Source organism: Rosa chinensis, chromosome 6, assembly GCF_002994745.2.
Source record: "Rosa chinensis cultivar Old Blush chromosome 6, RchiOBHm-V2, whole genome shotgun sequence".
In the NCBI taxonomy this organism is placed as follows: domain Eukaryota; kingdom Viridiplantae; phylum Streptophyta; class Magnoliopsida; order Rosales; family Rosaceae; genus Rosa; species Rosa chinensis.
The window spans coordinates 19878424-19950512 of NC_037093.1; the positions used below are offsets into that span (position 1 = coordinate 19878424).

Below are 72089 nucleotides of genomic sequence, written 5' to 3' on the forward strand. Positions count from 1 at the left end.
GTTCGATCCATGGTGGTGGTTTTGATCGATTTACACCGGAGAAGAGTCAACTCACGGTGAACAGTGTGTTTGAGCTTGTGTAGTGATCTAGGCTGAGTTGGCTTGAACCACAAGTATTAAAATTGCTCTACTTGGTATTCTTGATATTTTGGACAGTTGGATTAAGGTGGTTTCGAGCTTTGGTCCGACAGTACATGTGCAACTGCCTCTGACGGCAGTTGGCTATGATTCCGGCTGTGTCAGGGACAGTTTCTGGTTCTATATACGATCTACTCGTCGATACAAGCATTTCAATATATAAAACGTAATTTTTGGAGAACATATGAATTTGTTAGGGTTTTTACCGTTTTCATTTATCTCGGTTATCGATCCTTGAGGATCCGGCCTTTCAATAGACTTGTATTTTGTCATATCGATCGTAGAAGTATACCGTAGACTTTAGGTGGTCTCGGATGAGGTTTTTCCTCGAGTGGCGTTACTTTCGGATTTTAGTTCAATTGGGGGGATTCAAACTTTAATCGCTTGCCTTGAAATTAGATGCTTTCGTACGACAAGTGGTATTAAGATGTGATCTTGATGTGATTAGGTATGTGACAAGTTTATTGAGCGGATTGAGTCTATTAGTGCTTATCTTGATTTGTGTGTGAAGACGCAACGGGATTTGGAGGAGAATAATCTTACAATGTTCATTTACGAACGGGTTTACCTTGTCATTTTCGGAGTTATTTATTTAACAACAAACTATAGTTGGTATTAGTAGCATTCCTGAGTGAATGACCACTCATATATATATATATATATATATATATATAACGGGTTTACCTTGTCGTTTTCGGAGGTATTTATTTAACAACAAACTATAGTTGTTATTAGTAGCATTCCTGAGTGAATGACCACTCATATATATATATATATATATATATATATGTTGGTGGTTTTGTTATATTGAAAGCAATATTTATGATAGGGTTCATATTATTGTTTTTGGGGTTGCCTTTTTGAGAAACAGTATATTGTGAAAAGTGTGGATTTCTATTGTTTTGAAACATGTTGAGAATTGTTGAACATTTTTAGGTCATGGGTGACTTATTTAAATGTTGAGAAAATTTTCAAACAGTACCCGAACTAAGGCCGACTCCTAACTTCAGTACCTGACTATGCAAAACTTTCATTTTGATACACCAAGTTTGAAGCCCGACCCAAGAACGGTACACACCGTTCATAACGGTGTTAAGAGCCCAGCCACGTGGCATATTTTGAGGGGTAATTCGGTCCAACTTTTTTTTTTACTTAATTAAAAAAAATTTATGAAATCAATTTTTTTTTGTTTCTTTCTCCCTTCTGTTCTTCTCTTTGTTCTTCTCTCTCTCTCTCTCTCCCCCCCCTCCCTCCCCCTCCCCTCTGTTCTTCTTTGTTCTTCTCTCTCTCTCTCTCTCCCCCTCTCCCTCCCCCTCCCCTCTGTTCTTCTTTGTTCTTTACTTCACTCTCTCTCTCTCTCCCCCCCCCCTATGTTCTTCTTTGTTCTTTACTTCACTTTCTTCTCGTTGCTCAGAGCCATACTTCATAATTGAATACATACAAAGCTAAGCAAGCATCAAACTTGAAATTCAATATTGATTCATAAACTCAAAGAAACAAAAATAAACAAATCACCAGCTTAATTTCATATCTTCACCACCAATTCCCCATGGGTCGGCCGTGCCAATTTCTTCTTTACACTCAAATCGGTCATGGCTTATATAATTGAATAAGAAGACCACACCACACACTTCCAATTCTTCATTAACACTCAGAAAAGCATGAAGCAATCCAAAATGCAAATCCCCAAATTCAAGGGGTGAAGAACAAGCCCAGTTAAAAAGGATAAAATCAACCAAAAGTAATCAAACAAATTGAAGGTTCTCGATGGAAACGACATCGTCGTTGGCCTTGGCCTTGGGTCTGAGAGTAAAGTACAGTAGGAAAAGAAGAATAGAAGAGAGAGAAAGGGAATGAAAATAGAAAAGGGAAGAAGAAGAAGGGATCTACAAAAGATAAGGGAAGAAGACGAAGGGATCTGCAAAATAAGGTTTGGTGACGAAATAACCCAAATACCCATCCAAATTTAGCATGTGGATTGTTAGTTAACACCGTCATGGATGGCGTGTATGAATGTTGGGTCGGGCTTCAAACTTGGGGTACCAAAGTGATAGTTTTGCATAGTCGGGTACTAAAGTTAGGAGTCGGCCTAAGTTCGGGTACTGTTTGAAAAATTTTCTCTTAAATGTTAGGTCTTTGTACCGAGAGTAATTTATAGGGATCAATTACAGGGAATCTTTTAGTTTAGATTCGGGTAACATTTTGGGTCCATTATGACTTGCTTAATATTTTGGTCTTTGTATCGGGAGTAATTGATAGGGATCAATTATGGGGAATCTGTTGTTTTAGATTCAAGTAACATTTTGGGTCCATTGCGACTTTCTTAATGTTTTAGTATTTTTACCAGGGATCCAAATATCTGAGGGTTGAGGGTCGGGGATCACCTACAGTGATCGGGGGTCACGAACGTGACCAAGACATGTTATCGGGAACCACGCCTTGGCTGGGTTAGTGGTTACGATCAGTTAGAGCTCTAGTCTGTCTGCTAGGATTTTAATTGTATCTTATGGAGGTAATAGTTGAGATTACTTGGGACTCATAAGTACGAGTTTGAAAGAGAGTCTCGAGAGTATTCTTTCTTTTATTGTCCATAGGGGACTTTGGGTTTCATGTTCATTTTGTTGTGTGATCAAATGATATGATTTGTCACGGAGTGACACGTGTTTTCTTTTGAGGAAAGGATGTTGAGTTTTGGAAAAGAAAACAATGCATGAGTTGCTTGCGTGAGTTATTTCCTCAAGTTGATAGATTTATCGTGATTTGTGTGAGTTGCTTTCTCAAGTAGATTTAAGTGGATTTAGAGCGGATTATGTGATTTTGTTATTTGCTTTCGAGTGTGAAAATGATTTCAAACATTACTTGAAGTGGTTTTGTTTTGAACTATGATCACGAAATTGAATACTGATTTGATGTTTGAGCATATATTGTCACGAGTGGGTTTTGTTGATGCATGCTATTGATTGTTGCAAAATTAATAATTGATGTTGTGATATATGCTTATTGACTGTTAGGTTGAGAGGACTTAAGCATGTCTTTCTTGTTGCGAAATTCATACAAGCTTGCAAAAGCTTACCGAGTTTGTGGTTGCAACCTGACGCACTATTCCATGGTGTAGAGGTTTATCCTGTAGGTTAAGGTGAGTGTGGTTGAAGCCGTAGATTTTCCTTATTGTTGCAGTGGTAGGTTTATTACCTAATTGTGCTACACATTTATTAGTCTTCTGCTGTGTAAAGAGTGTAGTGTGTGCAATTACTTATTGAATTGACGTTCTCAGTTTAATTTGTAAACTTTGCTTAATGTAATATGTGACTCTAAAGAGTGAGTTTGTATTCACATTGTGGGTTCGAGACATCGTTGATTACCTTGTTTAAAGGAAAATTTTCACAGCTATTTAGTATTAGTGTCTGAACCATCACGCACAGTGTTTTGTATTTGATGTAATTGTATTATTATTTGTGTTTGAAATTTGGGGTGTGACACAACTTCTAGATCAGGGTGCTGAGTTGGAGCTTTGCGATGCTGTGTTGTAGAGTTGGCTCCCTACCTTATCGTCTGACCGAGTTAGAGGGGCAACTCGGACTGTTGTAGAGAGATGTGGACCACTTAAGGGTCGTTGAGCGGCAAATGGTGGAGAAAGATGTTGAATTGGAACGTTTGTGGAAAGAGGTCGCTGATGAATAATCTCGGGCTAGAACCTTTGCTGAAGATTGCATTTGCCTGCTTAATGAGGCAAAGTTGCATGTGGATCAGATTCGCAGAGTGAAGAGGGATGGTGCCTGTTAACGTTTGGATCCGTTGGGGATCTCTTGTTAGCTTAAGTGAGAGAGAGAGAGAGAGAGAGAGAGAGATTGACACGAGATGTATAGTGGTTCGTCTCCGCCTTAGCGGGAGACTACGTCCACTTAAAAGCTTATACTAGTGTGTTGAGCCTTGCGGCCCAAGGGGATTACAAAAGATGTAATGGGATTGGTGTTTAAGTGGGAGGAGGCATTCCTTTTATAGGGGAAGGAGGCTCTCTCATTTACATTTTCTTAGATGTGGGACTCAAAGTTACTATTCTAGTCTAGAGAAGCATATTGTGGAGGCAACTTGGCAAGGCCGGGAAGGTGGCTTCCCGGCGACGGATTTGCGACTTCCGGATACCGTAGCGTAGCTTGATCATAGGGCTACAAGATGCAAGTGGTGGTTGGATCCCATGAGGGTGTTGTTTATGCTTGGTGAGGTAGCAAACTAGCCTTGCTAGTAGAGGTATCTATAAGTCCCCGAAGTCCCCGAGTAAGAGAAGCTTCTTGGTTGGGGAGTTATAATCATGAAGTCATCAAGCATAAACAATGTCCGAGAGGCGCCTAGCCCCTACAAGTCCCCGAACTCCGTAAGCAAGAAGGGACTCTTTTAGCCTACACAATGAGACAAAAACGCGCATATGTAGAATGCTTGTTGTATTGGTTACCGCTCGTATTAATGGAATGCGAAAAGAATTCGTTTTGTTGCGAACAACAAATGGTAGAAGAATTCAATATTCTATTAATGTGTATGAACATGTAAAATATTGATAGTTGCATATGTGGATCTTATGGCCATATAACACGCACAATAGATAGTGGCAAGTGTAATGGGTGTCCAAAGTAATTTTGTGGGAGTAGTCCCGGTGACATAGAATGAAGCGTTTGTGAACTTGGGGCTTAAGTAAAGCATGTTGGACATGATCGAGCAAGTTGGGTTGTTCGAGCAAGTTGGGTGTAGTTGAGTGTGTAGGCGCTGTACGAGCATGCGAGGCGTGGCCCAAGCTCAAGTCGTGGCCATACTCGATACCCAAGCAAGTCGTAACCCGAGCAAGTCGTTTATCCGAGCATGTTTAATTAAGTCGTAAGTGTCACTAGCTTGTAGATGCATGTCACATGAAAGTGCATTTAAGCATGTATGTGTGTAGCATGTACTTGTAGTAAAGTTGCTAATAACATGTTGTAGGCATGCTTAAGGGTTATAGAGACATGTATAGTCATGGCATGGGCGGTAGCTCAAATTGTAAGAGAGTAAAGATAAGAGGAAGGCACTTATCTTATGCCGATTTGAGGTTCATTTGCTTGTGGCGGATAAAGTACTTCGATAATGTACGTCAACTTGTAGTTGCGGTTGAATGCTCAATAGAAATAGTTGAATTTCCTTGAAACAAAATAGATGATTAATATGTAGATTTGTAAAATCAACATAAATAATTTGCATGTATTTTGATAAGATGTGAAGCAAAGTGTATAAGCAATCGTGGTGGTTGATGACAAATAACATGTATATATGTCTATTTGAATGCTGAATTTACGGGGAACATACAAACTCTCACTATGTGCGATGACCATTGAAGCATGGTGGTGATGGTGAGAATGCATCATTTATATGCAAATGTGATAGTCATATGGCACGAGTGTGATGACCATTGAGTATGCATATTATGCAGCAGTGTATATGTATCCATACCCCAAATGCATAGTAATAAGCTTGAGATTTCGATGACATCTCATCAACGTATTTAAAACTATACAATAGAATTCATGAAGGTGTATGTATGAGGAGTAGAGATGGTTGTAGACACCATAAGGCAGCAAGTAATTACACGTGTAATTAAGCCATGTGCAAATAATGTGTCCAGCGGACATGGTTGCAAGTAATTAAACAAATATGTGGCTAGCAAATACTTAAACAAATATGTGGCTAGCAAACATGGCTGCAAGTGCTTAAGCAAATATGTGGCAGGAAGTGCTTGAACATATAACGTGGCTAGCGGACATGCATCAAACACGTGTTAAGCACTCAAAGTTATATGACAACAATTTGCAGAAGGCCATGTGTAGCAGTGCAGCACGTGATGATTTATGTTTAGAAATTAGTCCATGTCAAAGAGACTTATCTTTGGGCGGGAGATGCAACTGAGAGGACCACCAGCTCCATTTTGATCAAATGGAAGTGCTGCGGTCGCCGAAGAGTGGGTGTTTGAGGTGAGAGCTCCGGGCAATGGAGTTCTCGTCAGCGGCTCTCCGGGCAGCGGAGGTTTCGTCGGCGGTGGCCGGCAGTGTTTTGGAACTCAGCGGTGATAGTGGATGTCAGCGGAGTTCAGCGGTGATGGGTGAAGCGCAGTAGTGAACTTCGGTCAGCAATGAAGGGTGAAACAGTGTTGAAGTTTAGCGGAGGATCTCAGTGATGGATCCCGGCGGAGCGGAGCTCGATTTGGTCGGCGGAGCTTGTCCGCTAAGCATTGGTCAGCGGTGCTCTGTCCATGGCCGGCGGAGGCAGGCTAGCGGAGACAGTCCGGCGGAGCGGAGCTCGGTGCTCGGCGGAGACCACCCAGCTGTGGTTCCCAGCGGAGGAGTTTGGCGGTGAAGGGTGAAACTCAGCGGAGGATCCAGAGGAGGCTGCTGCCCGTCGGCGGAGCGGAGCTCGGTTAGCGGTGCCTGGAGCTCAGCGGAGCTAGAATGCAGCGGAGGATCCAGAGGAGGCTGCTGTCGGTCAGCGGAGCTAGAATGCAGCGGACCTGGAGCGCGGCGGAGACTCCGAGTTCGGCGGAGCTGGAGTGCAGAGGAGGATCCAGAGGAGGCTGCTGCCGGTCAACGGAGCGGAGCTCGGCGGAGTTCCTGGCCGGAGGAGCGAAGCATTTAGCCAGCGGTGGCCTTCTCCGGTGGTTTAAGCGGAGATGCTGCGATGCTTGTTGGAGAATGGTGCTCCTGGAGGAGCTTTGCCTGGTTTGGCGGTGCCGAGTGCTCACTTGGAGCTTGGTGGAGAGCGACCTCAGCGGAGCGAAGTGCGGTGGAAACTCGGAGCTCGGCGAAGAGCTTGGTGCCCAGCGGTGGAGGCTAGCCTGGCAGCTGGCGGAGGCCAGTTCTGCTGGTTCGAGGCTAGCGGTGAAGCTCGGAAGCTGGAACCTGCCATGCCGCTGATGGCAGCTGGCGGCAGTCTTGCCGGAGCTGGAGACGCTGGTGATGATTGAAGTTCGGTACTTGGGTGCCCAGAGAAGTTTTCTGGGTGTCCAGAGTAGTGAGCGGCAAAATATTTTTTTTTTTTTTTTTTGTTGTTGTTGCCAACGTTAACTTTCTTGTCCAGCGTTGACCATACCCTTCCAGCGTTGACCAAGCATTGACCAGCCCAAAAGGGTCAAAGTTCGTGGTAGGTGACGAAGCCTTTGTGTGTCGGCTTCCCACAGACGGCGCCAATGTTAACGTTTGGATCCATTGGGGATCTCTAGTTAGCTTAAGTGAGAGAGAGAGAGAGAGAGGGAGAGATTGACACGAGATGTATAGTGGTTCGTCTCCGCCTTAGCGGGAGACTACGTCCACTTGAAAGCTTATACTAGTGTGTTGAGCCTTGCGGCCAAAAGATGTAATGGGATTGGTGTTTAAGTGGGAGGAGGCATTCCTTTTATAGGGGAAGGAGGCTCTCTCATTTACATTTTCTTAGATGTGGGACTCAAAGTTACTATTCCAGTCTAGAGAAGCATATTGTGGAGGCAACTTGGCAAGGCCGGGAAGGTGGCTTCCCGGCGACGGATTTGCGACTTCCGGATACCGTAGCGTAGCTTGATCATAGGGCTACAAGATGCAAGTGGTGGTTGGATCCCATGAGAGTGTTGTTTATGCTTGGTGAGGTAGCAAACTAGCCTTGCTAGTAGAGGTATCTACAGTGCCTATCGCGCTATCGACGACTATCTTTTATCGCCGAATTTCTAGGTGAAGCTTGATCAAGCGTTCTCGGATGGTGCCACTCATTGGTTCTGAGAACGGCATGTTGGTGGTTGGTTAGACGAGAAAAGGATGCTTCACTATTGCAGGTGAAGAAAGCAGCCAGAGCACAGGTAGATGCTCGGAGTGGCAGGTGAGGTGGAGCTATCGTGATCCAAGAGCCATAAAGTGCTCAAGAGCGAAGTGTGGCTTGAAGTGAGAATTGAAAGGCTGGATATGGCACTGATGCTCGTGTGAACAACGAGGGAGAGACTCCAGATACGGGTGTTGAGGGTGCACAGGGAAGCGATAATGTTGGAGGTTGAGATGTAGAAGGCGAGCGAGCCCGTAGTGCCGAGGGCGAGACTTAGCTTTTTGTTTTTGTTGTTTTCTTTTGGTTGGTGATAGATTTGCCAAAGTGTAAATACTTTGAATTTTGTTGGGATGTTAGTCTTTTGACCGAATATTTGATCTTGTTCTTATCTAGGAAATATGGAGAGTTTTATGTTGGAAATTGTTACCTTGGTAGCCGATAGTTCCCCATGCGTTGAATGTATTAATTGTGTTTTGTAATTTCAATGCCGTCATTATTGTAGGTCATTATGGTGACTCGACCGTTGTGTCTCGAGGTGTTTTGGTGGCCAGTTGAGTCCTATAAATAGGTGTGGTGTTAGAGTTCAGCTTGCAACTCACAGAGTAAGAAAATGTCTCTCTCTCTGTTCTTGATTCTTCTCTTCTTTCTGAAATCCTTTCTTCAATAAAAATGCTTCTTTTTGTTCAAACTTTTGGGCTTTTTAGTTTAATCTCATGCCTGGGTTATAGGCTTCATAGCCTAATCTCAGGCCGTCTCAGCCCCTCCATCACTTAAGGGGTTGAGCAACCGGTGCTTCTAGGGAACTGAACGCAGATCAAGTGATAAACCCAAGGGCACCAATTGCTGGTGGTTCAACACGGAGTACAATGATGGAGATTAGGCGGTGATAAGGCAGAAAATCATTATGGCATGGTCATGATAGCCAATACAAGGGTTTGGGAGTGATGCGCTTTGGTTATATCAGCACAACCAACTATTATTTGAGCAATTGTGGCTTGGTCGTGATAGGCCATACAAGGGTTTGCGAGGCACTTTAGCTATATCAGTACAACCAACTGTTAGCGAGATTGATGATTTGAGCCATTGTGGCTTGGTCGCGATAGGCAATATAAGGGTTTGCGAGTCATAGCACTTTGGCTATATCAGCACAACCAGCCGTTAGCAAGATTGTTGTTGTTTTAGCAGTTTCAGCTTGGATATGTGTGGCAGTAGTTTGGGATTGCTATACAGCGTGCCCATGCCTTTAGGGATATTAATTGACTTGGGCCATCATGGCTTGATCGCAATAGGCAATACAAGCGTTTGCGAGTGATAGCATTTTGGCTATATCAAAATAACCAACCTTTTGATATTGTTGTTGTGTTTTGAAGTTATTGTGAGGTGTAAATAGTAGCTATAGCACATATAAGAAGAGTAATGCATGGTGATAATAAAGTAGTTTCATTAGGTATTGCTCTAAGGCAAGAACAAAAGTACAAAAGTAGATAGAGTAGTATCTTATGGATGATGTAATAGATGGGGATAGGGGATGGCGCAGATAAGTACTTTGTCTGGCGAGAGTTAGCCTTGGGAGCTTCGGTTGGTCGTTCCTCCCTACTTATGGTAGTAGCAGAGGTGTTGGGCGTTCCATGGGTGTGGCAGTATATTTCCATCGCTACCAGGCAGGTAGAAAGTGGCTGGCCCTGCTGCTTCAACGATCTCGTGTGGGCTTTCCCATGTGGGTTTCAATCTTGTTTGGACTGGCATGACCTCTTTTATGACCCAATCTCCTACCTTCAGAGGCGAGTTATGATCCTAGCATTGTAGTGGCGAGCGATGCGCTGCTTGTTGTTTATGTTGCGCAGATGTGCTCGTTCTTGGCGCTCTTTTAGGAGCTCATGGTTGAGGTTCAAGCTTTTCGAGTTCATCATGGTGTCAAAACATGCAACCCTGTCTCTTTAGATCTCCTGCTCTACAAGGATCACGGCCTCTGTGCCAAAGGACATGCAGAAGGGGCATTGGCCATTGGCTTATGTTGGTGTTGTTCTGATAGCCCAAAAGACTTCAGGTAATTTGGCCGCCCATAGACCCTTGGCATCGTCGAGTCATTTTTTCAAGTTCTGCTTGATGATTTTGTTGACTGCTTCTACTTGTCCATTTGTTTAGGGGGTGGGCAGGGGAGACATGCCTAATCTTTGTGTCGTATTTGCCTATGAATTCTCTGAGTGTATCGTTATTGAATTGTGCGCCATTGTCGGTGATTATCGTCTTAGTTATCGGAAGAGGCAGAAGATCTTTTTCAAGAGGAAATTGATAACTTTGGCCACTGTGACGGTGGCAAGGGCCTCTGCCTCCACCCATTTTGTCTTGTAATCCACCGCGACAATGGCGAACTTCAACTGTCCTGGGCCAGTAGGAAATTTGACAATGAAGTCGAGTCCCTATTGACAGTAAGCCCAGGGTGCGATTATGATGGAGAGCGGTACTGAGGGTGCGAGTGGCGAGTTGGTGAATTGGTGGCACTTCAAGCAAGCATTGACAATCCTTTTTGAGTCATCTTAGACTATGGGCCAGTAATTCCCTGTGCTAAGTACCTTGAAAGGCCAAGTTCCTGGTTCACGAGTAGTTGCCACAGATTCATTGTCCTCCTTGAGGGAGATGCATTTCAAGACGGGGAAAGATCTGCTTCTCCTATATAGTTTGCCTTCTTAGAGAGTATATAGTGTCGCCCTCCTACGCAACCTGGTGGCTATTGTTTTATTTGTTGGTTCAGTGCCCTTGGATAGGTAGTCTATGAATGGATCTGTCCACGAAGGTTGCTTTTGCTCTTCAATAGCGAATATCTTTGAGAATTTCCTGTTGATGCTTGGTTTCTCTAATATCTCGAGATGTATAGATCCAATATTAGAACAGGGTGGAGAGGTTGCTAATTTGGCGACGGAATCTGCCTTTGTACTTTGTGCCCTCAGTATCAAATCGATCTTGTAGGAGGCGAGACATTGTTTGAGCAAGGTTGTTGCAAGGGATTAGTAGTGGGATAATCCTTTGCTTGAAAACAACCGCCAACCTGGTTCATAACAAGTTGCAAATCGCTGAAGATTTGCAAATATTTCTCGCTTAGTTCCTTTGCTAATTAAACCCCTGCGATCAGGGCTTCATACTTGGCTGCGTTGTTGGATGTTTTGATTTTAATCCTCAAGGCGTACTCGTACACATGTCCTTCGAGGTCTGTGAGCATGACACTTGCCCCGCTAACCTTGCTGTTAGAAGAACCATCGACATGGAGTGTCTACATTGGGGTGCAAGTGGGTTGTTGACCTGTCTTGTTTGGGGGCTTTTCCATTTCCAAAGGTATGAACTCTGCAATAAAATTTGCAGCAGCTTGTCCTTTGATGGCGGTTCTCAATACGTACTGGATATCGAACTCGCCCAATTCAATAAACCATTTCACTAATCTGCCTAACAATGTCAGGTTTTGGAGAACTTGCTTTAGAGGTTAGTTGCTGAGTACATAGATTATGTGTGCTTAGTAGTACAGCCTTAATCTCCTGGCGGCGGTGAGGAGTGCTAGGGCGGATTTCTCGATATCAGAGTATCATGTCTTTGCATCATTAAAGCCTTTGCCTATGTAGTACACCGGTAACTTGTCGACGTCTTCTTGCCTGATAAGAGCTAAACTAACGACCGATACCGATACTGCCAGATATATGTAGAGGAGTTCTCCTGGAATGGGCTTTGAGAGCACGGGTACCAAGGTGAGGTAATCTCATATTCCATTAAACGCTATTTCATGTTCTGGCCACCAAGTGATCTTTTCAGTGTGTTCGGTTTTGAGTAGCTTGAAGAATGGCGCGCACTTGTTGGTTAGGTGATATATAAATCTAGCTAGGGCTATCACCTTACTTGTTAAGGCTTAGACCTCATTTCTTGTCTTCGGTGGTTCCTTGTTAGGAATGGCTTGGGCCTTCTTGGGGTTTGCCTCGATATCCTTCTCACTAACCACAAAACTGAGAAACTTGCCTCCTAAAACGCCTAATACACAATTGTCGGGGTTGATTCTCATGCCGTAATGGAGTAGGACATCAAAGATGATGCTCAAATTCTTGATATGGTCCTCAATGGTGACACTCTTTACCAACATGTCGTCCACGTAAACTTCCATGTTCTTGCCGATATGATTTGCAAACATGTCATTTACTAACCTTTGGTATATGGCCTCTATATTCTTTAAACCAAATGGCATGACTTCGTAACAATACAGGCCCTTATCTATGGTGAAGGATATATGTTCTTGGTCAGAGGGTCCATCGCGATCTAATTGTAACCTAAAAAGGAGTCCATGAAGAACTGGAATCGACAAGCTGGTCAATTCTCGGGAAGGGGAAGCTGTCCTTAGAGCATGCCTTGTTGAGGTTGGTGTAATTGACGCACATGCGCCATTTTTCATTAAATTTCTTTACCATGACCACGTTGGAGAGCTATTTACGACTGTCAGGAAATTGCATTGTCTTGCAACTTCGTGATCCCCTCTGATGGTGAGAATGCCCTTTGGTATATGTACTTCCATCATCAACTTGTGCCCTACTACAAAACGTTGAAGTCCCCAGATGGCGCCTCACCCCAGGATGGGCAGTCCACGATGATAAAATTTGTTAGTATTGTGGCGATAGTGCTGCCCTCACCCAAGGTAATGCGTAGGTCATCGGATCCTAGGGGTTGTGTTATCTTACCTAAAAAACTTATTAGGGGTTCGTGGTTCTGGAAAAGTTTCTTCTTGTCTCGCTTTAGTCTTCCATAACAGTTTTTGAACATGACACTAACTGCGGTGCCACTATCAACCAGGACTCTGTGGCAACGATAGTGATCGATGACCATGGTGACAAGGAAAGGGTCATTGTGGTGCTTTCATATGGTGTCCTCTTGGCGATTGAATGTGACCGAGTTCCATTCCACTTGAGGAGTATTACAGCGGTAGCTGAGGCCGAAGATCTCCTGCCCTCGAGGGCATTGGCACTTGGGTAGGTGAAGAGTCTCGGTGCAGGGTGCGCCGTCGTGTATGGTCAGTACCTGGCCATAGAGCTCGATGGTGTTAGCTCCAGTAGGAGGAGTTTGATATTGTTGTAGTTTTCCTCTTTGGATGAGGTGTTCAATGGAGTTTTTGAGGGCGTAATAGATGTTGGTAATATGGCTTACTTCCTCGTGATAAGTGCAATACCTGCCGTTATCCCTTGGCTTTTCCTAGCCTGCCCTGCACTTTGGTGGGCATGGGATGAGATCTTGTGATTTTTCCAGATGTCCTCGAAAGAAGCAGTGAGGGTTGTGAAAACTCCGTACCTGGGTGCATTGTATTTGGGTGCATCTCAATATCAATTGCTACCATATGGTGCGTCGTGATATCGATTGTTGTTGGATGAGGTGTGCTTCACCTTCTCAGGGCTCTTGCCATACTATTTTTCCCTTTTATCATTTGTGTATCCAGGTTTCTCTCGTGCTGTTGCGCCACTGCTGTGTGTCGACTTGTCTCTGCCCCCATCTCTATTCCTGTTGTCAGCACTACTGTTAGTGCTTGTGAGTTAAAGAACGTTAACATGATTCGTGCTGGTGTCGTACTCGACCTAAGCATAGATTGTGGCGGCCTCAACAAGGTCGTCATAAGTTGCAGGAGGGTTGACGTTGATTTGGAATAAAAAGTACCCTAGTTGGAGAGCTTCTTGAATGCTTATCCTACCAAGGTTGGGTCCAAAGTGCGAAACTGGGTTGCTTGTCTTTGCCATCACCTAACAAAATCTCTTAGGCGCTCGTTGAGTCTCTGCTTAAGCTTGAACAAGTCAGGTGTTGTGTGATAGCCATTGCTGCATAAGATGAACCGCCAAAGGAACTTGTCACCCAATTCGTAGAACCTGTCAATCGAGTTGGATGGTAGGTTAAGGAACCAGTGTAAAGCCTCATCTGTCAGCATTTCCTCAAATGCATGGCAGGCCATGGCGTCAGTGTATTGGGTGCCATGTAGTAGTGACTCTAATATTTCAAGGTGATGATATGGATCCTGAGTCTACTTCTCAATTTTGAAGGGTTTCGCCTCCTGTGGGTGCTTCTCGGCCAGTATCTGGGGTGTGAATGGTCCCATTTTCCCTTGAATGCTATTGTTATTGGTTGCCAACCATACCTATTTTCGGCACTCTCCATTCTTGCTTGTAGGGCAGTGATGGTTTCCCTCATTTGCAGCAACAATCTTGCATTGGGATTGAGTGGAGGTATGGTATTGGTTCTTACGGCTATGGCAATCCCCAAGGTGCCTGTCGCATCAAGTACAGCTTGAGGTGGAGGGGGTAGCAGTGCTGCGCTGAGGGAGTTAGGGAATAGGGGTTAGCTTATGTATATGACTTGTGGGCCCGTGCTCGCGTTCCCTGGTGTCGGGCGAGGGTCCTAGGTGTCATCTTTGTTAGATCAGGTGCAATGTTGAAGGTACCAGCGAGACCTGTGCTTGGGTTTGTAGTGAGAAAGGTGCTTGGTGTGTTGACACCACTGATCGTTGGCATTGGAGTTTGCTGGTAAGCTCTATCTAGTGCCTCATTGTGTGCTATTCCCCACTAAAGTGCTTTTCAGAGAATGCAATTAATTCTGGTTGGCCATATTTTTGACTGCCCTGCGAGTTTCCTCAACGGCTCGGCTCTCAGCCTCCGCTTGCACTCGTGATTGGAAAATGTCGCTCTTGGCGATCTCAAGTGCCGTCACGGGGTCAGTAGTTATTGTGACAATGGAAGTCTCCCTGCTAGGGCTAAGGAAGTCGAGAGGACGATGTACCTCTTGAGCCTCATCCTCGCGCGATTGGTAGTCGTCACCTATATCGCGAATGCTAGTAGTCATTTGTTAGAGCGAGGAGTCGTGCCAACAAGGATAGGAAGGGACTCCTTCTGGCACCAAATATTTCTTTTGAGTAGATAAGTATGGTCTAGTCCAGCAAAATTTATCTGTAAAACAAACAAAGGTCAGAGGAAAGACCGGTTGTGCCTGCCTTCAATGTCTGATGCCTAAGTCAGTATCATTATAAGATAAAGACAGTACAAAATGATAGTAAACAGTTACCTCTTTAGGGTGTTGGAGATGGCCTACTTGTAGAGGATTTGGGGGGATGTAGCTCCCTTGCTTCCAATGTGGGACGTTTGGGCTCTCAACACCGCTCTAAGGGGTATCGCAACCCTTATAAGAAAGTATATTTGCTGCTCTTTGTAGCTAGATGAGTCTTGTGCTTTCGGTATTTGTGCCTAAGAGGTATATATACCAACATCCATTATCTCCACTGAACCTCTCTCTTTCATTCTTCATGATCATTATAATTTTTTGTTTCTTCCTTGCTCTCTTCAATTTTATACAGACTGAAAAAATAATAAGAATCTTTCGGTTCTCAGGAACTTGGGTAAAACTGAGATTGAACCTCTGCAAAATCTCTAGAAACTAGTTCCTGGGTCTTACCCAGATCTCATTATGATTTTGGTTGTTTCTACTTCTGAGAAAAGAAATCAGTTCCTAGGTGAACTCTGACATTGAACCTTAGTAAAAACAAATCAAATCAAAACTTGGTTTATTTTACTTTTTTTATTTCTGGTTCGTAGATTCTTCCTTGCCTTAATTCATGCATTGTAATTTATGCATCAAGCCAATCTCGTACTTTGAGGATCATAACAACAACCACACATTAACAAATGCTTCCACAACAAAAACCAATCGAAACATAGAATAATCTATAATTGTTCCTTTTTTGTGGGCAGCTGACCATGAAATTGGCCCCACATAAGATGTAGATCAAACAACATGGGTTTTGCTTCGGCCTCTTTTTTGAAGAAGAGAGTTTGAAGAGGAGAAGAAGAAGAAGAAGAAGAAGAAGAGAGAGAGAGAGAGAGTCCTTGTTTAGAAGAACAAAAGAGAGAAACAACAAAATATAAAAAGACAAACTAAGTTTTGTTGTAGACCATTGGATTTCAATATTGCCACGTGTCTTTATTTAGCTAAAATCTTATGAAGTTTAGGAGAGAATTTAGCTTAGGAGAGGACCCTTTCTCGTCAAGTAATGAACTAAGAACATAGCTGAAGCAAAAGATCTTACCAAAATATATATATAAGAGAATGAAATTTACACTACCTAATTTGCGATTCATACTCATTGTTTTCTCTTTTAATTGAAATTCTTATACAAAGACAAATTTAAGATACAAAAACAGGAAACGATTAAGGACTATGGATTGTAAAATAGGAAGTGGATTTCACTCTCTATATAAAAGTTCACTTTTTATACCCGAGATTGTCGATTACAAAATGTGATAGAAGCTTGGCCTGTGACCCACCACTATACCAGTATTGTCCCAACTCAACCACTCGGTAGGTGTTGGGATTTAATCACAAAAGGTCTCGGTACAATTGGGTGTGATTCACCCACTTATAAGTTATATAGTCTTTTGTCACTTTTTCTGATGTGAGATTTTTCCTCTCGAACACGTTCCCTCGCATTGAAAATTGGGACACAGGTCTCATATCGGCAACTTGGATCCACGGCCCACATCAGATACTTGGTAACAATCCAATCGAAATTTTTCGATGGCAATATAAGGAACTCAAACTCGAGCCCATGACAATTAGAGAGGGACCCGCTCTGATACCATGTTAAACAGTGACAAGCGTGGTCCGTCGCCGATCACTATACCGATATGTTCCAACTTAATCACCCGATAAGTGTTGAGTTTTAATCACACGAGGCCTCGGTATAATTGAGTGTAATTCACCCACTTATACGTTATATTATCTTTTATTACTTTTCTAATGTGGGATTTTTCCTCTCCAAATAGATACCAACAAGCGCAACCCCATTTTTAGAGTAATTTTGAAACACATCATATACCGTGGGTTTAGGGGGGTGTATTGTATTTGGATTTGTGCAGACTTTTTTTAATTGACAGACGTTTTGAAAAGTCCACAGACTCTTTAAAAAGTTGATAGACTTCTATTGATTTCTTAAAACCGTTGATTTTAGCAACAGACTTTTTATTCATTCTTGAAAATCCATATACTTTATTATGAATGACTTCTATAGATTTTCTAGTAAATAAAAATAAAAAAACAAAGAACACAACCAATGCAATCCAAATGCAAAGCAAGATAATTACTCGTTGCCTATTCAATGGTCGAGTATCTTCTAGTAGAACTTGACTCAAATGAATGATTATTACTCTGTCTAGCTAGTTTGTTCTCATTTCTAATCTCCCAATCAACTTAAAGATACAATATAGATCACTTGATGCTTATGGTTAATTATTCTCATCAATTTTGTTCACCTATTAACATATATCATAAAAATATTTATCAATGTCTTGATCTATAATCAATCAATCGAAATTCAATTGTTCAAGCTTTCCTTGAACAATGATATAAATTCAAAAATATGAGAAAAATTCATTAATAAGACAAAACCTAGTATTTCATAGCAACACTATTCAAGGTTTTAGGGGTAGACCACAATATTTGGGTTTTAGGGTTTCATAAATCATTTTTTTATTGCAAATTAGGGTTCCAAGTACCACAATTGAACAAAAAAAAAATCACATTCAACAACTACAATGAACATGTTAGGTATAAAAAAATATTGATATCATGAAAGATTAGAGAAAAGATAAGAAGAAACAAGAAAGAGAGACGATCGATAACCAATATCTTTGCGCGCAGAGAGAAAACTTTGATAGATTTAAAAAAAATAAAATCTTTGATAAACTTTTTCAAATCTTTTGTCTTGTGGCTAGAAAATTATTGGAATTTGGTATGTATAGTTAACACTACAAAGTCCATGATTATTCTTGATTTTCTAATTCTATAAGTATGAATGAAATTTTGAATACCTCTGAACTTTTATTCATTTTTAAAAGTCTTAATTGAATACCCCTAGATTTTGGTGGAATTCATAAAGTCTTTAAAAATCCTAATCAAATACCTCAAGACTTTCATGGACTGCTAAAAGTCTATATTGAATACACCCAGACTTTTAAATTCCATAGATTTCTTAAAAAGTTCCACTAATTCCATATACAATACACCCCCCTTAGTATTTCCAGCAATTGCAACGGCATTACTATTACCAATGCGATTACCACCCTAATATCTATGGACCCGCTAATTTGCTTGCAAAATGTTCCACACCTACAGCAATTAATTAGCATTTTTGGGATGCATGCAATGTTATATAAATAACTAGTAACTCTGGATGCATTTGGAAAGTGACCATTATGAACAAAAACTTGTGTAGGAAAAGAAGTCATCGACTGTTGGTCCCTCCAAATAACTATATAGGATATGTTAATAGGTCTCTCTTTCTTTCACTGTCAATAAATTTCTTAGTGTTGAAGGAAATCAGCTATTAGTGTGCCTAATCAAACTAGGAGTAGTAATAGGAGAAAAGGTTCTAGAGTTCCTAATCCTACTCGGATTAGTATTCCTTGTAACATTAGAACATGTACTTTGTAATCCCTATATATAGGGCTCCTATTCTCAATAATACGATTACACAATTCTCTCTACATTCTCTCTCGAATCTATTTTACTTAAACACGTTATCAGCACGAGTTCTAACCACAAACCAAAAACCAAAAAACCTGAAAATCTTCTTCATCACCGCAGCTCCTAGCCCACGCTAGCCTCCCCTGCGTGCCTGCCCCTGCAGCACCTACGCACCCCACATCCCTGCTGCCCCTGCAGCACCAACGCACACCGACTGCATCCTTCTCCTTTACTGTGCACGTCTGTCTGTTTGCAAGCTCCAAAACGCCTAGTTCAGGACCTCAGATCAAAATACTTTCTTCACCAAAGTTTCTCGTCTATGTCTCTTCCATCTGACCTTCGAATTTCAGCCTTATCAGAGTTAGTTTGAGACCTGTACACTAATCAAAGTAAAAGTTGTTCAGAAGAGAATCTGCTCCGAATTTAAACAAGTAAGTCTTTATAATTAAAGTTCCCGCCTTTGAAATTTATTTTCTCCTTCCTTTTCATCGGGAACTTGCAACCTCCCTTCTTCTACATCCCACCTTTCTTATAACGTGGGTTCGATTATTGAAAAGCGGAATCGTGGGGATTCACGCTATTAAACGAACTAAGAGCGTTCGTAAGACTTCGGACTAAGAGCGTCCGTAAGAATCTATTTAACGAACTAAGAGCGTTCGTAAGCTACGAACTAAGAGAGTTCGTGAGCATCGATTTTGACCATTCAAACATCATTGTTTCGGTCTAATCCAAATATTCTTGGAAATCGATTTCTTGGTAGCATTAAGGCTCAGAAATCTTATATTAGTTTTCGTGGAAGTATTAACTCCGAAACTAATACATTCATGCTTTCCTTTTCAGGATGTAAGACTTGAACGAGCTCGATTTTACTCCATTGGATTCTACGGGCATGGAATTTTCATGTGGGCTCAAAATGTTGAGCTCCACCGAATTGCCCTTGATTTATTGCCTAAAAGAACCACTCAAGGCCCTCAAAATGAGATAGATAATTCCAGGGCATTTACCCTGATGAAGCGCCACATGAAGATGGCCCTCCAGTTTGAGCACATGAATGAGGATAACACTAACAACCTTTGGGTTGCGCCTCATGAACGTTTTAGTAACATTCACAATTTTCCGAACTTAGAAGCATGATGGAATAATATCCCCTTCTCTAAACTTTGAAAGAGTTATGAAATATTGTTCGGAGGCTCTCTACATCATATTATTGATGCATGATTGTGAAAAACACAAAAGAACAAATTGATAGAGAAAACCCTAACATGACCATAGGAGTCATGACATTGAGGGTATAGGGTTGGACACCATGGTACCACATTTGGCCATGGTTGCACTATTCCAACTCCATTGGTCCTAGGGACCATATGTATTGTGTCAATACATCTCAATCAAGAGAGCATCCTCTTCATGGTATTTTATGGAGTACTTGATCAATGGTGATCAAGATATCGAGCTATAAAAGACTTTAAATCTGGCGATGAAGATAGAATGCCGCAGATTTTTATTTAGAATTGTCTTTTAATTTCCAAGAATTATGTAATGGCAATTATGCCTTAATCAATAAAATGACTTATTGGATTATCTCTTTTCCTCTAGGCGTACTCAATTAAGTATGATGTCTAGGAAAGTAATTAAGATTAGTGGTACTTAAGAAAGCTTCGCTCCACCGACATCTCTCTCTACTTCCCTGGTCATATTTAATTGGAATTACCGAACGAATTGAGTGACTACAATTTGTCTAATGTTTGATTTTTATTTTGGATTAGATTATGGTCACGAAACTTTGATGTAATCATTGGCTATTATTAATAAAGTCTCGATTTATTTTAATTCAATGTCTTGGACATATTTTAATTTCGAACTTTATTATTTTTTCAGTATGTTTCCCGGAGAGCTAGAATGCCTCGTGGATAGTGCTACTACACATACCATCCTTCGAAATAGGCAACTATTTCTATGGATGATGCCATCCCGATCTTCCGTGACTATGATGGCTGGATCATCTCAATTGATTCATGGTAGAGGACCAGCCCAATTTATGTTGCCAAATGACACAATTTTAAATGTCACCGAAGCTCTTTATGCTCCTAGGGCAGGAAGAACCCTATTGAGTTTTAAAGATATAAGAGCAACTGGATTTCATGCGGAAACGCATTGTGAGAATGGACAAAAGTTCCTTTGCATCACCTCTAATGACTACGGACATAAAAGAGTCTTAGAGAAACTTATGTGTCGATCTAGTGGGTTGTATGCAACCACTATTCGCATAATTGAATCCAATCATGTTATGAGAGATGATTTATGGGATTCCGACACATATAGGCTTTGACACGACCGTTTGGGACATCCAGGTCATGATATGATGATCCGTATATTAAAGACTTCACACGGACATCCATTTTTAAGAACGAAAAGTAGTAAAACTCGAAATTCGGATCAAGGAGGAGCACCTGCGCCTCACGACGCCTTTCCCCTTCAAGTCCTGCCATCACAAGCCGGCGCCGCCATCCCCCTGCGGCCCATGGGTGGCTTTGACGCCACCTCTGCTCCCCTGACTCCAATTTCTACTTCTAAAGTCAATTGTGACTTCATGGCTCAACCAAAATCCTCATTGGTTGTTTCTAACGCCCATCATTCATTCTGCAAAGTCTGCTCTCTAGCAAAATTAGGATCGAGACCATCCTATGCAAATGACACTAAAGAAAATATACCATTCTTGCAAACAATCCAAGGTGATATTTGTGGACCTATTCAACCACCATGCGGACCATTTCGATATTTTATGGTGTTGGTTGATGCATCGACACGCTGGTTACATGTCATGCTATTGTCCACTAGGAACGCTGCATTTGCTAAACTCCTAGCCCAGATTATTAAGCTAAGGGCTCACCACCCGGATCATCCTATTAAGTCTATAAGATTAGACAATGCTGGAGAGTTTACATCAAAAACTTTTGATGATTATTGCATGTCCATTGGGATTGAAGTTGAACATCCAGTTCCTCATGTTCACACCCAAAATGATTTCGCAGAAGCCGCCATTAAACGCCTACAAATGGTCGCTAGGGCATTGGTAATGCATACCAATCTCCCTATTTCTGCTTGGGGCTATGCAATATTGCATGCAGCTGTGCTTATTCTTCTGAGGCCCACTGCCACTCAACCCTTTTCTGCGTCCCAGATGGTGATTGGGTATGAGCCTAATGTCTCACACTTACGCATATTTGGGTGTGCAGTTTATGTGCCAATTGCGCCTCCACAGCGCACCAAAATGGGTCCTCAATGACGATTAGGCATTTACATTGGATATGATTCTCCAACGATTGTCTGCTATTTAGAACCCTTAACAGGCGAACTCTTTACCGCTAGATTTGCGGATTGTCACTTCGATGAGACAATCTTCCCATCGTTAGGGGGAGATAAGAACATCAATGTTCAACAGGAATGACAGGAATTGTCGTGGTCTGTCCCCACTCTGTCTATCTTGATCCCCAAACCGCACAGTCCGAAATTGAAGTGCGGAGAATTCTCGATCTTCAAAACGTAGCAGAATCGATGCCTGATGCGTTTTCTGATATCGCTAAAGTGACGAGATCACACATACATGCTGCAAACGTGCCTGCAAGGATTGATGTCCCTAAAATTAGAGGACATGACGCCATCTGAAGAGTACCTGAGAATGGCACCAACGTCCCCTCCCTTGGTGACGTTATGGCTAGGCCGACGGCTCCTGCCAGGAAGCATGGGAGGCCCATAGGTTCGATGGATTCTCGCCCAAGAAAGAAAGCGAGTTTGGCACAAAATAATCCATTAATCATCGATGTAAATAATCCATCTCATGAGAATATTCCGGATTATGGTTATGTCCAAGAGACATCATTGGGGGACACTCCAATGTCAGAACCAATTCCAGAGAATAGAGAGATCTCCATGAATTACACTAGTGTACATGAGATGATGGATAGAAATTCTATGGCAATTGATGATGCATTTGCATATCATGTTGCAAAAGGAATCATAGAATATGATGATATCGAACCTTGCTCTATCAAAGAATGTCAATGAAGAGCGGATTGGCCTAAATGGAAAGATGCGATCCAGGCTGAGTTAGATTCACTAGCAAAGAGACAGACATTTGGGCCTATAACGCATACACCCCCAGATGTAAAACCTGTTGGCCATAAATGGGTCTTTGTTAGAAAGTGTAATGAGAAAAATGAGGTGGTTAGATATAAAGCCCGCCTCGTGGCGCAAGGTTTCTCACAACACCCTGGAATCGACTACGAGGAGACATATTCTCCCGTAATGGACGTTATAACGTTCCGCTACCTTGTCAGTTTGGTAGTTTCTGAAAAATTCACTACTAGAATTATGCTCATAGACATCATGCCATTTAAGTCGGTGAGAAATACACGCGATGTAAAACAATGTCATTAACATTGATTTCGCAAAAACCGATTTCTATGTATATAACTGACATCGCTTTTTACTGTTGACCGATGACAAAAATTTTGTTTGAATTTTCAGAAAACCGCTGAGCGGCTAAGTTAAAAAATTTAAAGAAGCGCGGGGGAGGAAAAACTCATTCCCACACTTAGACATATTTGGACTAACATTGACTTCAGCTTGCCCTAACACTATTCGACCAAACCTCCCTTTTCTCCTTCGTTCTCCGCCTCCGACTAAAACCATCCTCCTCTTTGTTCTCCACCTCCGACCACAACCCTCCTTCTCGTCTCCGTTCTCCGGCTACAATCACAACCCGACCCTCCTCATCCTCCTCCTTTTCCGCCTCGGACCAGCTCCTCTGCTCGAAGACGGTGAAGAGAATCAGCCTCTTCGTTCTCCCCATCTGACAAAAACCATCCTCCTCTTCGTTCTCCGCCTCCGACCACAACCCTCCTCCTCGTCTTCGTTCTCCGGCTACAATCACAACCCGACCCGCCTCGTCCTCCTCCTTTTCATCCTCAGACCAGCTCCTCTGCTCGAAGACGGTGAAGAGAATCAGAGATGGAGCCCGGGGTTTGGGAGACAATTTGAGGTTTTTGTCATAGGTAATTGAAGAATTTGTTCAATGCATGTCGTCGAAGGATTTGTGAGTCCTTAATTCAGTGATCTGATTTTGTTTCTTATTTTGCTTCCAAGGATTTGTGTTTCATCTACCGAAGCTTTGTGGGCTGCATTTGACCTTTCTGGGCATTCTCCATATCTGGTTTGCTGGGCATTCTCCATATCTGGTTTGCTCTCTCTCGATTCTTCTCATTGTTTGTGCTTGGTTTTGGGAAATTTTTGCACTTTTGTTGAGTTATAAGTTTTCGGTTTTGCATAGGAGACTTGGAACTGTGTTATCTAGTCATGAAGGTTTCTGTAGCTTGGAAGTTTTAAGCTTGGGCCAACAAGCGAAAACAGTAACTACTCCTTCTGGTTGTTACTTCATTGTAAACAATTAATGGTTTCTGATGTTGCAGCTGTTTGTGTTTGTTTGTGTATGTGTGTCATTGTGGCAGTATGTGCATGTTGGTGTCTTTTTACGCCATATATATATATATATTTCATTCTGTTTCATTGAACAAAGCAAGTTAGTTCCAGAACTGATTCAGAATCCAAAACTGCCAAAAGAAGGGAAAGATTGATTTAAGCTGTTGATTTCCATTTTATGATGTGGCAGCATCATCTTGAAGTCCAAGCACATTGTAGCACATAATGTTATAGTACAGAATTTGGATCCCAAAAATCTGAGGAGATAAATGTCAAAGTTTTTGACTTTCAGGTGTTCTGCTATCGTTGGCCCAAATTCAAATACAACTCTACTGGTCTAGATGTTAAACTTGAATAGGAAATTAGGAATCTATATGTCATTCATTACAGGAGGGAAACTAGGAATGTAGATTTCATTCATGCTTGCATATTATGTCTTTGCTTGTAAAGTTTATTAAGATGATATACCTTGTGGCATTTCATTCAAATTTACTTAATATTTGTAGGATAAGTGATTTTTACTAGAATGTGGAATTTTTGATTTTTACTAGGATAAGTAATTTTTGCTATTTGGTTTGTAATGTAGAAAGTTAGAAGAAAGGATGTAGTCATTGTATTTTATAAAGACAAAATCTGTCCTCAAACTAGTTAAATTTATGGTTGGGATTCAATACTAGTTCTCTTCACCTTTTTAATAAGATTTTGGCTTGGTTTGTATGTTCATATTCAGTTCACTGGGTGATGCTTTAACATTGTGTATAATCAGAATGCTTGAACCAAATGTAATATAGTTCTTATCTTCTATAGTTATCTGGTAGTTGCTTTAATTCATACTTATATCCATATTATTTAAAGGCTGGTACTTTTTCTAAACTACAATATGTTGGCAGGAGGGCATCTTGTTGAGGAAGTGCTTGAACAACAAGAGGGTGTCAAATCTGAGGAGGTGCAAAAGCGTTTGCTGCATTTTGGTTTTGACAAACTTCAAGATAAATCCAAGTTTTCAGGTAAGCAATCCAACTGTTCCAGACTTGGGTTTGTGCATGAAATTTAAGAATTCTTGATTGTTTGTGTTTGGTTTGATGGCCTGACTTCATTGTTTTTTGTTTTTTTTTTTTTGTTTTCCGATTTTCAGCCATGGATAAATGCAGATAGGGATACTTTAAAATATGAATTGGGTGTTGAAAATTTCTTGATTTTTGCTGAACAAAATGCTAGTAACCCTAAGAGAATTCATTGCCCTTGCTCAAGATGTGTAAACTTAAAAAAAAAGTCGATTAAAGTCATTAGGGGACATCTTTTTTATTATGGCTTCAGTTTGGGGTACACAAACTGGATGTGGCATGGAGAACCTACATTGTCCTCCTGTGCTAGTGCACCTAGTGGTTTAGGCCAGCCTCCAAACCTTGTATTTGGTTCTGAAACTGTTGATATGTGTCAAGCAGCTTTCAATGAAGGTGATTATGATGAGGACTCATATGAGTTTAATAAGTTTGTTGATGACGCAGAAACTCCATTATTTGAAGATAGTGAACACACTAAGTTAGATGCATTGGTGCAACTTCACAATTTGAAAGCTAGGTACGGCATGAGTGATACTTGCTTTTCTGAGTTACTTGCTACTGTTGGGTCTTTGCTTCCAAAAGATAATGTATTGCCTCCAACTATATATGAGGCAAAGAAGACTCTCACTAATTTGGGGCTACAATATGAGAAAATACATGCATGTCCTAACGACTGCATATTGTATCGGAAACAGTTTTCTGATGCAAGTACTTGTCCCAAGTGTGGGGTCTCTCGTTGGAAGCTAAAGAAGGATAAAACAATCAAAGTGGGGCAACCCGCCAAGGTGTTGTGGTACTTTCCTATAATTCCCAGATTTAAGCGCTTATTTAGATCTGTCGGAATTGCTGAAATGCTTACTTGGCATGAGGATAAGCGAATTAAGGATGGATACATGCGCCATCCAGCTGATTCTCCTGCTTGGAAGTTGGTTGATTATAAGTGGCCAGAATTTGGTAGTGATTCAAGAAATCTTCGGTTAGCATTGTCAGCAGATGGTATTAACCCACATAGCTCTCTAAGTAGTAGGTATAGTTGTTGGCCCGTAATATTGGTGACTTATAATCTTCCTCCATGGTTATGCATGAAGAGGAAGTTTATGATGTTATCTCTGTTAGTTTCTGGTCCCAAACAGCCAGGAAATGACATTGATATTTACCTGGAGCCATTAATTGATGATTTGCGAACTTTGTGGGATGGAGTTAATGATGTGTATGATGCTCATAGGAAAGAATACTTCACTCTAAGGGCTGTTTTGTTGTGGACCATCAACGACTTTCTCGCATATGGAAACTTATCGGGGTGCATCACTAAAGGTTACAAAGCATGTCCAATTTGTGGTGACACAACTTCAGCCATCCATTTGCCTCATAGTAGGAAAATGTCTTATGCCTGCCACCGTAAGTTCCTGCCTCGTCATCATCCTTATCGGAGGGCCAAAAAAGCATTTAATAATGAGCAAGAATTTGAAGTTGCACCTACACCGTTATCCGGAGAGGAAGTGTTAAAGAGGGTAGAACATGGAAGTTATGAGTATGGGAAGGGAAAAAAGAAGAAGAATTCAATCGCTGCCGGTACTTCTTGTTGGAAGAAAAAAACCATTTTTTTCAACTTAGAGTATTGGAAATCTCTTCATATTCGCCATTGTCTCGATGTAATGCATATTGAGAAGAATGTTTGCGAAAGTGTGATTGGTACCCTACTAAACATGCCTTCTAAGACAAAGGATAGTGTGGTTGCCCATTTAGATATGGTTGACATGGGTGTTCGTCTTGATTTGGGTCCAAATATTGGGGAGAAAAAAACATTTTTGCCTGCTGCCCCTTATACTTTGTCGAGAGCAGAGAAGATAAAAATGTGTACTTCTTTCTTGTTTATGAAAGTTCCTTATGGTCATTCATCAAACATTAAAAATTTGGTGTCCATGGATGATTTGAAATTGTATGGATTGAAGTCACATGATTCACATACATTAATGCAACAGTTGCTTCCTGTGGCCATTCGTTCGGTGCTTCCCAAGCATGTTCGAATTTCTATAATGAGGCTGTGCTTCTTTTTTAATGCTTTGTGCACCAAAGTGGTTGATGTGTCAAAGTTGGATAAGTTGCAATCTGATTTGGTTCTGACCTTGTGTGGGTTAGAGAAGATATTCCCTCCCTCCTTTTTCGACATAATGGTACATCTTACTGTGCACCTAGTTAGAGAAGTGCGATTATGTGGCCCTGTTTTCTATAGGTGGATGTACCCATTTGAACGGTTCATGAAAGTTTTGCAGGGGTATGCTCGTAACCGTTTTCATCCCGAAGGGTGTATAGCAGAGAGTTATGTTGGAGAAGAAGCTGTAGAGTTTTGCTCGGAGTTTGTTCAACGTTGTAATCCAATTGGGATTCCTAAGGATCCAAGTACGCTCTCGGGCCCACTTTCTAGTGCGAAACTGAAGTCCATAGATGAGAAAGACAGAGACCAGGCACATCTTCATGTGCTGTCCAATAATGCTGAGGTGGATCCGTATAAGATGTAAGTAGATTAAGCTTATATTTATATGTGCAATTTAAATTCAGCTGCTCTGAATGTTTTTCGCATTTGCTCATTATTTTTTTGTGGACAGCGCACATAAAAGGATTGTAGAGCAGCTGTATGCTGGGAAATAGAAGAGTAAACAGTGGCTAATTAGTGAGCACAATCGTACATTTGCAGATTGGTTTCAAGCGAAGGTGATTACACATTGTGTTCAGTTGCTTCGTTTTGTAAGAATCAAGTGTATGGATTACTGAAGTTGACATAATATGGCTGTTTTGTAACCAGGTTTCAGCTCAAATGAAGGAAAATCCGACTGAGGTTTCCCAAACAATTAGATGGCTAGCTGGAAAACCGAGTTTTACAGTGTTTAGTTATGAAGGGTATCGGTATAATGGAGTGAAATACTTCACAAAGCAACGAGACAATGCTAGAGCTGTCCAAAATAGTGGTGTGACCTTAGTGGCTAAGACGATGCAGGTTTCCAGTGCCAAGGATAAAAATCCAGTTGAGAGTGATATGACATTTTATGGGATCATTGAAGAGATTTGGGAGGTCGATTATCATGAATTCAAAGCCCCTTTGTTTTTGTGTCGATGGGCAGAGAATGAAAAGGGAATAAAACAAGATGAGTTTGGTTTTACATTGGTCAACCTTAATCGACAGGGCCATAAGAAAGACAAATTTGCTTCTGCTGGTCAAGTGAAGCAAGTTTTTTATGTGGAAGATCCGATCGATGTAGACTGGTCGGTTGTACTAACGACCCCAAATAGAGACTATCGTGATTGTTTCTATGAAGATGATCTAGGGGACACCTCCATGGAACATCAACCTTTCTATGCAGAAATACCGTTACCTTGTGATGAAGAGGAGAATGAGGATGATGCCACTTATAGGAGACCAAATGTGGAGGGGTTCTTGGTTGACCAGTTCACCACTCCAAGAGAATAATAGTGCCTTGTTTCTATATTGATTGTTTTAGGAGTTAAAACCTTATTTTCTATTCTTGTTTCATGACTTTGAATTGAATATGTGATTTTGTTAACTGCATTTGTTTGTGATTTTGTTAACTGCATTTGTTTGTGGTAGTCTTCGTCTCTCTGAACTTGCTTTGCAGCTCCAATACCATATAACCGTATTGTTTACTGATTTAGTACTTTACTGTGTTTACTGATTTAGTACTTAACTGTGGAAATTGATTTATTACATTATTGTTTGTCTATAACATTTATTTCTGCTTTATCAACAGATTGTAGGAAGCCATGGGTTCCAAGAAGAAGGGAAAGTCTGAAAGAAAGAAAAAATCAGTGGAAGAAGCTGATGTGAAGACTTGTCCCGAGTCTGATGAGTCTGTTGAGAAGCAAGTAGAATCTGTATCAGCAGACACCGTCACAACCAGCGAATCAACTAAAATTAGAGGGAAGCGAAGTGTGGTGGAAATGTACAATGTTTTGATCAAGAAAGCATTGGGTAAAAAGTTGAAAGTGACATACACTGACACAGGCAATCCAAATGGACGAGCACGGCACAATCTGCAATCATACATAGGAATGCTAGCGCGTAAAATGGTGCCGATCAACATTGAAAGCTGGCCTGCAGTGGACAAAGACTTGAAAGATAAAATTTGGATTGATGTCCAGGTATTTATCCATGCTATTGTCAATTGATTATGACTGTTGTTTCATGGCAAATGTTTGGTTTCGAAGAAGCTGTGGTCTCCTTGTTTCTATATATATATATATATATTATCTTTTACTTGAAACATGATGATACTTGTGGGTGCATCAGATATGTGCTAAGAAAGTAATTTTAAGAATGTACAGGGAATTATGTTTCCATATCTATGTTAGGTTTCAGGAAACAGAGTTTCTGTTCTAACTCATTTTGAAGGATCGAGTCCTCTGATCATCTTGCAATATTAGTTTTGGCACTAGTACCATGTTGGCATGTTTTTTGTTCTCGACCACTGGGCCTAAATTTGAATAAATTAGCTGGTGTTTCTTTGTCAAATTCTAGTTTCCTATATAAAAGTTAGATACACAGTTTTGAAGTGGAAAAGCAAAGAAAGCAAGGAGAGGAAAGTTGTAGTCTGTTTTAGGTTGTGGAAGTTGAAAAATATGAACAGGAGAAGAATAAGGGGGCTTCACATTTCAATTTTTCAGTGATATTACATTTCATTGTTTCTGGAAACTTCTGCAATTAAACTAAACAAATATGAAAGTTTATTTTTGGAGTATGCAAGCTACTGTTGATTGTACTTCTTGTGAAACAATATCCATTGGGCAAACATCAATGACTTGGACTGATAGCTTGTTATTTGTCAATTTGTGACTTTGAATCGATTGTTCTTACACGTCTATTAATCCTCTTTGTAAAGGATACATTCAAAGTGGCCCCTGAAAGCAAGAAATTGGTGTTGACATCTGCCGGCACTAAATGGAGACAATTCAAGACCTACTTAACAAATAAGCATGTGCTGCCATACTTGGGGAAGAAGAAGAAATTGAGGAAGCCACCGAAGCAATATGCATTCGTTGGGTTACAACCATGGAAGGAATTTGTAACTTAGAGGAAGACAGAGGAATGGCTGGTATGATGAGTTTACATATAAGTAAAGTATGGTTTACTTTATGAGTACTTTTCTGATTTTAAGCTAACTCGGATACATGTATATTGTATCACAAATGATTTATAGTCTTACTTTTCATGCAGAAACTTAACAATGACCAAAGGGAACGAGTCAAGAAGAGAAAATATCATCATAGATTATCAAGAAAGGGATATATTGGACTGGAGGAAGAATTGGTAATAATCTGTTATTGTAGTCTTTTTTTTTTTTTAGCTTAATGATAACTGTACGGCTTATTTGTCTAATGTTTTCACTATAATTTTTAACCTATGCACAGCGAGATACTTGGCCTGAAGGAGAGGTAATTGATCGCGCTATTATGTGGAAGAAAGCCCGTTTACTAAAAAATGGGGAGATAAGTGAAGAGGTCACACCGGTAGCAAGAAAGATAGTAAGTATCACAGATATTGTTCTATGAATCTATTCCACTGCTGATTTAAAGACTTATGATATAGTTGAAGGATTGAATGGTTTTTAATTTTAGTTTTGTTTTTCTGGACAAGCATCTTCCTCTTTGCTCAAATGGAAATTGTAATGTATGATGAGTTTACATTTTCGTTAATACTGCTGATGTGAAGCATGTCTATATTTGATGGGTATTAATCATCTTTGATGGATTTGGCTGTTCAGTATTTTGGGACTTGATATGTGCACCAATAGACTTGTATATAGGAATTGACAGCATCAATAGTCATTTAATGATTAAAAGAAACATATGTTTGAGAACTGAAATTGTAATAGGTATGTGTATTGCACTGATCAATTGAAGCAGTTTCCGAATCAAATGCATATTCTGATAGTGACATATAATCACATCTTTGGCTGGTACTAAATAATTTTTATTACTTATGCTAGTGCTTTCGATGGATTTCCTGTAAAAATATAGTCTATTACCTCATGTAATGCATCTTTACATATTTTAACATGATGAATTGTTGGAGAAGAAGAGTAAGGGTGAGCTAGAAATATCAGGGAGCGATGATGTTCTCACTCAAGCACTAGAAACTCCTGAACACTCGGGTAGGGTGAGGGGTGTTGGAGGCTTCGTCAATCCGTCCACCTACTTTAAGCTTCCAAAGCAGAAAAGGGTCAGAATTACCAAGGCAGAATTAATGGCACGTGATAGAGAGCGTGATCGGGAGTTGGAGGAGACAAAGAAAATGCTTGAAGAAAAACAAGCAAAGGCAGAAGATCTCTTAAACAAAAGGATTGCTCAACTAGAAGCACTAATAACAGACAAGGCGAACTATGCATGTAACGTCCCGTATCTCAATTACCCGTTTACTAGTCATTTGGACGGTAAACGACTTTTATTTTCACTTTTACTATCGTTTCAGTACGTTTAGTGGCCCTAAAAGTCGACTTTTTGTTCGGGTCAAAATTTGAGAAAATTTTCTTCATGAAAGTTGTTGGGGACGTTAAACCGAGCGCGTGCATATGTAGTGCGTAAAAATCGGAGTTCGTATGTGAAAGTTATGAGTGAAATTCAAAAATTACTGTTCATGGTAATTTTTGGGATAAAAATAGAAACTTACCAGGGTAGGTTTCCAAAACCGGAAACCCACCCCCCATTCTCTTTCTCTCTCCCCGACTCTCCCTTCCTCTCTCGGCCGATTCGCTCCCCCTCCGAGTTCTTCCTCTTCCGGCCGCCTCCGGACGTAATCCGGCCAACCCCAAGCTCGGTTTCCTCCCCCGGTCACGTCTGTGGAAGCATCTTTAGACGATTTGACCGGAAAAGCTCGGATCGAACGAATTTCCTCCCCGGTTGCAGTTTTGGATTTTGGCCGATTCCCGGCCATTCCGGCCACCTCCGGCCCCCATCTCACCGTCGAAGGTTCGGTTTTCATCACTGATCATTTCCCCTATGGCCTTGTATCACGATTTGTTGTGTAGATGCCGAATCGACGAATTGAAATTCTAGGGTTCTTGAGGATTTCTGGGTTTTTGTTCATTGATCGATTTCGGCCTTTTTAATTGTTATTTGGGAATGTTGTAGTTGAGAAGTTGAATCAGTGTGTTGAGAAGGTGCTACTGTCAAATTTTGGTGTCCATTGGAGTTGGTGGCAGTGGCGGCGGCGCCGCCACTGTGGGCGGCTAGGGTAGCTTTTTAATTTCAATTTCTGGCTAGTTAAATTCTATAATTATCATAGAGCTTGTATGTGAAGTTTGGTGAATTTTGGAGGAGTTTGGAATTGTTTGTGAATTTCCGAAGTTTGGGAGTTTCGGTTGTTGAATTGTGGGAATCCGACCTTCGGATTTCCCTTGTTCCGATATGGAATACATCAATCGACGGATGGATATTAATGGTGAAGTTTGATTGGGTGTGGAAGAGGATTGGAGAAGTTGAGGTTTTGGGTTTTGAGATTTAATTATTGATTATCGTAAATATTTAGCAATTTGTTGTTTACGGATTATAATTGTGTACAGGACGTGATACCGACCTATCGCTCGACGAGGATCCTTACGCTTGGATACCACGTTAGCCGTATATCGTGAGTGGACTTTTATTTTTAAAGATTGATGCATGCATTTATTTAAATAGTTCCGAAGTTATAAATTATTTATCAATTTACTTTCTTGAGCACACGGTTATTTTCGGAAACGGTTTTGGTTAATTGATTTACTTGGAGATTTTATGGCGTGCGGGGTCATGTCATTAGATTATGCTTATTTTCTTTTATTCATTTATTTCCGATGTGATTTCCGGATTTATACTATTTATAATATACTTATATTCGGCAATTTGAGATTCGATGAAGTTAACCTTTATACTTATTTATATCCTATTTATTTTGTTGATGAGATTATTTTGGCGTGTGGGACACGTCGTTGGAAATTCAATTACGAGAATTGGGGAAGTTTTATGGATTTATACGGTTTTCGGATTTTCTGTTGCCATACTTGGGTGACTTATCATTGCTAGCATTGATTTTCCGCCTTTGTGGCGCGGTGAGGGGATCACCGTAGCCCTCCGCCTTTGTGGCGCAGGTTACTGTCTTTGTGACAGTAATCTGTAGCCCGGTATCCTATCGCTACACTTAGTGGCGTAAGGGTATATTACGGGAGTCATGGGAGTATTTTTAGCCTGGGAGGCTATCACCCAAGCCTGGGAGGCTCACTTTTATGGCTATCGTCTTCCCCTACTCTTTATATTATTTTCGACTAGCAGGGCTAGTCCGATTTATTTTAGCCAGCGGGGCTGGTTCTTTTTCGTTGAGTATCGGAGTTTCCACCTTTTCTTTTATTCGATTGTGACTAGCGGGGCTAGTCGGCTTTCATGCGTGGAACTCCTTTTGTTTTACTTTCGTTAATCCTTGCATGCATCGGGAGTTTTATTGAGATAATTGTGGAAAAGTATAAAACCCTTTTTCTTTCAATTACTTATTTTTGTCCACTCACGCTAACGTTTTTATATACTTTTCCCTGGGCCCTTCGGTTTCAAATGCCCAGATTGCAGTGTTGTTGCTCGGTGTACGAGTGTGAGCCATAGTGACCGCACCTGCTTCCGCCATCACCTTCTGTAGGTTACCTGGTTAACCTACTATATTCCTTGTCTATTTATATTCCTAGAATGCTCTGATTACTAAGGGATATGTGACCCAACTTATATGTATTATATTCGAGGTCGGTGACCTAACTTTGGTGATTGTAGTAAATTGTATCTTTCGAAGTTTATGTTTGATGTGGATAGCTTTGAGTTGGGTTGTTTAAATTTGGGAGCAGGGTGGCTCCAGGAGTTGTGGTTGGATTTTTTTTTTAGAAGTGAATTATTAGCTTTCAACAGGATTTTGGGTTACCCATTTTTAAGGGAGGTTATGCCGAAATTTTTGGTAAATCTCCTTTAGAGGTGGGTCCCGTAGGGCCACTTCGGATTCCAGGGTGGAATTCGGGGCGGGTCTTGTCAATGCACCCCATTCCCCTATATCAGATAAGGGCAGTTTTCATGATAGAGTGAAAAAAAATTCCCCTATATTAGATGACAAGGTGCAAGAAAATGTGGATGATTGTGAAATTGTTCCTCCACCTACTGATAAGGTAACTATATTATTCCAACTCCAATTCCAATACTCCTCAAACTAGTTAATGTGTGTAATACCATTGCTATTTGGTAATATGTGCATCTGATTTTTCTGGTTAGGGTGGCGTATGTGAGTTAGCAGTGAATACCATCACCAACATAGTTGCTTTTGGTACCGTATTCGATGATGTGGATATTAATAAGATGATACATGGAGCTGCATTGAAGGAGGGATGCGTTAGAGTGTCAGTGGATGGTGAGATTCAAGGTGATGCACCACTTCCTTTCCCTATAGCGGGTGAGATGGAATTGGTTCGAGAAGCCATTGGAAGTCACATGGCTTGGCCTGAGGAGCTTGTAATTCGGAGACAGCCATCAAAGGTATGTGTAACTATATGTTGCATAATGTTGGATCTGTTTCATATTGCCATTGTAGGAGTAGATATTATACAAGGTTTAATTATATGATGATCTGATCCAACTTATTTGCTAACAGAAAAAGAGGATCTGTTTCATGATTTTGTCAAAGTAGGAGTAGACATAGAAACAAGGTTTAAGTAAATGATGCTCTGATCCAACTTATTTACTAACAGAAAAAGAGGATCTGTTTCATGATTTTGTCAAACTAGGAGTAGATATTATACAAGGTTTAATTAAATGATGATCTCATATATTCAACTTATTTGCTAACAGAAAAAGATAAGGAAGAATGATTTTGTCAAATCATTGTTCAATAAAGCTGAGGTCAACCCGTTTGTGCCCAAGCGCTGCAAGCTATTGTACAAACATGCCACAACAATCATGAAACATACTAGTGAGGCAATAACCACAGTATTGGACGATAAAGTCTTTGGCGTACACAAAGAACTCTTCATCTTGACAGAGAATGTGATTGATCTGTTAGAAATGCAGAAGATTGGCCAAGGAGTGATAGCAGCATACATGGCGTAAGCACTTTCTTACTCGGATTAAATGTTTGATTTTTCTTGTGTCAAGTTTCAGCAAATTAATTAAGAATTTTTTGGACACAGCCACCTACATGAAGTTGTTACTGAAAGAGAAGAGTTTGATAATTTTGCCTTTATTGATCCGGCTGCTACATATAACTGTGAGAGATCTGATTTTGGTTCCTATTTAGTGAACCGGTTGAAAGAGGGCAAGACTGATCGCATATTCTTTATGCCCTACAATCCAGGGTAAGTATTCTTCATGTCTTTTGGTTCTCAGCTGCTGCTTGCTTAATTAGTTGGTTATATTATGTGGGCTGCATTAATAATGTAGGGAACATTGGATATTGACAATCATATGGGAGGATGATATCTACATGTTGGACCCTTTGGGGAAATCAGTCCATTACCAAGCATGGGAGAACTCGGTGATAAAGTAAGCACATCAGAATGGTTTTTTATTTGTAATTCTCTATAACCAAGTAATGTTCTGCTACTTAATTACATAGTTTGATGGTGCAGTGCGGTTAAAAGTTTCAATGCTGAAACGGGTAGGGCTAACAAGGTGCCGAAACTGAAACTACTTCCGGTTAGTATGATATATGTGGTTGATTAAGTTACCATATTCGATTTAGTATGGTAAAGTCTTTCTAATTCAATAATATGAATACGTAGGGCGTACCTAAACAACCGGGTGGAATTGAATGTGGCTATTATGTAATGAGATATATGAAGGAGATTATAAATGATGACACATTTTCGTTTCCGACTAAGGTATATGCATTATAGTTGATATATATAAACTTTTGTTTAATTATAAATGGAGCGTTTACCCGATGATTATGACTTACGTTATGAAATACATTCCTAGTGGGCAGCAAAGACTCGGAAAGGCTACACCCAACAGCAACTTGACGAGGTGCGCATTGAGGTGGCTGACTATTTGCAGACTTTGCTTTAGATGTTGACTAGCAAAGTGATTTTGAGTAAGGCTAGCTAGATTTTTTGTGAACTATTTTGGAGTAGTTGTACTATTGCAGCAAATGTGAACAAAACTACATGTACACTTATTGCAATGGTATGTTTTAGGCTAGCCTTGAAGTAGGTTGGGGTATTTTTGCCTATTTTTTGAACTATTAACATCTTTGATGTTGGATTATACAAATTAATGCAATGCCCCATATTCAAATTATTTGGCATTTCATGTTGTCAAATGTGGATTATAGATGCATTGTAGCAGCAATTACAAAGTTAGTGGACCTCATGCTCATGTAAAGGACATTATGTATATACGTTTATTTCAAATCAGTATTAAACTACAAAAACGATGTCATTAAACAGATGATACATCAGATTGGAAACAAAAATCGATTTCTCTTTATTCAGTGCACATCGAGTTATAAAGTAAGAAACGATGTAACGCACCTCAATGGACATCGACTTATTAAGTAAAAAACGATGTAACACACCTCAATGGACATCGACTTTTTAAGTAAGAAATGATGTTAAACAGCGCAATGGACATCCACTTTTTAAGTAAGAAACGATGTAAAACAATGCAATGGACATCGATTTATTAAATGAAAAACGATGTTTACTATAAGTATGAACATCGGTGACAATCTCAAGAACTGATGTTTAATATAAGCTTGCACATCACTTCGTAAAAGGAAACGATGTTTAACATAATAATGTACATCGGTCCTATAATGGAAAAGAATGTAGATTCTATTGGAAATAGTTTGGTATATGGCAAGTACCCGTAAAGCTTATAAATAGCAGGAAAATTTCAAAAACACCGATGTGTAAGAATATATTACACATCGTTTCTGGAATGAGTAACGATGTTAAAATGAATACTAGTGCTATTGGACCTATATTTCGTTAAGCATTAAATGCATAAATATGAAGTTTTAACAATATCTAAAAACACCAATTTGAGATCATAATAGCAGTTTAACATCGAGTCTAGAATCTAATCCGATGTTTATAGTTATATGGGACATCGGTTTTTAACCGATGTATATGTTTTGGCGATCTTTTACATCACCCACTAACACATGTGTACAAATTTTTTTTTAAAAACCGATGTATATGAGAAAAATTCTAGTAGTGATTTGACATGCAGCTTATGAATGTGGTTACAGCATATCTCTATGGGGATCTAGATTCAGAGATATATATGAAGGTTCCAGATGGATTTCAATTACCCAAATCAAGTGGCTCTAAACCACGGAGCGCATTTTCAATAAAATTAAAAAGCTCACTATATGGATTAAAACAATCCAGACGGATGTGGTATAACCGTCTAAGTGACTACTTGATTGGGAAGGGATATATTAATAACGAAATATGCCCATGCGTGTTCATAAAAAAAACAAGTTCCGAATTTGCAATCATAGCAGTTTATGTCAATGACATGAACCTAATTGGAACACTAGATGAGTTAAAGGAAACTGCTAAATATTTGAAATCCGAATTTGAGATGAAAGATCTTGGGAAAACACGGTTTTGTCTCGGTTTAGAACTCGAGCACCGTAGTGATGGAATTTTGATCCATCAGTCTGCATATACTCAAAAAATCCTAAGGCGCTTTAATGAAGATAAAGCAAAGCCTGTGAGTACTCCCATGATCGGTCGTAGTCTTGAGCCCGGAAAAGATCCGTTTCGTCCAAAGGATGAGGACGAAGAACCATTGAGGCAAGTGCCATATTTAAGTGCAATAGGCGCATTATTGTACTTAGCTCAATGCACAAGACCGGATATCTCATTCGCAGTGAATTTGTTAGCTAGACATAGCTCTGCGCCAACAAGTCGCCATTGGATTGGTGTAAAGACAATCTTTCGATACCTAAGAGGTACGATTGATATGGGCTTATTTTATCCCTACAGAGAGAATAGGAATAACGGAAGGATGGGATTAGACCATATTGGATCAAGAACCAACATCCAAAACGCCATGGCTGGTGACATTGCCGCCACCACCACCAAGGGTGGCCGGCCTCATCCTACTCCCCTCCATCCAAACGACAATGATGTTTTGATGGGTTTTGCTGATGCAGGGTACCTCTCTAACCCTCACAAAGGTCGCTCCCAAACAGGTTATGTCTTTACCATGGAAAGCACTGCGATATCTTGGAGGTCTACAAAGCAAACCCTTATTGCTACTTCCTCAAATCATGCAGAGATTATTGCTCTACATGAAGCCGTGCGTGAATGCATATGGCTAAGGTCTGTAATTAGACATATTCAAGGAAGTTGTGGTTTAAAGTCTACCACAGATAAACCTACATGCATTTATAAGGATAATGCAGCTTGTATTGAACAAATGAAGTTAGGTTTTATTAAGGGCGACAACACCAAGCATATATCGCCTAAGTTCTTCTATAATCAGCAACAACAATCACTTCTAAAGATTGAAGTGAATCAAATCCGATCAGAGGATAATGTAGCGGACTTATTCACTAAGTCTTTACCTAAATCCACCTTCGAGAAACATGTGAAGAGCATCGGATTGAGAAAGTTATCTGAACTCACACGATTGTAGCAATCAAGGGGAGATATCGACATCAGGGGGAGTTATGATGTCTACATGTTCAATCTCGAAGAGTGAAGGACGTGTTGTGCTCTTTTTGTCCTTCGACCAGGGTTATTTTTGTCCCACAGGGTTTTTGTTACTTGGCAAGGTTTTGTTCGCTCAAAAATTGTCTCGGCCACGTGTCACTCGGCCGAGGTCCTCTTAGCTTACACGTGTCATTCTGGCTTGGTGACGTGTGCGCGGGCGTACCAACTCGCGGCCGAGAGGCCTAGCGAGGTTTTGATCTAGGTCACAGAGTTTGCGCTGATCTGACTTCTAATCAGTCGATTGTGGGCCGAAGAAGGATCGATCTCGGCCGCGGGGTTCTCTCTGCCTTGGATGCAAGGACTTTACACGATTCGGCTTTGCTAGCCGGAGTGTTCATGCTGTGCAACTCGGTGAGTGAATGTGAAAGTGCGAGTGATATATAATTGATAAATCTATAGGATCCAGATACTCACAAGTCACAGTAAAACAAAATCAAAATATAAGGTGTTACCCTGATGCCTTGATTCAATACGAGTTCGGACGAAGAAACGCATGAACTCTAAAAACTTGTTTATATGATTTTCTTGATATGATTTGTGAAAAAAGTAAGTGCAGGAAAAATAACGAGCAAGGAATTAAAGAACGACAAAATAAATATGCAAGAATGTAAAGGGCAGGAAAGACAAGAAAAATACCAGTAAGTAAAATAATTGACGATGGATAATTTAGATTGATAGAATGTAGAGATGCGATAGAGAATTTGAGAATGTTGAATTTGTATTGAGCTGTTGTGTTTTTGGTCGTGGACCTCTAACAAAGATGTCTACGGCCCCTTTTATAGTACAAAATAAATAAAACGAATACAGTCTCAACTTTAATTGTGAGATTGGATTGATTACAAATTGGATTCTATGAATAAAATTCCTTTGATGTTCATAACTGGAAATTAACCATCATGACTCATCAACGATTATTTTTGTAACAGACCATCATGGCTCTTCAATGCTTACTTTTGTAACGGCCACACTTAGTGCTGCAATGTCTCTGAACGTAGAATTTGTCATTCAGTAGCTTTTATTTGCTCATAATGTCCTGTCATCAGTGTCTCTGGCCAGTTGAAACGACATTGGATAAGACTTTATCAACCACAAGTAAATCAGAAATTGACTCATGTGAGCCGGATCTCGGCTGAGGTGAAGCAAGTCAGACCTCGGCTAAAGGGAGCCAGGCTGAAGTGAGCCGGGACTCGGCTGAGGTGAAGTAAGCCAGACCTCAGCTGGAGTGAGCCGAGTCTGGCCTCGGCTAGAGTGAAGTAAGCCGGACCTCGGCTGGAGTGAGCCAGGCTAAAGTGAGTCGGCCTCGGCTGAGGTGAAGTGAGCTGGACCTCAGCTGGATATTATATCACAGCTCACGATGACCTGGGCCTGCTTCATGTGGGCCCCGGCTTAACGTCACGTAGGTCTTGCCAAATTTAGGTTCAAACAGAGCCCCCCCAGTCCCTTGAGCTTCGGCTTCAATGCCGAGTGGTTAAGGGATTGTAGGATTACTGATGTACTTTGGTTTGGCAAGGGCCAACTTTCTCTAACTTATCTGCTCCAATTACCTACACCATGCCATGTCTGGTACGCTTCCATTCTTTGTAAGCAACTCAACTGGGCTGACCTCTGATTGCGGCCTTATTTGGCCGTAAGTTTGACTTCAATTGTTGTTCCTCAGCCTACCTTGACCGTGAATTTTTTTTTTTAAACTTCGGCTTCAAAAATAGCTAGCCGAGCTGAAATAATTTATAGATCTCGGCTTCATGAATCAGTAATTCTAGCCGAGTCTCTATATATATATACATATATAGCTCAGGATAAGCTGAGTTGCGGATTTTATTTTTTTTATATAAATTTCGGCCCTAGAGTTTGCCGAGCATTCCATAGCAATATTCTTATCTTTTAAGGAAACGTGAATGCATGTACGTTTCTTCCCTTGAATTAGCTGGATTAACTCAAGTCCATGTCAAGTGATATCACATACTTCCCTCTGCTCTGCCGCATCTTTAATTTCATGGAATGGCTGCCATCCTTCATTTGAACCAAGAATTAAATAATCTAATATTTAATCCATTTATTCATGTTAATGATTATTATGGAATGGCTGCCATTGCAATATTCAATCATGGAATGACTTCCATCACGTGGCCACCATGCAATTAAACCAAGGAGTATGGAAACAAATATTTAACTAATGGAATGGCTGCCATCACGTGGCTACCATTCAATTAAACCAAGGATTCAAATATTTAAGTAATGGAATGGTGGCCCTCCCGTGGCTACCATGCAATTACACCAAAGATTGTGGAATCAAATATTTAATTAATTAGTTTCATTAATTAAATAGATCCCAGAGCACATCTCATTAGATATCCATTCCGTATCAAAGAAGGATTTATAAAAGGAAGTCCAGCAGAGACCATGATGGGTAGGAATTATTTCAGACTTCTTCCCCTGTACGTGGATTCCTTATTGAATAAGAATTCTGCTTACCAAAATTCTACAAAAACGAGTCTCTTATGCAGCTTTCCCTTGTAAAAAAAAAAAAAATTCAGTAGCTTGCAGTGACTCCGCCAATCTCATCATGGATGATGTGGTAAAAGAAGAGGCTATAGAATTTTCAACGAAATTCAACCAAGCTCTATCGTCAATGGAGGATGCGGTGCATGAAGGAGTAATTCATGAATTATCAGGGGACAATCCACCATCCTGTTATTTGGGTCCTCACTTTCCTGGAGGCATGCCGCAAGTAATCTCGCAGGTTCTTGATGAATACCAAACTGACACCTCGTGGCATTTTTCTGAACGTGACTGGTCTTCGTGGCGTGCTGGGAAGCCACAAGGTTGGCCAACTCTTACAGACGAATGGAAAGCATGGGTTCCAAGAATGGAGCATTACTTCGGCAACCTTTGGAAAGAAATTGGTATCTTTCATGCCATCAAACTCACGGAACAAGAAATAGTGGCAGAAAAACCCATGTTAGCGGCAGCACTATGTTTTTGGGCCTCTGCTACTAATACCATGAATCTGCCATTAGGCTACATGAGTCCTACAATTTTGGACATATGTACTATTACTGGCTTATCACCCATTGGTATTGAAATTAATGCAAACCACAGTCTTCCAACAGCTTTTATGGATAGCTTTCTTCCTCCCAAACATGATGATAAAGAAGAACAAATGGATGCTACAAACGAATCAAAGAGGCACCGCAACTATAGCACTTTGTATAACACATATGGTGTGGTCGACTCAAAAGAATCTTCAGAAAGACAACCGGTCAAAAAGTATGAACACGCGGCTTTCTTGTTCTATTGGTTATGCAAGTACGTATTTTGTTGTAAGTCGGGACAGTGCCCTCGTGACTATGCAGCAATAGCTGAGGCCCTAGCTTCTGGTACCAAACTAGCCCTCGGCCCATTTGTTCTTGCGCATCTTTATAGAAGTTTACACCGTATTGTGACTGACTGCATGAATCCTAATGTTGGCGGTCCACTTTGGATGTTCCAACTGTGGCTACGAGCTTATTTTCCTCAATTATCTGTTGCTCGGCCCGAATACAACCATGATGTTATGTACGGCCAATACCTTATGGCTACATCTTCATCCCACATGTCTTTTGCAGACTGCTTTAAGATGTTCTACACACTTAGAAGTTTAGAGAGCTTCTCTGTCTGCTATTCTCAATGGCATCCAGCCTCCACTGCACTCGGTTTGAATGAACCATCAGAAGTTCTTAGTGAAGTTCAATTAAGAGAAACTTGGGCCAGCTTTCTAATTTCACGGGATCTGCATTATGGGCTTGCAACCTCCAGCAAATACAAACCAGGTGTTGAGATTTACCTCCCCAACTACTTCGCTCATCAGTTTGGATTTATGCAAAGTTGCCCTGTCCCATATCAACATTTTGAAAATCTTTTGAGTTCATGGCGCCGGAAGTTCAGATCAAAGAACTTGTGCATCCTGGTTTCAAAACGCTTCCGTCAACACTTCAACCGTTTTAAGATGAGAATATTTCAACCAAGCAGTAGACCAACTCCTCCTTTTTCTATCTGGTGGTCAAGTTACTCTTCAAAATTTGTCAATGCAGATCTGATGGACCTATTCACAACACGAATATTAAAAGGTATCTCCAATGGTCCTGAGTATCGGCGAGCTCAGAAAAGGGGACGAACAGATGAAGATTTGGCTAGCCCAAATGACCGAGATGGAGAGAATCACTCGGCCTCAAAAAAACGAAACACCATTCTTATTACAGATATTACTGAAATCTCTCCTTCTAACTCTAGTGACAGCAACCACACAGTAGAATTATTCCTCGACGATAATGAAGCTGCCAATAAGACTTGGGTGGAAAGTAAAGACACCATGTCAATTGAAGATTCTGCTCAATCCGTACCCAAGGATGATGAGGTATTTTCCTCTTTCCCTTGTCTCATGAAATTTTCTCTTTTTTTTTTTTTTTTTTTTTTTACATGGCTCTAAATAATCTATTGGCAGGAAAAATCTTTTGAGCCAAATCAAACATCATATTATCATGAACCTTCTCCAATCGAGATTGTAGAAGAGACAACAAGTTGCCAATATCAACAAACTAATCAGGTAATTTGCTAAATTTGGAATTTAAATGAACCTGGTATGATTGCACCCACACTCATTTTTTTTTTTTTTTTTTTTTTTTTTTGTTCAGGTCATTCCACCAACTCATCTTCTATCAGCAGATACCTTAGCTTTGCTAGACAAGCTCACCGGTCAACAAACTAGCCATGAACAAGATATGGTCAACAATGACCAAATAGCAGTCGCGGCCAAGTTTGTAGAAGATCTTTGTCATACTGAACTTGTAGGTGTGGTCGGTGATAACCTTTACAGCCGTTTCAAGGAGGAGCTAAACGTTTTGATCTCGGCGCATCATTTTAGTCATGAAAAAACACAAAAAATTGAAGAACACCCTAAGATTATGGACGCTAGCATTCCTGTTTACATCACTGCTCTCAAAAAGTGGGACACCGGCCGTAGACTTGAAAGAAATTATGGAGATATTGTTGCACGACAAAGTTCTCGAGCCGCACAGCTAATAGAGTTGCGCCGTAGTTATGACAAAGATGTTCAAGAATTAGCCGAATTGGAGAAGCATGTGATTGCAGTTCGCGACCGTATGACTCAGACGACAGCTACTATCCAGCAACAATCTAGCGAACATCACCGTGAGCTTGAAATTTTCTCAAGGCACGGCAAAGCTACTCAAGAATTCTTGGCTAAGAAAGAAGAAATTGACAGCGTGCTGACCACGACTAGTATTGACTGGGACGCATGGAGGAAGATTCTTCTTTGATTTCCTCGGCTTAAGCACAACCTTTTGCCGTGACCCCCTTTTTTTTCTTCGGTTACTTAAACTTCGGCCTTGATAATTTTTTTTTTTTTTAGCCGTTTTAATTCGGCTTTGTCTTCCTATTTTTTTTTATATATGTTTGGCTACTTAGGCCTCGGCCTTGATTTTGGCCTTTTTAATTTGGCTTTGTGTTTTTTTTTTTTTTTTTATCACCCAAATTAACTTTTGATGGCCCACCATTGAGCCGAACCTTGACTAAGATCAACTTAACCTTGGCTAGGACGGACTTAATTGACTAGCCCATATCCGATTCTTGGCTAGGATTAGCCAAACCTCGGCTAGGATTAGCCGAACCTCGGCTAGGGCAGACTTAATTGACCAGCTCATATCCGATTCTCGGCTAGGATTAGCCGAACCTTTGGCTAATTCACATTCATTAGAACTCTTAAATTACTGCAATTACCGCTATGGGCTAGTGATAGAAACTTTAGTAACCTTTCACGGCTCAAAATTTAAGCCGAATCCTAAATAAGGTCAGCTGGGCCTCGGCTAGGACAAACTTGATCAACCAAACCATATATCCAATCTTCAGCTAGGATTAGCCGAACGTCAGCTAGAATAATCTGAAATAAGTTATTGACCTAACCCGATTCAATCCTGGACAAATTCAACTGATCCACGGCTAGGCTTAGCCAAACCTCAGCTAGAACCTCGGTCAAATTATCAACCAACCTGTCTTGTCTCACTGCCAGATTATTATATCGTTTCTTATCCCCCCCCCCCCCAAGTGAGACGACTATTTGCACAGTAGGATCACTTTAATCATGAATCATGTTCCAGCATCTCCCATGCAGTAGGGTAGTACCTCTTTAAATATTGGCCATTTATGGGCATATAATGCAATTCACCATCTCGATTCCGAAGATGGTAAGCCCCATTTCCAAGGATCCGATGAACAATAAATGGCCCCTCCCATTTTGGTGACCATTTTCCATACTTTGGATCTTTTGCAGTTTCAGGTAGTACTGCCTTCCAAACCAGATCCTCTTCAGCAAATGTTTTCCCTTTGACTCGCTTATCATAAGCTCGTGCCACAGCGCGTTTCTGAGCTTTTATACGGTTGTAAGCGTCCAATCTAGCTTGATCAAGATCCTCCAAATCCTGTAACATAGCTTGAGTATAATCCCCGGTTGTTAAATTGTTCTGCTCTGCCACCCGTATAGCCTTAATCTTTATTTCAACTGGGAGCATGGCATCATGGCCATATGTCAAGGCGAATGGGGTAGTTCCGGTTGCAGACCGCTTTGAAGTCTGAAGTGCCCATAAAGTCTCAGACAAAATGTTATGCCAATCACGTGGCTTGTCATTAATCATTCTTTTTAGAACATTGATAACTACCTTGTTGGCAGCTTCGGCTTGACCATTTGCTTTTGGGTAATACGGGGTAGAGTGGATCATTTTGATTCCCAGATCATTGGCCACCGTGTGCATAGCTTCCGATATAAATACTGATCCACGGTCGGCCGTAATCGTCTCTGGAACTCCAAATCTATGAACTATCTCCTGCTTAATGAAAGCAATCACTGTTTCACTAGAAATAGAAGTGTACGGCTTGGCCTCAACCCATTTTGTGAAATAATCAGTAGCCACTAGGATCCAAACATGTTGTTTAGAGGACGCTGGATGGATCTTTCCAATAATATCCATGGCCCAACTTCGAAACGGCCATGGCTTAACTATCGGATGTAATAACTCAGCAGGTACTCTCTGGAGAGGTCCGTGAATCTGACACTTCTTGCAACTACGAGCATACTCAATACAATCTTTCAGAATAGTTGGCCAATAATAACCATGGCTTCGAATTAACCAACGCATTTTTATTCCAGCTTGATGAGCTCCGCAAATTCCTTCATGCACTTCATGCATCACATTCATGACATCCTGCCCTCCAAGACATAACAGCAACAAATCATCTGCACTTTTACGATATAACTGGTCTTTGTAGAGAACAAAATTTTGAGCCAAATACTTTGTTTTATGGTCATGGCTGCCCTCTGGGTTGTCATGGAATCTAATGATGGGATATCTCCAATCAGATGGGTCCACAGTAACCACAAAAATCTCCATTGGCACACCACGCTCATGCAAAGCAAGCATTGTTCTCTTCGATATCTTGATGGTTTGATTTTCCTCACTTTTTGTCAAACTCATACCTGAAGCAAGCTGTGCCAATTCATTGGCATCAGAGTTATCTTTACGCCGCACGTGGGAAAAACTTACCCTATCAAAAGCCTCAGTTAACTGGTCTACTAAGGCGTAATATGGTAGTAATAACCAACTTGTGCATTTGAACTCTTTCACCAATTGATTAATAACAAGTTGTGAATCTCCAATTACTAATACCCTCCGAGCCCCCATTTCTTGTAGCATTTCCATGCCAATAATCAAGGCTTCATACTCAGCTTGGTTATTCGTGCAAGCGAAATCAAATTGACACGCAAAGCGAAACACCTGTCCTTCAGGGGACTCGATCACAACTCCAGCCCCAGCTGAAGTTTCCGTGCTTGAACCATCAAAATGCATGGTCCAGAAGTTATTCTGCATGGATACTACATCAATAGTCCCAATCTCCACTTCTTCCATGGACTCTATTTCTTCAGAGGGGTGGTGAGCCAGGAAATCGGCTAAAGCCTGTCCTTTCACCGATTTCTGCGAAACATATTTGAAAGTAAACTCTGAGAGGGCCATTGTCCACTTGCCAATTCGTCCTCAGATAATGGGACGAGTGAGGATATACTTGATTAAATCTGTCTTAGATATGACTTGCACCACGGACGGCAACATATAATGTCGTAGTTTTATTGCCGAAAAATACAAGGCCAAGCACAGCTTTTCGATTGGTGTATATCTCTCCTCCACAGCCGTTAAAATTCTACTTAAATAGTACACGGCTCGTTCCTTTCCTCGGTCATTGTCTTGGGCTAAAAAGCCACCAATCGAGTTTTCGGCCGCGGCTATGTACAATTTCAATGGCCGACCTCGGACGGGGGGCATCAGTACTGGTGGGTTTGCTAAATAACACTTAATCTCGTCAAAAGCCTGTTGATGTTCAACTCTCCATGTGAAGGGTTCCTCAGCTTTGAGTCTTAATAACGATGAAAAAGGTTGTCTTTTTCCAGCTGAATTGGCAATGAATCTCCGTAAAAAATTTACTTTCCCAAGAAAGGATTGTAATTCTTTCTTATTTGTTGGTGGTGGTGCACTGATGATGGACTTAGCCTTATTTTTATCCACTTCAATGCCCATTTGATGCACAAGGAAGCCCAAGAAATTACCAGCTGAGACCCCAAAAATACATTTCTGTGGGTTCATTTTTAACTGATGAGCTCTCATTCTTTCAAAGGCTTGCCGTAGATCAACTAGATGATTTCGTCGTTTATTGGATTTGACAACCACGTCATCTATATACACTTCAATTGTCTTGCCAATCAGATCATGAAAGATCATGTTCATAGCCCGTTGATACGTGGCCCCTGCATTTTTTAAGCCAAAAGGCATAACAACCCACTCGTATGTCCCAAGAGCTCCAGGACACCTAAACGCTGTCTTATGTACATCTTCTTCAGCAATGAATATTTGATTGTATCCGGCATGTCCATCCATGAAAGACAAAATTTCATGACGTGCCGCTCCATCTACAAGTAAGTCAGCCATCGGCATTGGATATTCATCCTTAGGAGTGGCCGTATTCAAGTTCCGAAAATCAATGCATACTCTGATTTTCCCATTTTTCTTTTTAACTGGCACTACATTAGAAATCCATTCTACATATCTAGCAGTACGAATAAAACCAGCATAGAGCAATCTTTCTATCTCATTTTTTATTTCAAGCTGCACCTCGGCGGAAAAGCGCCGTGGTGGCTGTTTATGTGGTTTACAATTTTCATACAGAGGTAATCTATGTTCTACAACCCTCCGGTCTAATCCGGGCATTTCATGATAATCCCAAGCAAAACAATCTTTAAATTCCCTAAGTAAAGCTACTAGCTCCTTTTTAAACTCACTGGGAAGCAGTTTGCTTATAAAGAGAGGCTTCGGGTTCTCAGGGGTGCCAAGATTGATTTCTTCCCTGGGATCTTCTACCTCTGCTACTGTGTCCTCCATCTCGGCCGGGGCTGGGCCGAGGTCTTGTATTTGAATTTCTTCTTCATGCTTACCTTCTGATAAAAATTCAGCCAAGTTAATGGCCGCGCCTCTCTGAGCGGCCCTTTCATGCCAATAGGCCAGCAAGTTGCTCATTGAAAGCTCAACTGCGGCCATCCTTTTATCTGCTTTGTTGTTGTTACTCATTGAGAACTGAGTCAAAAAGTTTAGCCAAGGCTGGGCGCTCCGAGTCTTCCAACACGGTTTCAGCCCCAAGTGCTACCATCTTGCGCATGGTAACCCCAGTAATTCTCCCAGTACGGTCCTCTTTCCACACCTCTGATGGACCCACATGATCATTATAATACGCAGCTTCAACAGCATTAGCCGTGGCCTTGAACGGCTTATCATCAGCCTTTACAGTCTCCACATCATCTCCGTTCCAGAAAACCAACAACTGATGAAGGGTAGAAGGAACACACATACTTTTGTGGATCCAATCTCGACCGAGGATTGCATTATATGTGGTGTCAGCGTTGATTACATAGAAACCTGTAATAACAATCTTACTTCCAACTGTAACCTCAAGAGGGATAACCCCATGGTGTTCTTCTTACCACCAGAAAAATCATATACTGCCAAGTCTGCAGGCAAAATGTCCTTCTCTGCTTTCTTAAGCTTGGTCACCATAGACATAGGGATGACATTCACTGCAGCCCCACCATCAACCAAAACTTTTGAAACCGGATATCCTTCAAAGCATACCGTGATGTACAAAGGTTTTATATGCTTTACCATCTCTAGCGTTGGCTTCTGGAAGTGAGCTTGAGGCTGTTCCTGAATTGAAACTCTAGGCAAAATTCTATCTTCAACATCTCCTTCCATTGTATTCGGTTGATCCGGCCGTGCAAGGAAATCAATAGGCAAGATATAAACCATATTCATCTCAGCTTCTCTTACCTCACCTAACCCATGATTGTTGTACTCTGCTCCTCCTCCAAAAACCCGACCCTCAGCAAAATCCTGATCGTGCTTGTCACCCTCTTGATCTTCAACATCAATCATTGCTTGTTCATCTTCAATTTCAAATTTCTTACCCTGAACTTGGGATTGTGAATTTTCAACCTCGGGCGCATGAAAGATGGCTCCTTGCTGACTCTCATTGAAGTCTGTGACCATATCTTCTGGCCCATTACTCAACTCAAAGTCAGAGTCTTCCTTGCTTACTTCAGCTGCATACTCAATCTCCCGCTGCCGAATGCGTTCAATCATCCTTGTTAATAACTCTCTCTTTTGTGGCAGTATTCCATAGGTATTTACCACTGAATACATTTTATGATATTCTCTCAAATACTTGAGATTCCTCTGACAAATGGGCAAATTTTTTATGTCAGCTGCCAGCTCTATGTTCTCCAACTTCACTTGATACAAAATCTTCAAACCCACACTCGCTGTACTCTGTACCATTATAGGCTCGAGCTCAGGATTATCAGCCAGAGCCTTAAGGGTATCTAACTCCTCCCATGTCGGCCCGTATAAAGCTAAGGCCGACTGCTTCTTGTGATACTCTTTCATGGTGGTCCAATCTTTCGCTGAAAAAGGAGGCAATTTATTCCTCAGCACTTTAACCATCACCTGCTCAGATCGAGAATGATCTTTGGATTTTACCCCTGCCTCACTTTTCTTCTGGGAAATGTACCGATCAAATGCATCTGCTAGTTCTTCCTCTTCCTCAGTAAGGCCGTATAACTCCTCAGCCGAATAGCGCCGGTGGTACTCCGTTAAATACAGTAAATCTTCCTCAGACACTGGTAAGGCTGAGCTATCCTCCGGTGTGCACATTGTTGGGGATGAACTTTCCCATGCTACCTGGAACATAGCCTTTAAGCCTCGACTAATGCTAGGTCGTGCCAAGAAGTCTTCATCCGTAGACAATTCTAAAAACAGTCTTTCCTCCTCTTCAAGCAAACCATAAAGCTTGATAGCTGAGTGCTTCTTATGATATTGTTTCATTTTCTCCAAACCTTTAGGACTGAAAGGTGGATTTAAATGCACATGCACACTGACTTTTGAAGATACCTCTCTCTTCAATAGCTCGTGGGTTTCTAGACTAACCGGTGAAGCCTCTTTCTGTATTGCCTTAAATCTCGGAACTGGAGTTGTAGTAACCTGAGAAGTTGATGCCGAGCTACCTCTCCTGGTTTCCTTTGAATCTCGGTCTCCATGTTGCAATCTTTTACATGATTCATGACTTCTCTTGTAACGGTCATGCGAATGCCCCTGATTGTTTCTTCCCTTTCTCAACTGGGACTTCTCATGTTCACCTTGTTCTTGAACTTTTCTCAGTCTTTCTTGCTCACGTTTTGTCGCTTCTACCTTCCTGGAAAAAGCAAGTTCACGTTGGTGCCTGCGCTTCTGGGTTTTTGTCAAGGGTGCCACACGCTGGTCTCTAGACATCCGGCCGTACCACCTATTATCATATGTCACCGGAGGCTTGTATGTTTGTATTCTTCTTCCTTCGTATTTTCTGCTGTCATCTCCAACATAATTCCGGCTAATGGCCTTTTCACGGCTTACTTTGCTTCCTCCATATTTCTTGCTATTATTCCCAATGTAATTCATGCTATCGGCCCCTTCACGGCCGACCTTGTTAGATTCTGGGGATAACTCTCTCTTGCCTTTGTCTCTGGGAGGAGGACTGTCATAAGTAAGTCTTCTTCGAATTGATCCATGTCCAACTTCATTAGCAACTACTCGGCCATCCCTGGTGGGTTCTTCCTTAATGTCAATATTCTGAACACGGCTTGATTCAGTAGTAACAGACATTCTCTTCCGGCTAGACCAAGCTTCCGGCTTTAGGTTTAAGCCGCATTTTGGCTTCGGCTCTAAGTGCCGAAGTTGCCCATCCTTTCTTGACTTAGGTACGACCTCCTGCTCTGGTTGCTTACCCTTCTCCTTAGCTCTTTGACTATCAGATTTAGTTGGTTGCAAAATCTGATCAAGACCAAGTTCCTTCTGACACCTACTGCAAAGCACAGTTGCCGCAGGCCCCTTAGAAGCTAATACCTTAGACGGAGAAAGTTTAATGGTGCCGACCACCACCCCTTCAGCCATGGACAAGTCCCTTTGCTTTGAATTCTGACTTGGAGCCCTAACATCAACCATATGGACAACGGCAGCTGGGAATGGATCACTATCTATCTTCATCGTAGACTTAGATTTTTCTGGGAACTTGAGCTTTCCTTGATCAATCAAATCCTGCACCACATCACGAAAAACAACACAATTATTAGTTGAATGCCTCCAAGAATTATGAAATTTACAAAATACTTTTCCTTTCATTTGCTCAACAGAAGGCAACACATGCTCAAAAGATAATTTAATTAATTTTGCAGCCAGAAGTTGATCAAAGATCAAATCGGTCTTGCGAATGTCAAAAGTGTATGTGCGTGGTGGAGATTTATTATGTTTTCTCTAAAGCCTTGTAGACGAAAGGTTGTTTCATCGTGAACTCGGCTGAATTGATTTTGGCCATGTCTCAATCACTACTCCACTCCTCAATGTGAGCCGTGCCAACGGCTTGACTTGTGTAATACGTTCCCTTTGACGCAAGTCTTTTCTGAACCTCTTCTCTCAAAATGGCATCATACCTTATGACCCTGGATTCAAGTTCATATAGGTCTTTAAATGTCAATCCTTCAAATTTTTTCCTAAACTCAAAGCCGAGCCAGGCCAATGCCATCTCCACAAATTCTGATTCTGGTAGTTGTGCTTTACATCTGGCTCGAAGAAGCTTAAACCTTCCAATGTATTCTTGAGCCGTTTCATTGGCCATTTGGAAGGATTTGGCCAACTCAGCCACAGGAATATTCTGCTCCGCCTTATGGAATCGATCATGGAAGGCTCGTTCAAGATCTCTCCAAGTCTGAATAGAATTGGGTGGCAAATTAACAAACCATGAAAACGCTGGCCCGGTGAGGGAATTGATGAATAGTGGCATACGATTCTCTTCACTATTGGCCTCACCACACTGTGAAATGAACCGTCCAATATGCTCCACTGTGGATTGATAGGCATCTCCTGAAAACAAATGAAAAGCTGGGACACGATATCTGTGTGGTAGAGGAACTAGGTCAACATGAGGTGGATATGGCTTCGTATATGTGGGTCTATCAACCCGCTGGCGCAAATCTCCAACCATGCCTTCCACTAAGTTCTGCACTTCGTTGAAGAGAACATGTCGGTTCATATCACCATGTCCCAGCTGCACTGTTTCTTGTTGATTCTGAATAGGTTGCCATTGATCACCAAAATTCCCATTTGCTTGAGTACCCATCTGGTTATATATCAGATCCGGATACATAGGTATGTGTTGAGTATGACCAGGAATGAGTTGATATCCAGGGTTTGGGAATTGGGGCTGCCATGCTTGTGAACCAAGAACATGCTGTTGTGTATATGCACGTTGCTTCTGAACTGGATGCGTAGGAAATGGTTGACCAGGGTTCTGATGAATAGAATTTGTCTGATACGGCATAGTCTGGGTAAAGCTTACCTGGGTAGGACCAGGGTAAGGTAATAGCGAGTTCATTGGAGGACGAGGATGTCGCCAAAAATTATTCTGGTTGGGAATTTGGTGAACCATCTAATTTTGAGGCCTTGAAACCTGGTGTCCTTGATTCTGACTACTGGAGCTGCGCACCTGCTGCCCATTAGACATAACCTGTTGTTGCATAGAGGTCTGTATGGCCATGGTCTGCCTAGGTGACACTAGCGTCGTTTGTCCAACTGGTGTCAATACTTGGCGTGCATGGCTGCTTTGACCTTGCTCAAAAGACCAATTTCTATTGCCTTCTTTCTGGCTACTATGTGTTCCTGTTCCAGTCTGAAACCAACGCAGCCACGCGTTCATCATATCAGACTGGACTCCCATGCTGCGGTTGAGTTGCCCAAAACTATTTTCTAGATTGCGGTCGAGCCGAGTGAAACAATTTTCGAGACTTTGGCCCAATCGGCCAATGCCATCATCAACATTGTCAAGATCATGGTTAAGACTCTGCCAAGATACATCGGCTGCAGTGGTTGCAGGTGTGTTTGTGGGTGCTGGTTCATATAATGGATTGACTCCTAGTGGTAGGCTCCACGGAGGTTGTCCTGTCCCGGCTGTTGTTGCTGACGAATTAACTGGTTCATATAATGGATTATATTCTTGCGAAAACCCCCAAGGGAATGATCCAGTACTGATTGTAACGGCCGACATACTTATAGATTCGTAAGGAGGGGTATATCCTGGAGGGAGCCCCCATGGATAAGATACAGGGTTATACGGCTGCGTACTAGCCGCGATCGTATAATTATCTCTGCTTGATGTCCCTGAAAGATGGACCTCATGCAACTGTTGACTAAAAGACGGATGACCGGCTGTAGTAGAGGTTGATACTACCGTAGCAGTCGTTACAACTAACGATACAGGATGTGCTATGACTCCACTTGTCATAGAGACCCCATTTGAAGTTGATGTTGACGTCATTGGAAGGGTCGACATTGATACCACAGGGTCTCTTGATATAACTGTTCTGTTCGGACAAGAAGAAGAACTATGGCCTTGTTGCCTACACCTGTAACAACGATTCCCTCGAGATTTGGCGTAGGGATCTGGTAACATTCAGCGAGTGTCGTCCCACCGGGTGTGCCAAAAGATGTTCTCTCAAAAATCGTCTCGGCCACGTGTCACTCGGCCGAGGTCCTCTTAGCTTACACGTGTCCTTCTGGCTTGGTGACGTGTGCGCGGGTGTGCCAACTCGCGGCCGAGAGGCCTAGCGAGGTTTTGATCTAGGTCACAGAGTTTGCGCTGATCTGACTTCTAATCAGTCGATTGTGGGCTGAGGAAGGATCGATCTCGGCCGCGGGGTTCTCTCTGCCTTGGGTGCAAGGACTTTACACGATTCGGCTTTGCTAGCCAGAGTGTTCGTGCTGTGCAACTCGGTGAGTGAATGTGAAAGTGCGAGTGATATATAATTGATAAATCTATAGGATCCAGATACTCACAAGTCACAGTAAAACAAAATCAAAATATAAGGTGTTACCCTGATGCCTTGATTCAATACGAGTTCGGACGAAGAAACGCATGAACTCTAAAAACTTGTTTATATGATTTTCTTGATATGATTTGTGAAAAAAGTAAGTGCAGGAAAAATAACGAGCAAGGAATTAAAGAACGACAAAATAAATATGCAAGAATGTAAAGGGCAGGAAAGACAAGAAAAATACCAGTAAGTAAAATAATTGACGATGGATAATTTAGATTGATAGAATGTAGAGATGCGATAGAGAATTTGAGAATGTTGAATTTGTATTGAGCTGTTGTGTTTTTGGTCGTGGACCTCTAACAAAGATGTCTACGGCCCCTTTTATAGTACAAAATAAATAAAACGAATACAGTCTCAACTTTAATTGTGAGATTGGATTGATTACAAATTGGATTCTATGAATAAAATTCCTTTGATGTTCATAACTGGCAATCAACCATCATGACTCATCAACGATTATTTTTGTAACAGACCATCATGGCTCTTCAATGCTTATTTTTGTAACGGCCACACTTAGTGCTGCAATGTCTCTGAACGTAGAATTTGTCATTCAGTAGCTTTTATTTGCTCATAATGTCATGTCATCAGTGTCTCTGGCCAATTGAAACGACATTGGATAAGACTTTCTCAACCACAAGTAAATCAGAAATCGACTCATGTGAGCCGGATCTCGGCTGAGGTGAAGCAAGTCAGACCTCGGCTAAAGGGAGCCAGGCTGAAGTGAGCCGGGACTCGGCTGAGGTGAAGTAAGCCGGACCTCAGCTGGAGTGAGCCGAGTCTGGCCTCGGCTAGAGTGAAGTAAGCCGGACCTCGGCTGGAGTGAGCCAAGCTAAAGTGAGTCGGCCTCGGCTGAGGTGAAGTGAGCCGGACCTCAGCTGGATATTATATCACAGCTCATGATGACCTAGGCCTGGTTCTTGTGGGCCCCGGCTTAACGTCACGTAGGTCTTGCCAAATTTAGGTTCAAACAGGTTTTTAACGAGGCAATGAATGAAGCGGCACAAGGGGGAGTGTTGAAGAAAATCAGCTATTAGTGTGCCTAATCAAACTAGCAGTAGTAATAGGAGAGAAGGTTCTAGAGTTCCTAATCCTACTCGGATTAGTATTCCTTGTAACATTAGAACATGTACTTTGTAATCTCTATATATAGGGCTCCTATTCTCAATAATACGATTACACAATTCTCTCTACATTCTCTCTCGAATCTATTTTACTTAAACACTAAGATTAATTAGCTCCTTTTTCGTTCCTTTGATGCATTTTTTATGATCTCGATTTACAACATGGACTGGAAATCGATGCGGTAACTAGTATTATGGACTGCCATTATTTCCTCATGTTATGTATAAAGGAAGCCAGGAAGACACTACATAAGTACGTATCTACAATTCTACATCCTTCGGCATTACTGATACTCTGATAGAGGAAGAAAGAGAAAAAAGGAGGGGCGAAAGAAAAGATGGAAAAGAAGTCAAATCAGTTTTAGTCGTTGTTTTGATATTACGAAAGGGAGAAATTGCTACACGTATCCGCGTGTGGCTGATCCACACTCAATGTGAATGTGAGCCTGGCATTTCCCTTGGATCCTTTTGCTGTTTTGGTCTTGCTCCTTGGAAAAGGGTACATGTACGTTCCCAATAGCAAAGTAGCTCTTCAAGGCTAAGTAAAATGCCAGCTTGTGGGGAAGCTGATTCTCTTTTGCTCTGTCTTTCAGTGTGAACAAAACGATCCTCCCCTTCAAGGCTAAGCAATAATCAAAGATAAAAAGAGAAATCTAGGTAGATGGATCGAGCTGAACTAGCTAGAACAAAGTGATAGCACGCAGAAGGAAGAAAGAGTAGTACATAGGAATTATTTAGAATAATGGACCAGGAGAGTGGTAAGCCCAAAAAAGAAATTGGAGGTAGGAGATTGATTGATTTGGTCTTCTCTTGGTCTATTACAGATGTTCTCAATAAAGATCATTACAAAACCCAGGTTTGCCTCTTTGCCTCTTATGTGATTAGTACAGCTAGCCCCAATTTTGTCAGTTTTCATTTTCGTTTCGTTTCCTTCTATTGGATTTCCTTCATAGGTTTTTGGTAAATGACCAAAACATATGTTTGTGGGATACGGTTAAATTTCTTGCTTGATGAACATATGCTTTTAGTTTATGTAATGTATAAGTTTAGATGTGTTGTGATTTGTGAAGTGTTTTCTCAATCTTAATATTCTTATTGGCATGTTTAAGATGTTTATTGCATATCCTTGTTATCAATTAATAGAGTATCTTATTGTAATTAAAATGTTTGTCTTTGTCATCGAAAAAAGAAAGAGGAATGTACATTGAAAATTTGAAATCTTCAACTCAACTCTTGAAATTCTCAAGTGTTCCTCACGCCCTCACCATTATGTTGCATTAGTACGTACATTTCGATTCCACTCAATCTGCCAATATCAGACTGTGGTAGCTAGAATGATTTTACAGTGACAGAGGAATCCTTATTTAGCTTGTCTTTCTATGATTGGTAATTTGTACCTTTATACGTTTGCTTTGTGCACATTTTCTTTTATAACAACTTACCAAACTATTGTTGATCCACCAAACAACAAAAGATAAGTGTTAACAATAACTACGTACTCATCTGCATTTGACATTAGATAATGTTTATGAGTGACTTACAGGTAACTAGGATTCCTGAGACGTTCTCGACCGTAACGAGTTACATGAAAGCATTTGTTCCTTCACTTCTTGAGGAAATACATGATGAATTACGCTCAAGCATGATGTCCCTGGCGCAGGCGCGAACTTGTGAAATTCTGACAGTTGAAACTTCCAAGGATCATAAACCTCCCAAAGACTTGTTTTACCAAATTACATGTGCAGAAGATTACGTAGGAGCATACGAGCCAGTTGTTGGTGATATCATTGCCTTGACCGATGTGAGACCAAAATCCATTGATGATTTGAATAGATCCAGAAATTCTTATGTTATTGCTTATGTTATTGGATCGCAACACGGAAGTTCTGATAAGCTTCCGATACTCGCATCAAAGTCTATCAATAAAGGAAACTCAGGAAACAAAAAGATTAATAGTAAGAGTGATACACTTTTTGCTGTTTGCCTCATGAACATGACGACAAATGTACGTGTATGGAAAGCTCTGAACTCAGAACTAGGCTCAAACACTAATCTGTTTAAGAATATTCTGCAAGTGCAACCACCAAATTCATCACATGTATTCTTCTGAACTTTTATGTTTACTTTAACATCATGAACCTTAATTACCTTACTTCATGTTTCAGATCAGCGCATGCATGTTGTATTCTCAATGTTAATGCTACTTTATGTTTGTTTCTCAGAGTCAGAATTCTTGCCAAATTTGTTTTTCCAATGATAAAGGCTGCCCTGAGCTTTTTACTAGATGGCCCACAATGTGTTCTGATCTAAATGATTCCCAAGAGGCTGCAGTTTTGGACTGTATCAGTTTGAGTAAGTGCCATCACCAGAATACGGTCAAGATAATATGGGGTCCTCCAGGGACTGGAAAAACAAAGACAATTGGTCTGTCACTATTTGCTCTATTTCAGTTGAAGTGCAGAACACTGACATGCGCTCCCACCAATATTGCTATCGTAGAAGTGACAACACGGCTCCTGAGATTGGTTAACCAGTCATTGGATTATGGCAAGTATGGACTTGGAGATATAATTCTATTTGGGAATAGGATGAGATTGAAGATTGATAATTATGATGACCTTCTTGAGATATTCCTTGATCATCGTGCTACAATTCTGTCCACATGTTTGAACCCATTGTCTGGTTGGAAACATTGGCTAGAGTCAATGATAGAATTGCTTGAGGATCCAAACAAACAATACTCATTGTATTTGCAATCAATAAGGAAAAGACACAATTATAAACATGAAGATTCTGGTGATAGGAGCTCAGCAAGTGATGGTGAAAATGATAATTTGACGTTTGAGCAGTATGTGAATGATAGACAGGACTCAATGTATTTGAAAAAGAGAAGGGAAAAATACAATGATGATGGTAAAGACAGTGATAATAGGAACTCATCAAGTGATGATCTCATTGGTTTTTTGACACTTGAGGAGTTTGTGAAGGAGAAACAGTATTCACTGTATTTGAAAAAGGGAAAGGAAAGATGCGACAATGACGGTGAAGATAGTGATAACACAAACTCATCAAGTGATGATGAAATTAATGTTTTGACGTTAGAGGAGTTTATGAAGGAGAAACAGAATGACATTGGTGACAATCTGAAGCTGTGTATGGTAAATTTGTACTCTCACTTGCCAACTTCTTGCATTTCATTAAAGGTGGTGAATTACATGATTAGAGCTATTAATTTGCTTGAGTCAATTAAATCATTAGTGTGTCAGGGGGTTGGCATTGCTAGTGAAGGGTTTCAATTGGTCCTGAACAATTGTGTTCATATACTGAGGTCACTTCGTGCATTTTCTGTTCCAACTTCTAATGATGGTCAGACAATAAGGAACTTGTGTTTGGAAAATGCTTGCTTAATATTTTGTACCGCATCAAGCTCTGCAAAATTGCACACGGAAGGAATGAAACCACTGGAACTTTTAGTCATTGATGAAGCTGCTCAGCTTAAAGAATGTGAATCAGCAATCCCTTTACAACGACCTGGTCTTCGACATGCTATTCTCATAGGAGATGAGAGGCAACTTCCTGCTATGGTTAAAAGCAAGGTTTCCATTTGTCCTTCCTGCTATTTACTTTTTCAAATTTGCAGATTCTTTTTATGTATATAGTCTTAGCGTCTGAATAAATAGACACATTTTGACTTGTCAATTAGATTGCTGAGAATGCTGGTTTCGGAAGAAGCTTGTTCGAAAGACTAGTCCTATTGGGACATGAGAAACACCTTCTCAATGTCCAGTATCGAATGCATCCATCAATCAGCTTATTTCCGAAAAAGGAGTTTTACAATAATCAGATATCAGATGGTCCAAATGTCAATGAAAGGAGCTATGAGAAATGCTTCCTTGAGGGAAAAATGTTTGGATCCTACTCCTTCATAAATATAGCCGATGGAAAAGAAGAATTTGATCGTGGACGCAGTTTGAAAAATATGGTTGAGGTTGCTGTTGTCTATCAGATAGTTCTTAGCCTTTACGAAGGTCAGCTGTTTTAAGATGTGTCTGGTTATCTTTTTGGGTTCTTTTTTGGTAGATATACGATTTTTCAGTTTCCTTGGTTTCCTTAATTTTGGTTTCGCACCACAGAATTCACTCGAACAAAGAAGAAGGTTAGTATTGGGGTAATATCACCTTACAAAGCCCAAGTCAATGCAATTGAAGAGAAAGTCAGAGAATACAGTACGGATCATTTAGCTGGAACTGGCTTCACTCTAAGTGTGCGATCTGTTGATGGATTCCAAGGTGGTGAAGAGGATGTGATAATCATCTCCACTGTTAGATGTAATGGGAATGGATCAATTGGTTTCCTCTCAAATCATCAAAGAGCAAATGTTGTACTAACACGTGCAAGGTACTAAGTCTACACTCTACAGTTGCATTACTATAGCTAGATTGTTGATGGATGGTGCATGCAGGTAGTGGCGGATCTAGGATACAAATTTGGGGTGGGCTAATTTAACACTTGCTTATAATAATTTTTTTTTTTTTCATCGATAATGTTACTAGATTTTATAAGATATTCTAAAGAAATACGTACTAATAAAAAATGTTATAACTAAATAAAAAGGGGAGAAGAAAATGGGTAAAGAAAAAAAAACAAGATTTGTCATTAAGTTTCTTATTAAGAAATACTAATAGAAAATCAAACAATTGTTAGTTTGTAAGAAAAGAAGAAAAAAAAAGGGAAAGAGCTAAAAACCAAAGAAACAGGAACAAAGGGAGCAGTGGGACTCGAGCCAAGGTCGAAAGTGGGAACAGCAAAATAACCACAGCACCCAGCCAACAAAACCAACGTAGGTCTAGCAGAAAATCAACACATATAATATATTAATTTTTGACTAAATTTTGGGTTGGGCCAGCCCTTCAAGTGGATCCGCCCCTGCATGCAGCTAGATGAATCAGATCCATCCATGTAATAGTGCATATATTTGCTTATCTGTATAATTGGTTGTTTCTGCATGTGTAGGCACTGTCTTTGGATATTGGGGAATGGACTGACCTTGTCTAAGAGTAACTCTATTTGGAAGAATCTAATCATTGATGCCAAGAATCGCAATTGTTTTTACAATGCTGATGAGGACAACAACTTGTCTCAGGCTATTGCCCTTGTGGATCTTGACCAAGTTCAAGTTTTATTCAATTCTGATTCTCTGCTGTTCAGAAATGCAAAATGGAAGGTACACACAATTCATCGTTAATTTTCAAGCCTTACAATAGTACAAATCTATACTTTTATTTAACCTGTATTCTCTAGAAGGGTGGTTCTAGTTGGACCTCTAAATTTGCTATTTGGACTTGGAAAGCTAAGTAGATCTCTTTACTTTTACCAAAACACTCTTGAAAATGAGATACAATAATCTATTACTCTATTTTTTATATGTATCTTCAATCACGAGAAAAAAAAAATCAAAATCACATGATTTTGCTCTCTTATGATTAGGTCTCTCCTCCACCAAAATTAATCAGAGAGTTGGTTCTCAATCTTGATGTTGCTGGAATCCCTTTGAATTTGCTAAAAGAATGATTTCAAGGCTTTTGGGTTGAAAGATCGAGTAATAACTATTTTATAATATTCAATTTATTTAGTTTAAGGAAATTTCAAATCAGATTGTTTTGAATTTAATTTTGTATTAAATGATAATTATTATTTTTATTTATTTATTTTAAGTAAATTATAAAACTATGTAAGCAATATACGGAAATTCCGGGAAAAAAATTAATTAATTGAATGTTATATTTGGAGAGGTTTATTTTTTTTTTTATTCATTTTCATCTCTGTCCTTATTTGTCTTTTTTTTTATGACTTCACAAAGTTTATTAATAATTGAAAAAAGTTAGAGTTCCAAATACCAAATTTCGAGGTCAAATTAGAACCCTTCTCTAGAATTCATATTCTTCCTTCCTTCCTTTCTTTCATTTTTTTTTTAATTCTTTGCTTCTTTATATTCCTTGGTGTTATTGTTACCCTTGATTAGTATATATGCATTTGTACAGGTTTACTTTGCCAATGAATTTTACAACTCCATCGCAAAAATTAAAGACCCCAAGATTCGTCGGGAAGTGGTTTCCCTACTGACAAATCTTTCAATTGGTTGGCGCCAATCTCATGGGGCGAAACTCTATGGTAGGACTTCTTGTCAGCTATTAGAGAAGTATCAAGTCCATGAGAACCTGAATTTGATTTGGACTGTGGACATTCTCCAAGAGAATTCACAACATGTACAGATTATACAAGTTTGGGATATTGTGCCACATTCTGATGTTCCAAATCTCACAAACCGTCTTGACATCATTTTCGGGAGTTACACAGTGGACAAGGTTAATCTCTGCAAACAAAGAAGTCTTGAGGGGTACGTATGAACTAATGAACTATGAACTCATATATGCGTGTACTGTGCACATGCTTGTCTTTGTTTTGCTTAGACGCTTAGTGCAAGTATTTTATGGATCTGGTTTATATCATGCATTCTTTATCAATTGCTATAGGGACGATGTAGTTCCAATTAGATGGCCGGTGGAATATTCAAGCAGTTACAGTGAATCTGATCCTCTGGAGTTCCTTTCAACACCATTATCTTGTCTCACTCTGAGGGACGAGCCAGCTGAAAATTCAACTGCATCTTATATGAGGTGTGTGAATGCATATGATGATTAAGCATAGTTTGAAACATATATTTATTACCATCCATTACTCGGGTTATTAATTTCCATCTATGTTGAGCCACTTCATTTTTTTTTTTTTCGCTTGAAGTATAGAATATGCAATGACATGCACGATTCTTTAATTTGATTAATTTCAATGATCGTTGCAATTCTATTGTCAGAAATAATGCATCCAACATGAGTGGAAAGGAGGCCACCGGATCAACACCAAGGTGGTAATTAAATGTGATGAGGTACAGTTCCGCATCTTCTCTCAGAGTGGACAGCATTCTTTTTATAATCTAACATTAGTTTTTTAGGAAACATTTTTATATCTAAATATCTAACTTTGAAACATGTAAACATCTGAATTTCAGAAGAGGACATTATGCAAGGCCAAAAGCAGGGGATCGAATATGTTGATTATGCCTCATATGGATGTTGTAAACATTACATATGAAATAGTTGCAGTTATCCAATATTTTGGCAAAAGTTGATTTCAAGTGATCTTAAATATTGCAATATTTGAAACAATTATTGTTCAATATGAACCGCTTACATGATCAAAGGACTATCAATTTTAGTATGGTTTGATGGATTACATCCAATGTTCTATAAAAAAAAAAACTTTAGCTGATCGGCCACACCTCCACAAATCAATTCACTATTACATATTGATAAATTATATCTTCCTGCCAAACTTTGCCATTATTCATACAGACCCAGCTACAAGTTTAGAAAGTAGCTAGCCTTGCGCCAGTAAGCTCATGAGCAACGTGATTCCTCTTATGCCGATTATGTTGCCTAGTGCAGCTCTGAAACCTCGACAGAATGTGCTTTACATCATCAAGAACAATCCACTCGATGCTCAAAAGTCAAAACCTCTGTGCCATCATGTCTGATAAGGAAAAATCCATCCCCTGGCTTTCAAATTAAAGTGTTTTTCTTTTTGGTCAAGCATCAAGTAACTTCAATAAGAGAAAATATTACACAGAGGCCCAAAACCTCCTAAAGAAAAACAAACACCCAAACATCAAAGCCCAAGAAGGCCTAGACAAACAAGAAAGCAAACACAACAAGAAGAAGGTACAATCTGCAACCGCCGACGAGGAGGACAAGCCTGCCGCAAAGGAGACCGCAACCAAATCGAAAGCACAGGAGAAGGACCCATGGCAATATCGATGTTTCCGGCCATCAGATTTCCAGAGAGCAAATAGAAACATCATCCCCACCACATCGAACCAATGCGACCAAGAAAGAACCAGATGAACCAAAAACACAACCGGATGAAAGGACAGTGAGATCCAAAATTAAAGTTGGCCAGGTAAGCATTAAAAGAAAATTTTGATTACAATCCTTGGTTAATCATATGCTTACAATCCTACTTCTTATTGTCTCCATATTATTTGCGTCAACATGGATCGCTTGTCAATACCTCAATCATAAAGTGATTTATTAGGTCTTATCCATGCAAACATTTCGGCACCTAACTATAAACCAAAGATGAGTTACTGTTCACTCAAGCCCGAAATGGAGTGACGATTTTGCCCTTGCTACTTGCCTCAACTACAATTTTACCATAGTTTTACGGATAAGCGCGATGGAAACTTCGAGGGAGAGAGAAAGTGATCGGCAGAGAGATACAACAACTCTGAGAGCGACAGTGATCGTGAGAGCAACTCTGAGAGCGAAAAAATAATAAAGATTTGGGTTTGTTTTGGAAGAGGTCTGATTTCAGTTGATTGAGAGGGAGAGACAGAAACACTGAGAGAGAAGTAGATCCATAGCAAGATTTGGATCCATATTAATCCAAGATTGTGGTGTTTTGATAGAAAGAGAAGTAAGAGTGTTTGGTTTCAATTATCTTCAATCCGTTGTGTTGGTGGGTTTCGGGAGAGTGAGGATTGCAGGTATGGAACTTTTCTTTTGCTATGGATTTTGTTAGTTGTCGTTTCCGTTGATTGGGTGTTTTCGGTGTTGTTGGTTTTGGATTAATATGAGTTTTTATGTCTTGGGGGTTTTCTTCGTCTTTGGATTTGGAATCTGGGTAATTGATTGAGAGGGTTTCAGGTTGTAGTTTTATTGTTACATGGTGGTTCACTTGATTTCATGGATGTGTGTTTGTGAGTTTTGGTTGTATTGGTCGGTATTAATTTTTGATCAAATTCTACAGCAATTTGTAGTTTATGTAAAGGGATGGGTATAGGCGGTCTACTTAGGCGGCTAATTAATTACATATTAATGTATATAGAGCTCGGTCTACTTAGGTTCATATCCCAACAGATAAATTTCCTATTGTTCAAGTAAACCCTAATTTGTGTTTGGCCCAAACTCTAGGTTACTTGACCTAGTGGTAATAGGGTTAAATTAGAAGGATCTAGATTCCTATTCAATGTACGATTACTTTCCTTGTATGATTGAGATTCTATGCATTGTAATCCTCTATATAAAGAGACCCATATTATCAATGAGAATACATAGCGATTTCTTCTCAATTTCAGTTTCTTTACAACACGTTATCAGCACGAAGCCCTAACCCTGAAACAAATAACCAAACCCTTATTCAAGAAGCTAAAAACCTTGAATCATAATACAAAACTAGGGATAGCAATGGGGCAGGTTGGGGATGGGGATCACAATACCATCCCCATCCCCGAGGTCATTTTCTACCCTCATCCCCGCCCCAATCCCCAATAAAAATATATTGGGGATTCCCTGTCCCCATCCCCATTGGGAACTAAACCCCCAAACCCTCCCCAAATCCCCAATAAGAATTTAATAAAAAATAAAAAAAATCTCATATTGCCTTTTTTAAAATCAAAATCTACAACAAATAAATTTAAAATATGATTAAATTCATAAATCATAATTCAATGAGTGCAAAAGTCAAAATACTACTAAAGTAAAAATGTAGCCATTAAAGTAAAGTAGTAAATGTATATATTTGTGATTTATATTATAAAAAATAAATTTATATATATATATATATAGAGAGATCCTATCCAGAGCGAGGTTAGGGTTTAGGGTCACTTTTCGGTCGCATTTCCACATCTCGACCGTTCAGTTTTTAGCTACTAATGTATAGATCATCTCTGCAAAATTTCAACCAAATTGATGGTCGTTAAGGCATTGATAACTGCCTTAAAGCTAGTACGGTTTAGGTTGGACAGATTCAGTTCGTCCACTAGTTTAAGTGAGTTAGATACCTTAAAGATCATCAATTTGGCTGAAATTTTGCATAGATGATCTATACATTAGTACCTAAAAACTGAACGGTTGAGATGTGGATATGCGACCGAAAAGTGACCCTAAACCCTAACCTCGCTCTGAAATTTCAAAGCGATGCCTCGCCCTGGATAGGATATATATATATATATATATATATATATATATATATATATATATATATACAGATTTTATCTAGAGCGAGGCCTCGCTTTGAAATTTCAGAGCGAGGTTAGGGTTTAGGGTCACTTTTTGGTCTCATATCCACATCTCGACCGTTCAGTTTCTAGGTACTAATGTATAGATCATCTCTGCAAAATTTCAGCCAAATTGATGGTCGTTAAGGCATTGATAACTGCCTTAAAGCTAGTACGGTTCAGGTTGGACAGATTCAGTTCGTCCATTGGTTTAAGCGAGTTAGATACCTTAAAAACCATCAATTTCGTTGAAATTTTGCAGAGATGATCTATACATTAGTACCTAAAAACTGAACGGTTGAGATGTGGATATGCGACCGAAAAGTGACCCTAAACCCTAACCTCGCTCTGAAATTTCAAAGCGATGTCTCGCTCTGGATAGGATCTGTGTATGTGTATATATATATATATATATATATATATATATATATATATATATATATATATATAAATTGAATATATGTATATATCATTGGGGCAGGTTTGGGGATGGAGATCACAATACCACCCCCGCCCCATCCCCAATCTTAGATAGCGAGGATTGGGGATCCACATCCCCATTCCCCATTTGTCCCCGAATTCTCCCCCCATTAGGGACGGGTATCCAATGGAGCTCTGCCCCACTAGGGATTTTTCCCATCCCTATACAAAACCTTGAAGCCTTTTCTGCCCCCACATCACACCTTGAAGCACTCGATTCCAGGAGTCCAGAACCGACGGCGGCACCCCAAGAACCGGCCGAAAACCTACCGAACCGGCCACCGGAAGCTCCATACAACTCGCAGCAAATATTCAACCGGTTCACCATCTTCCGAACCTCCAATTTCCACCAAATTTTGATAGCAGAAGCCCTTTGATAAGAAGTTTCAGGAGCCGGAAGAAAAAGTCCAAAAACAGGCCTAAAAAGAAGTGAACCGGCCACCTGAGCAACTGCATATTGAACCGGCAGAAAAGAAGAAAAGAAAACGAGAAGAAAGGAAGCCCAGCCCAAAAAAAAAAAAAAAAAAAGGGAAAAGAAGTCAAGCCCAAAGAAGAAGAGCCCAAAAGCCCACTGACCTGAACCGGCCCACTGATACACCTGACCCACAGCCACGTCATCATCCACGTCAGCACAGCCACGTCAGCTCGGTCAGCCCCTGGTCAACGGTCAACGACCGGTCAACCACTTTTCCGGCGACTTTTCAGGCAACTTTCCAGCAACTTTTCCAGTGACTTTTCCTGCAACTTTCAGGCGACTTTTCCGGCCATTTTTCAGGTGACTTTTCCGGCGACTTTTTCCTATCACTTTTTCCGGTCAAATTTTCCAGCGACCTATTTCGAGGTATTTTTTACTAAACGTTCCGGTTTTTAAAGAATTTTTAAATTTAATTTCTCTTCTTTTTCGGGGACTTGCAACCTCCCTTCTTCTACCCCCCTTTCTATATCATAGGGGAGACCAAATTAAGCTGAACTGTGGGGGTTCGTACTCACTCCAAGCTTGGAGCTTGTAGAGTTCTCCAAACTTAGAGTTTGTTGAGATAAAACGATCGACCGCAAATATCATTGTTTCGATCTAATCCAACCCCTCTTGGAATCGAATTTCTTGGAAACGACTACACTCAGAAATTCCTAATTTCTCGGAAATTTTATTTGTTTTCGTAGTAGCCTTTTTCGCTCTGAAACTAACCATAATTTCTTGTTCTCTTTCAGGATGAGTAACCTGAACAAATTGGACTTTGCTCCATTGGGACCAACTAGCTCTGAATATCATAGGTGGGTTCGTGATATCCGCCAGCATCTCAAGGCCGATGGAATCTTGGATACGATTCTCGAGCCTAGCCAGGACGTGCTAACTGTTGAGCAAGCTCAAACTTTGGAAGCAAATAGAGCAGCCTTATAGGCAAATAAGGCAAAAGCCATCATCCTAATGACTTGTCATGTGCATGATTCGCTCCAGTACGAGTGTATGAATGAAGAAGACCCCAGAAGGTTGTGGGTCTCACTCGAAGATAGATTTGGCAACGTCCGTGACTCCCTGCTTCCTGACCTAGAAGTGAGATGGCATAGCCTCCGCTTCAGTGATTTCAAGTCAGTTCTTGACTACAACTCGGAAGCACTTCGCATTAAATCCTTAATGGAATTCTGTGGTAAAGAGATCACAAATGCGATGTTGATTGAGAAGACTCTCTCTACTTTCCCTGTCTCTGCATTGATGGTTGCTAAGAACTATCGAATCGATGTTACTTCAAGACGAATCACAAGGTTTCATGATCTCATTGGAGCTATGAATGTCGCTGAAAAGCATGACAATATCCATGTGAAGAACTATAATTCGAAATCCGTGGGAACAGAGCATATTCCGGAATCCAATTATAGTCGCGCCCTAAAGAAAGGGCGCCAAGAGCGAAACCCTAATCTTAGGAATACATTTGGACACTCTGGTCCATATAATCACTCTATTTGGGAAGGTAATCGCCAAAATAGGCGAACATTGAACCGAAGAGGTAAACGTGGAAAGAGAGAGGAAGGCAACGCCTCTGGCCATGTTGGTGGCGCCACCAACACTAAGAGCCATCTAAATGACGCTTTCAAAGCGCCTCAATCAATGGAGTTTGACCAAAGGGATGTATGTTCTCGATGTGGAGTGTCTGATCATTGGGCACACATTTGTAGAGCTCGTGAAGAAATTGTCACCGCCTACAAAGTACAATGTGAAGCAAGAGAAGCTCACTATATGGAACAAGAAGATCAATAAGATGATCTAGAGTGAAGGGCTGAAGACTACAAACCTGGCTGGGATCAATAGATCGCCAATTCTGATTAAGTCTTTATTTTTCCAAGAGATATAATAGGCAATTGCCATATATTTTTGTAGTAAATGCCAATGGTTTAGCTTTTCTTCAAAGTAGGCTCACTCAAAGTAAGTGTGATGTCTAGAAAGGTTATGAGATTAGTGGTACTTAAGCGAGCCTTGCTACACCGACATCTCTCTACTCACATGGTCACATTTATTTTGGAATTACCGAAAGAAGTTAGACGACTACCATTGTTTTGCATTAGCTATCATTTTGGATTAGATTTTGTTTAGTCAAAGAGACAATGATGTAACTCCGTTGGCTTATGAATAAAATTTCGAGTTCTTTATGACTCTATTTTGATTATGAGCATATGACTTTTGTGACTACGATGTCTGGGCCATCAGTATTAATTCAAGGACATGGAATAGCCCAAGTTCCACTTGCCAAATGACACCTTAATTACTGTCACAAAAACTCTCTACGCTTCGAGGGCGAATCACACCTATAAATAGCCGACGGATTCCATGCCAAAACGCATGTAGAGAACGGAAATGAGTTCCTTTGCAATACCTCTAATGATTGCGAATAAAGGCGCATCTTAGTGAAGTTTATGTGTCTCTCTAGTGGATTTTATGTCACTATTCGAGCTATTAAATCCAATAAAGTTACGAGAGAAGATCTCTTGGATTTAGACACATATTGACTTTGTCACGACAGGATAGTCATCCTAGTCATGATATGATGATCCGTCTACTAAAGATTTCACATGGACATCATTTCTTTAGAGCGAAACGTAGCATGAATCAAAAGTTGATTTCTGGACTAAGTGTGACCGACGCAGCTACCTAGGGCACCGCCTCCGTCCACCACCAGCCTAGGGCTGGGGCAGTCCCTATCCATAACGCCATGGATAGCGTCCATCATGGTGATGGCGCCCCAGGTGATGTTGCAATCACCAACTTGCTTCAAATAGCGTTTCAGACGCTCTGGCCTAACCAAAATACTCATTGGTTGCTTCTAAAGCCTCTCGCTTGTTTTACAAAGCCCGTTCCTTAGGGAAATTAGGACTAAGACCGTCCTATGCAAAGGAAATGAACATACTCATTCTGTTCTTACATAGAATCCATGGGGATTCTATGGATTGATTTAACCAACTTGCGGACGCTTAAATATTTCATGATGTTAGTTGACACGCAAACACGCTGGTCACATGTTGTGCCATTGTCCACCTATAAATGCTGCTTATGCTACACTCCTAGCACATATCATATGACAACGGACTCACTCCCCAGATCATCCTATTCAGTCAATTAGATTTGACTATGCTAGAGAGTTTACATCGAAAGACTTTCGATGGATATTGCAATGGGACTAATGTTGGACATCATGTTCCCATGTACAAACCCAAATGGTCTTGCGAAAACGACTATGATGACAGTCTGAACATTGGTAATGCGCACCAATCTCCTTATATCCATTTGGGGTGATGCAATATCGCATGCAGCTATGCTAATTCGTCTACGACCCACCGCCACTCAATGTACCTCTGCGTTACAGCTAGTGACTGGGTACAAGTATCGTACTTACGCATATTTGAGTGAGCCATTTATATGCCAATTATGCCGCCACAGCGCTCTATGATGGGTCCTTACAGACGAATGGGCAACTACGTTGGATTTGAGACTTCAACAATCGTCAGCCACTTAATGCCCTTGCAAGGTGATCTCATTACCGCTAGATTTGCGGGTTGTCACTTTGATGAGACAGTCTTCCCGTTGTTAGGGGGAGATAAGAACACGGATGTTCAGCAGGAACGACAGGAATTGTCATGGTATGTCCCTACTATGTCTCATCTTGATCCCTGTTAAAGTGACGAGATCACACAAATTAATATGCTGCAAACAAGCCTGCAAGGAAGGACGTCCCTACGAGAGGACGTAGCGCCACCCTATACGGAGGTAGGCATGGCGCCAATGCCAAAGAGAGTGACACTCTGGCGTTACAGGCCATGGCCCCAGCTAGGATGCGTGGGAGGTGAAGGAATTGTGTCCTAAAACAATCATTTTGATGTAATTATTATTGTAATTATTATTAATCAAAAGGGCAAGTTTATTGTTCATTGCTTATATTTGATATTTGATTGAACAAGGTCCAAGGAATATGAGTTAAAGAGAAAGTAATCTAAAGAGTTAGATGTGTGAGACCTTTACTCTTTCACACTCTTATCCTAAAAGGTTCCTAGTCATAGGATTATCACTTGGACATTGATAATCCAGAAAGACTAGCACATACTATGTATGCTCAATATGGAGGATGATATATCTCTTGTCATTTGTGTGGAGACACTAATATAAGTATGTGGGTGCTCTTAATTTAAAGAGTACACTGAACGGGATCATTAGAGTTCTTGTATGGAGTCTTACTTACATGTCAAACTTGAACTCTAAATTGCAATAATACAAATTAGTCCTTTGACCTGAGACACCATAGTTGTCTTATGAGTGAATTGATTATTTCTTGATGATGCAATAATATTGTGTCCCTTAATGGATATAATAGATGCATTCATTGGTATAATCAATTCAGTCATGGAGACATGTGAGTGTACAATAAGGAATCTCTATCCTTAAGTAAATAAGGTGTATGTTCAAAGGTGTGATTCAATGAGTCTTTGGCCAAAGCATTGAATGAGATTAAAAAAGAGTTTCTAATCACATTCTAAGAATCACATAAGAATGAAAATCACATTAGGGGATTGACATATCAATTCCATACCCTGATGATGTGATTTAGAACATAGTGTTAGAGAAGGACCGTATTGTATTGTAATTCCAATTGAATAGGTTCTTTGTCATTCTACATTAACTAGGGTAGTCATGATATGTTGCAAGACGTCACTCATGACTTGTGAAGTCCCCGAGGATTAATAAACATTTATAATCCTAATGACAAGGGAGAATCAAAAATGGAGTTTTTGATTCGTAAACAAAATAGAATGGTTTCTATAAACTTCACTGCCTTGTTAATTAGAACCTAAGAGATCGCACACCATATAAGTGGATCATTGAGATTGTATATGAAGAAGATTAAACAAGAGTTGGTTATGACCAAATAATTAATTAGATTTATTATTTGGACATAATTAGGATTTTCGGGTAAAACCGAACCTATTGGGCCTAAACGATTGTTGGGTTTTTGGTGTGGACTTGGGCTTCACTAAATGAGATCTAAATGAAAGCCCAAGACACATTTTTAGTGCCCAATAACATGTATGGACCAGCCAACATATTGGCTTTATGAAAGCCAATATTTTTCTTTTAGTAATTGGAGTTATTTCCTATTATATAAAAGAGAAAGTATGGACATAATAATAAGTGTGTCTCCACACTATTATTTTCAGATTTGAGAGAGAGAGAGAGAGAGAAAGAGTTCTCTCTTGGTCCATTACAAAATTAAAGGAAAGAAAAACACTTGCATAATTTCTTCTTTTCTTTCATCTTTCTTCATCTCTTGATTCACTTGGTGAAGATCCTTAGAGGCCATATCCTTTTGTGGCTTTACTTGTTACATCAAAGAGAAGATTACAAGCACAAGAAGGAGTTCTTAATCCAAGGTGCTTCAAGGTGGAGGAGACACACACAAGGAGAGATCAAGGAGAGGAACTTTGGTGGTTCACTTGGATAGGATTAAAATCACGCTCCAAGGGTGAGTAGAACATAAACTACCTCTTTGTTCTTCCTTACTATGCATGCTATGTTTATATACATATCACAATAAGCCAAGACATGGGTTAAAGGAATGGATTTTA

At 40.5% G+C, this 72089-nt stretch overlaps 4 protein-coding genes and 1 long non-coding RNA gene across 5 annotated transcripts; all 5 read left to right on the top strand.

Annotated features, from left to right (window-relative positions):
* Positions 1 to 24811: 24811 nt before the first annotated feature.
* LOC112171008 lies at positions 24812 to 28461 on the top strand. The gene is made up of 4 exons (XM_024308255.1): positions 24812 to 24938; positions 25377 to 27510; positions 27691 to 27694; positions 27799 to 28461. Exons 1-4 carry the CDS (start codon positions 24812 to 24814, stop codon positions 28459 to 28461), a joined length of 2928 nt encoding a protein of 975 aa, XP_024164023.1.
* A 1538-nt stretch (positions 28462 to 29999) lies between these two features.
* On the top strand, positions 30000 to 30531 carry LOC121049856. The gene is made up of 3 exons (XR_005801458.1): positions 30000 to 30100; positions 30223 to 30315; positions 30417 to 30531. It is a non-coding gene; the product is annotated as an uncharacterized LOC121049856 (long non-coding RNA).
* Positions 30532 to 34049: 3518 nt separating this feature from the next.
* On the top strand, positions 34050 to 36259 carry LOC121049762. Its single transcript, XM_040507847.1, has 8 exons — positions 34050 to 34174; positions 34278 to 34538; positions 34851 to 35104; positions 35189 to 35353; positions 35439 to 35540; positions 35627 to 35693; positions 35780 to 35878; positions 35976 to 36259. The coding sequence occupies exons 2-8, from the start codon at positions 34362 to 34364 to the stop codon at positions 36063 to 36065; spliced, it is 954 nt and encodes a 317-aa protein (XP_040363781.1). The 5' UTR covers positions 34050 to 34174; positions 34278 to 34361; the 3' UTR covers positions 36066 to 36259.
* A 5098-nt stretch (positions 36260 to 41357) lies between these two features.
* Positions 41358 to 42804, top strand: LOC112171009. The gene is made up of 2 exons (XM_024308256.1): positions 41358 to 42674; positions 42799 to 42804. Exons 1-2 carry the CDS (start codon positions 41358 to 41360, stop codon positions 42802 to 42804), a joined length of 1323 nt encoding a protein of 440 aa, XP_024164024.1.
* A 13087-nt stretch (positions 42805 to 55891) lies between these two features.
* On the top strand, positions 55892 to 62605 carry LOC112168807. The gene is made up of 10 exons (XM_024305725.2): positions 55892 to 56249; positions 56937 to 57491; positions 57616 to 58989; positions 59097 to 59421; positions 59527 to 59791; positions 60407 to 60617; positions 61435 to 61790; positions 61927 to 62070; positions 62265 to 62336; positions 62460 to 62605. The coding sequence occupies exons 1-9, from the start codon at positions 56136 to 56138 to the stop codon at positions 62320 to 62322; spliced, it is 3402 nt and encodes a 1133-aa protein (XP_024161493.1). The 5' UTR covers positions 55892 to 56135; the 3' UTR covers positions 62323 to 62336; positions 62460 to 62605.
* The last annotated feature ends 9484 nt before the right edge of the window (positions 62606 to 72089 follow it).

Bases quoted from the DNA above. Each gene is read 5' to 3' on its own strand.
- LOC112171008 (XM_024308255.1), top strand. From the start codon at position 24,812: ATGTTGGCAGGAGGGCATCTTGTTGAGGAAGTGCTTGAACAACAAGAG. The intron at 24,939-25,376 runs GTAAGCAATCCA...TGTGTCAAGCAG, and splicing joins AGATAAATCCAAGTTTTCAG to CTTTCAATGAAGGTGATTAT.
- LOC121049762 (XM_040507847.1), top strand. From the start codon at position 34,362: ATGATACATGGAGCTGCATTGAAGGAGGGATGCGTTAGAGTGTCAGTG. The intron at 34,539-34,850 runs GTATGTGTAACT...ATTTGCTAACAG, and splicing joins TTCGGAGACAGCCATCAAAG to AAAAAGATAAGGAAGAATGA. The intron at 35,354-35,438 runs GTAAGTATTCTT...TTAATAATGTAG, and splicing joins TTTATGCCCTACAATCCAGG to GGAACATTGGATATTGACAA.
- LOC112171009 (XM_024308256.1), top strand. From the start codon at position 41,358: ATGGAGGATGCGGTGCATGAAGGAGTAATTCATGAATTATCAGGGGAC.
- LOC112168807 (XM_024305725.2), top strand. From the start codon at position 56,136: ATGGACCAGGAGAGTGGTAAGCCCAAAAAAGAAATTGGAGGTAGGAGA. The intron at 57,492-57,615 runs GTATTCTTCTGA...TTTGTTTCTCAG, and splicing joins AACCACCAAATTCATCACAT to AGTCAGAATTCTTGCCAAAT. The intron at 60,618-61,434 runs GTACACACAATT...GCATTTGTACAG, and splicing joins TCAGAAATGCAAAATGGAAG to GTTTACTTTGCCAATGAATT.